Source organism: Pinus tabuliformis, chromosome 1_2, assembly GCF_031772625.1.
Source record: "Pinus tabuliformis cultivar Carrire ecotype Pingquan chromosome 1_2, CPIR1, whole genome shotgun sequence".
Lineage (NCBI taxonomy): Eukaryota > Viridiplantae > Streptophyta > Pinopsida > Pinales > Pinaceae > Pinus > Pinus tabuliformis.
In genome coordinates, this window is record NC_142298.1 from 1,229,885,137 (window position 1) to 1,229,957,225 (window position 72,089).

Below are 72,089 nucleotides of genomic sequence, written 5' to 3' on the forward strand. Positions count from 1 at the left end.
GTTTTTGGTGGAGAACTTCTAGGAGAAGCTATCATTGGTTGACCTTGTTCCTTTAGGGGTAGGAACAACTCATTTAGGGACTTTGGGTCGCTTGGATTATGGACATTTCATGCTCAATGATGTAAGGCACAAAAATGTCTATAACAGAGGTTAACCAATCTCAGGCTTTGATACCACTTCATCTGAAAATGGGGCACTTATGCTCCTTGTCTAACTGACAAGGACCTCTTCCACTTCCAAAGCTTATTTATTCCCAAGTCTTTATGACTAACCAATGCAGAACTAAATATGTTCTTGAAAATAAGGTGTATGCTTATGTCTGGTTTAGAACTGTTTATGTGCTTTTAATATATTGTTGTTATGCTGATACAACATATGTATAATAGTAAACAACATAGCGATAAAACAAACACACATAAGATAGCAATTTAATTATGAGTTCACCCAAAACTCTTGGGCTACGTCTTTGTGAGCTCTAGTCAACTCAACTAAGCTCTATGGGATTATGGTCTAAGTTATTTTTACAAACTCTTGGCTCAAATCCATTGTTTTACATAGAAACAATGGGTTTAGACATTGTTTAATCCCTGGCTCTGAAGCTCTCGGCTTTCTGGCTCTAGCTTTCGCACTGGCTCTCACTCTAGATCTCGGCTCTAGCTCTGGCTTTGACTCTGGCTTTAGCTGTTTGATTTGGCTCATGGCTCTGGCTCTTGGCTTTGGCTCTGGCTCTGGCTCTAGCTCTAGCTCTTTAGCTCTGGCTTCTTTGGCTCTGGCTTTGGCTTTCTGCAACCTTCAGTTCTATGGCTTTTCACTTGATCTCCAACTGACCCCAAAGGCTCCCTCAGCTGCTTTGTGCAGTAGCTTTTTGCTCTCTCTACTCTCTCAACTCTGCAACTACTTTCAGCATTCAACTTTTCCTCAATTGAGCTCTCTGGGCTCCTTTGAGGGATTTTCCTGGCTTTTCAGCTTCCCCATTCATTTCCCTATGTTCAATCATTCCCCTGCCACTCTGTGGCTTCTCTTTCAGACGTGAAATTCCATTCAATTGCCCCTAAATCCCTATCGGGTCCGCCATTAGGTGTTATATCACATCGCATTAGTTTATTGGGCAAAATCCCAAAAACACGGGAAAACCTTCAAAAATCGGACAAAATCCTTTTTATCGGATTTGAAAACTTATCACATCCACCCTATAATCATTTTAGGTCCGCCTTTGGCCACAGTCACAATCTCCACCATTGATTAGCGGGATCTCTGACCCAACAGTCTATATACGATCTTGGGCGACTTAGGTATACGGAGGTTACCCACCCGAAAAGGTAGTTTTCCTCTCTCCTCCACCAGCCACGCATCATTCACTGTATGGGATTGGGCATAGCCAGCCTAAAACTGCTTTTCGCCTAAGGCCCACCCGAAATTCCACCTAAGGAACTCAAATTTCATTAATCGTGCCTTTATTCCCTCTTTGGGTCTGGTTTTATCGCTTTCGGGCATTTTCCATTGTATTTTGGTTATATGTCAGAAATGTGTAAATACACAAAAAAATCCCTTTTTCCAGATTTCAAATTTTATAAACTATGCTTGTAAAATTCGTCGGGTCTAGCCTTTTTATCAGCATCAGGGGTCACCGATCATCGATCGCCAATATCAGCAATCGCAATGTCACTCAACCTAGGGTTTTGTGCATCGCTGATGCCGATTCACCGATCCGATCATCGGTGATCGGTGAATCACATGATCACAATCGCCAGATCTAGCGTCACGATATCGCAATCGGGCCTATCTTCGACCTAATTGATCGGATCGGCGGATCGAAGTTTCCTCCACCTCCGCTTAACTCCGTCTCTTTGACTCTTCTCCTGCGATTTCGCTTTATAAGGGTTTTTTTCCATTTTTAGGAGATTTTGCCTCTTTTTCTAAGGAAGAGAGGGCATCTTCTTTCTGCGATAACTTCTGCACCCTAAGTCCATTTAATCCCATTCAACTTGCACTAGATTCATAGTGAAAAGATCTCTTCCATGGGGCTATTTCTAGGAAATTCTTTGGAATTTCATTTTTCCTGTATGAGGAACACTTAGACTTAGGAGTCTATCCAAAATCCATCTTGGATCACACCTTCCCACTAAAAGAAGTTTTGGTCTACAAAATACTGATATACAGATTTGAGTAGTACCTAAGAGTAACAACACCCTATTCTTTCAGCCTCCACACACTTGCCTTGCATAGTGCCCCTGAACCAAGGTCTCTTACCAATTCCCTTCGTGGATGGGCTGGTCTTCCTAGGAAGAATTGTCTTCCTCCTTGCCTTCCTGCAGAACCTCTGCTGAGATGGTCATAGAAGGTAATTTGAACTCTTCTACCTTAATCATTGATCCAAGGTGGCTCAAACAAATGTGAAGTACATCTACTCCACAAAACTTTCATTTGTACCTGTTTGAAAAGCTATTAACAACAATTGTAAACAACAATAAAAATACAAACAACAACTGGATGGCCTAAACTCCTGCTTCCAAAAAAGAAATAGATTTCACCTCTGGTGAACACCTCCATGTCTTACATCTATATACAAATCATGGACTAGATAACAAGCCCACAAAACATCCCTTTAAACAAATGACCCTTCAAGTCAAGCACGCAAAAAAGACCATTAGGACTCTTTTACAAAAGATGAAACACTTCATCATTATCTCCATTTGGAGACCAAGTTAAGTTCTCCCAAGTAAATATCGCATCACATGCATGTCAAAGCAATAAACCCTGCAAGTTAATTACACATACATGTTCAAAAACAATGAAATTGTCAGCAACCCTATGTTCATGCATCTCCTGCTCATGCATGCATTTCATACTTCAACTTTCACTTAAGAACACTGTACTTTCAAAGCTGAAATGAAATATAATGTAGATGCATCAATATACATGCAATCTTATTCGGATAAGAACTATAACCGTTCTTTACCAATCCTTTTCAAAGGTACTACCTTTGTCTGCATATCAGAATCATCATGTGAATCATCCTGAGACACATCATTCATGGAATCTTCCTTTCCATTTTTGCCATCTTCTATTTCCAGTTTCTTCAACTTTGGTGGAAGCATTGTTAGATTCAGTGTCCAACATTTTGCAGCAAGATGTCCTTGCTTATGGCAGTAAGTGCACGACATGTGTATCCTCTTGACAGCATGATTTTCCTTGTCCAATGGACCTTTGTCTTCTTGCTTCTTTTCCTTCAAAAGTTTCCTTTATGTGGCCATTCTCTTCCAACACCTAGAAACATTATGGTTATCCAACCCAAAAAAGGAACATGCAATTCTTTTCCCATACATATGTGGAAATTTATCATGCTTTGCACAATCAAAAGGAAAATGTTTAGAACCAGATTTATACCTTTCTCTTTCACCTTTATTGCCTTCATGAGGAGGTGAAGCAAATGAAGAAGTGGCTCCCTTTGGAACACCATCAATCTCTTCAAGGCTGTTGAAGTCTCCCCAACTACCAGGTTCAAGTGTGTGTTTCTGAACACCTGCATCCTGCAAATGATGTTTCAAGCTATTGCATTCCTCCTTAATACAATCTCACACTCTGTAATGCAACTCCTTCTTGGAGATGTTTTAATGGTCTTCATGGTAGCTTTGGAACTCTCTCCATAAGCTTGTCCATAGCCAAGACCCAAATACTTAGGCCTTTCCTCAATTATTATTGGCTCAACAATACCTTCTGCGTGTCTACCCAATCCTTTTCCTTCATAGCCAATCTTGGACATTAGCCTGGAAGCTATGCCTTTGGTATTTTTTTAAAAAGAACCAATATAAGCATTCTTAGAGGAATTTGAAGACAAAATGGAATGGTTTACCTCTTCTTCAAGCTGATACTTGTCCAAGGCTTATTTGGCAACAAGGAGCCATGACTCGAACTCATGCATCCTCTTTAGGTTCATATTTGCAATATGAAGTTGCCTCTCCATTTCCTGCAGTCTGTCAGAAAGAAATTTCTTCTCTTCCTTCATGGAATTCAACTGTTCTCTAAGTATGCTACTCTTCCTTCCATCCTCATCCATTTCTCTCACCATATCCATCATGGTGGACAAGTCTTGCTTCATGTCTTCATCAAAGAGTCTTGTGATGAAGAAATAAGAATTTTAGGACTCAATTGTAGAAGTTGTCATTATGCCAATGAACAAAAGAAGTTCAAACAAGATTAATAAAGAGCTTATTCAGCAACCTTCTGCAACAAACCTCTTATGCTCCAAGGATTGCTTTGAGGTCCTTTGGGATAGAAGAATGCCTTCAGCCCTTCTTCCTTCTTGGCCTTCCTGGACTGAGCTATCAATAGATTTCCCTTCACCTCTACAAACTCAAACAATAGTCAGTTTGCAAACAAGCATACAATCAACCTCAGACTGTTTAAACAGCTTTTAGATAAGAAATCTTTGCTTTTTCAATAAAGAATTCTTATATAACCTTGTTTGAAGGTGAGGTTAACCAATCTCAGGCTCTGATACCACCTGATCTAAGAATGGGGCACTTAAGCTCCTTGTCTCACTTACAAGGACCTCTCCCACTTCCAAAGCTTATTTATTCCCAAGTCTTTATGATTAACCAATGTAGAATTAAATATTTTCTTGAAAATAAGGTGTATGCTTATGTCTATTTTAGAATTGTTTATGTGCTTTTAATATCCTATTGTGATGCTGATTCAACATATGTATAATAGTAAACAATAGAACAATAAAAAAAACACACATAAGATAGCAATTTAATTAGGAGTTCACCCAAGACTCTTGGGCTATGTCTCTGTGAGCTCTAGTCAACTCAACTAAGCTCTTTGGAATTATGGTCTAAGTTCTTTTTACAAACTCTTGGCTCAACTCCACTGTTTTACATAGAAATAATAGGTTTAGACATTATTTTATCCCTGGCTCTGAAGCTCTCGGCTTTCTGGCTCTAGCTTTCACACTGGATCTCACTCTAGCTCTCAGCTCTAGCTCTGGCTCTGACCCTAGCTCTAGCTCTGACTCTAGCTCTAGCTCTTGGCTCTGGCTCATGGCTCTGGCTCTTGGATCTGGCTCTGGCTCTTACTCTAACTCTAGCTCTTCAGCTCTGGCTCTTCAGCTTTGGCTTCTTTGGCTCTGGCTTTGGCTTTCTGCAACCTTCATCTCTCTAGCTTTTCACTTGATCTCCAACTGACCCCAAAGGCTCCGTCAGCTGCTTTTTGTAGTAGCTTTTTACTCTCTCTACTATTTCAGTTCTCAAACTTCTTTCAGCATTCAACTTTTCCTTAATTGAGCTCTCTGGGGTCCTTTGAGGGATTTTCCCTGCCTTTCGGCTTCCCCATTCATTTCCCTGCGTTCAATCATTCCCCTGCGGCTTTGTGGCTTCTCTGTGTTGTCTGTTCGACTAGCCATATGGCTTTATGGCTTTCAAATGCTTCATCATCAGCAAAAAATTCTTGCTTGTAGCATGGAATGATGATTAGGAGCTATTACAAGGGTTTCAGGCCATTTTCCATGGAATAAGCTGAAAATAGAGAAAATTCCCTTACATAGAGATTTCTGGCAAAATACACTATCAGGCGTGATTTTCGGACATGAAATTCCATTCAATCGCCCCTAAATCCCTATCGGGTCCAGGATTAGGCGTAATATCACATCGCATTAGTGTATTGGGAAAAGTCCGAAATACACGGAAAACCTTCAAAAATCCGACAAAATCCTTTTTATCGGAATTGAAAACTTATCGCATCCACCCTATAATCATTTCAAGGTTGTATTTTGCTATAGTCGCAATCTCCATCGTTGATTTGTGGGATCTCTGATCCAACGGTCCATATACGATCTTCGGTGGCTTAGGTATATGAAGGTTACATGCCCGAAAAGGCAGTTTTTCTCTCTCCTCCAACAACCACGCGTCGTTCATTTTATGGGATTGGGCAGAGCCAGCCTAAAACTGCTTTCCACCTAAGTCCTGCCCGAAATTCCACCTACGGAACTCAAATTTCATTAATTGCACCCTTATTTCCCCTTCGGGTCTGGTTTTATCGCTTTTGGGCATTTTCCTTTGTATTCTGGTTATATAGCGGAAATGTGTAAATACACAGGAAAATCCCTTTTTCCGGATTTCAAATTTTATAAACTGCGCTTATGAAATCCATCGAGTCCAGCCTTTTTATCAGCATCGGGGGTCATCGATCGTCAATCGCCAATATCAACGATCGCAATGTTGCTCAGCTCGGGGTTCTGTGCATCGTCGATGCTGATTCTCTAATTTGATCATCAGTAATTGGCAAATCACATGATCGCAATCACCAGATCTAGGCTCCCGATATCGCAATCGGGCCTATCTCTGACCTGATTTATCAGATCGGCGGATTGAAGTTTCCTCTGCCTCCACTTAACTCTGCCTCCTTGACTCTTCTCCTGCGATTTCGCTTTATAAGGGTTTTTTGCCATTTTTAGCAGATTTTGCCTCTTTTTCTAAGGAAGAAAGGGCATCTTCTTTCTACGATAACTTCTACACCCTAAGTCCATTTTATCCCATTCAACTTGCAATAGATTCATAATGAAAATATCTCTTCCATCGGGCTATTTCCAGGAAATTCCTTGGACTTTCGTTTTTCCTATATAAGGACCACATAGACTTAGGAGTCTATCCAAAATCCATCTTGGATCACGCCTTCCCACTGAAAGAACTTTTGGTCTCCAAAAGACTGATATACTGATTTGAGTAGTACCTGAGAGTAACAACACCCTATTCTTTCAGCATCCACACACTTGCCTTGCATAGTGCCCCTAAACCAAAGTCTCTTACCACTTCCCTTCCTGGATGGGTTGGTCTTCCTGGGAAGAACTGTCTTCCCCTTGCCTTCCTACAGAACCTCTCCTGAGATGGTCATAGAAGGTAATTTGAACTCTTTTTCCTTAATCATTGATCTAAGGTCGCTCAAACAAATTTGAAGTACATCTGCTCAAAACTTTCATTTCTATCGGTTTGAAAAGTTGTCAACAACAATTGTTAACAACAACAAAAATGTAGACAACAACTAGATGGCCTAAACTCCTTCTTCCACAAAAGAAACACATTTCACCTCTGGTGAACACCTCCATGTGTTACATCTATATACAAATCATGGACTAGATAACAAGCCCACAAAACATGCCTTTAAACAAATGACCCTTCAATTCAAGTTCGTAGAAAAAGACCATTAGGACTCTTTTACCAAATATGAAACACTTCATCATTATCTCCATTTGGAGACCAATTTAAGTTCTCCCAAGTCAATATCACATCACATGCATGTCAAAGCAATCAACCCTGCAACTTAATTACACATACATGTTCAAAAACAAGGAAATTGTCAGCATCCCTATTTTCATGCATCTTCTGCTCATGCATGCATTTCATACTTCAACTTTCACTTAAGCACATTGTACTTTAGAAGCTGAAATGAAATATAATGTAGATGCATCAATATACATGCAATCTTAATCGGATAAGAACTCTAACCATTCCTTACCAATCCTTTTCAAAGGTACTACCTTTGTCTGCACATCAACATCATCATGTGAATCATCCCGAGACACATCGTTCATGGAATCTTCCTTTCCATTTCTACCATATTCTCTTTCCATTTTCTTCAACTTTGGTAGAAGCATTGTTGGATTCAGTGTCCAAAATTTTGCAGCAAGATGTCCTCGCTTATGGTAGTAAGTGCACTGCATGTGTATCGTCTTGACAGCATGATTTTCCTTGTCCAATGGACCTTTGTCTTCTTGCTTCTTTTCCTTCAAAAGTTTCCTATATGTGGCCATTCTCTTCCAACACCTAGTAACATTATGGTTATCCAACCCACAAAAGGAACATGCAATTATTTTCCCATACATGTGTGGAAATTTATCATGCTTTGCACAATCAAAAGGAAAATGTTTAGAACCAGATTTATACCTTTCTCTTTCACCTTTATTGCCTTCATGAGGAGGTGAAGCAAATGAAGAAGTGGCTCCCTTTGGAACACCATCAATCTCTTCAAGGCTGTTGAAATATCCCTAACTCTTTGGTTCAAGTGTGTGCTTCTAAACACCTGCATCCTGCAAATGATGTTTCAAGCTATTGCATTCCTCCTAAATACAATCTTCACTCTGTAATGCAACTCCTTCTTGGAGATGTTTTAATGGTCTTCATGGCAGCTTTGGAACTCTCTCCATAAGTTTGTCCATAGCCAAGACCCAAATACTTAGGCCTTTCCTCAAATATTATTGGCTCAACAATACCTTATGTGTTGGGTCCCTATAATACTAGTGATTACCCCATTACTATTGTAGTTATACCCCTTATTTATATTGTTGTGCCCCTATTACCCACATATTGTTATTTCTGTGCCCCATAGAATCCCTCTATTATTATTTTTGTGCTTTTAATTATTATTGTTAGGTCGGCTGGATTATATTGTGACTCCTTAAACTCCTATATATAGAAAGGAGGTTTTTTCATTTGTATCATCCAAGAATGGTTCATTTATGTAATTTAAAGGAGGTTGCCCCCTCGAAGAGGTTGAATTCTAAGGCGTTGATCTTTCTTTTCTATCTTTTCTTGAGCTGGTTCCATAACATTTGGTATCAGAGATTTGGATTCTAGGGTTTCGCTGCTCCAAACAGGTCATAGTGGCATTTTCGCTATAACCTTTTTTCTGTGACGTTTCAGAAGTCTAAAAAACAACCCATTTGAGAAGAAATCGCGTTGAACCTTGGGTCCGAATTTCAGAGTTTTTTGCGTGATATTTTCGGAGATATGATCTGAGGAAGTTGGTCTTTTTGCAGACTCCTAAATTACACTCAAAACAGGTGACCTGGGGAAAATCGTGATAACTTTGTTTCTGAGCATCAGATTGAAATTTCATAAGAAGTTACAGAAAGAGGACGGGCTGTAGTTTTCTTTTATATATTTTTCAGAGTCAAAGTTCTTTCTCAGCTCTAGTAGTATTGGTGCACAAGAAGGATGGATCATGGCGCATGTGTCCAGATTATAGGGAACTCAACAAGCTCACTCTTAAAGATAAGTTCCCCATTCCTGTCATTGATGAATTACTGGATGAATTGCATGGATCAATTTACTTCACCAAGTTGGATCTTCGTTCGGGATATCATCAAATCAGAATGAAGATTGAAGACATTCCGAAAACGGCATTTAGAACTCATGAGGGTCATTATGAATTTTTGGTCATGCCTTTTGGCCTTACCAATGCACCTTCAACATTTCAAGGTTTGATGAATTCAATTTTCAAACCATTCCTTAGAAAATTCGTGTTAGTATTTTTTGATGATATACTAATCCACAGCAAGTCTTGGAAGGATCATGTTGAACATGTTGACAAGGTGCTACAACTATTGGAGGAGAAACAATTATATGCAAAAAGATCCAAATGTTTCTTTGGAGTCCAGGAGGTGGAATATTTGGGTCATATTTTATCTCATGAAGGAGTTAAGGTAGACCCTAGCAAAATTAAAGCCATTAAGGAATGGAAAATCCCCACATCCATAAAGCATCTGCGAGGACTTCTTGGGTTGACAGGGTATTATCGCAAGTTTGTTAAGAATTATGGGAGAATAGCAGGACCTCTAACAACATTATTGAAGAAAGATTCATTTTCATGGACTCCGGAAGCAACAAAGGCCTTTAAACATCTTAAGGAGGAAATGTGCCAAGCACCAGTCTTAGCTACGCCGGACTTCACAAAAACCTTTATTGTGGAATGTGATGCTTCAGGAAATGGAATTGGTGTTGTTCTAATGCAAGATGAAAGACCCATTGCTTTTGAAAGTCATCCAATCAAGGGAAAGTTTTTAAGCAAAGCTATTTATGAGAAGGAAATGTTGGCAATACTCCATGCACTTAAGAAATGGCGACCCTACCTAATGGGAAGACACTTCAAGGTAAAAATGGATCATGATAGCCTTAAATACTTTTTAGAACAAAGATTATCCTCTGAAGAGCAACAAAAGTGGGTCACAAAGATGTTGGGTTATGACTTTGAAATCATCTACAGAAAAGGGAAGCAAAATGTGGTGGCAGATGCACTCTCAAGAAAGGATGAGGATATGGAAGCATCGTTGTGTGCCATTTCTATTATCCAACCAGATTGGATAAATGAAGCAAAGGAGGAATGGAAGAATAACGAAGAAGTGTGGGCACTTATTCGAAAGCTACAACAAGATTCAAGTACTTCTGATACATTTATCTGGAAAAATGATTCGTTATGGTACAAAGATCGCTTATACCTCTGTAAGAATTCCCAGCTAAAACAAAAGATTCTTATGGAATTGCACACTTCTCCCTTAGGAGGGCACTCAGGATTTTTAAAAACTTACCACAGGGTTAAGAAGGAATTTTTTTGGGATGGCCTTAAATCAGATATTCAAAAGTTTGTAGCGGAATGTTTGGTTTGCCAACAAAATAAAGTTGAAACAATTAAGACACCGGGTCTATTACAACCTTTATCCATTCCAAGCCAACGTTGGGAGGAGGTTTCAATGGATTTTATCACAGGTTTACCCAAGTCTGAGGGAAAGAGTGTCATCATGGTGGTAGTTGACAGACTTACCAAGTATGCACACTTTTGTGCATTATCACATCCATGTAAAGCCAGTACAGTTTCTACTGCATTTATGGAAACAGTTCAAAAGCTACATGGAAACCCAAAGATTATTGTAAGTGACAGAGATCCCATTTTCACTGGAAATTTTTGGACAGAATTATTTTCTTGTCTTGGTACTCAGTTAGCTCATAGCTCATCTTATCATCCTCAATCTGATGGGCAAACTGAGATAGTAAACAAATGTTTGGAAGGATATCTTCGTTGCTTTGTATCTGATAAACAGACACAATGGGTCAAATGGTTGCCTCTGACTAAATGGTGGTATAACACTTCCTTCCATACAACAACAAAAATGACCCCATTTATGGCACTTTATGGGTACCAACCACCATCAATCACATCATTTTTAAGAGAAAATTCTAAGGTTCAAGCAGTGGAACATCACATCGAACATCAACAACAAGTCCTCCAACTCTTAAAGGATAACCTTGTGTTGGCACAAAATAGAATGAAACAACAGGCAGATCAACATCGCAGTGAAAGAAGTTTTGATGTAGGCGATTGGGTATTCCTACGGCTACAACCATATAAGCAAATGTCCCTAAAGCAAGCTAAGAAGGATAATAAATTATCAGCAAAGTATTATGGTCCGTACAAGGTGTTGGAAAAAATTGGTACTATGGCATAGAAATTGGAGCATCCTGCAGCTTCTCGATTGCACCCAGTTTTCCATGTTTCATGTTTAAAGAAGGTTATAGGCGACAATCTCCCAGTTCAAACAATATTGCCAGAACTTGACGAGGAAGGAAAAATTATATTGGAACCGGAAGCAGTCACAGAAACAAGAACTCGACAGCTACGAAATCGATAAATTTCAGAGTATCTTATCAAGTGGAAGAACTTATCCGCTGAAGATTCCACATGGGAGGATGAGAATTTTATGCAGAAGTATCCAGAACTACTCAAGCGTTGAGGACAACACTTTTTTTGAAGGAGAGGGGCATGTTGGGTCCCTATAATACTAGTGATTACCCCATTACTATTGTAGTTATACCCCTTATTTATATTGTTGTGCCCCTATTACCCACATATTGTTATTTCTGTGCCCCATTGAATCCCTCTATTATTATTTTTGTGGCTTTATATTATTATTGTTAGGTCGGCTGGATTATATTGTGACTCCTTAGACTCCTATATATAGAAAGGAGGTTTTTTCATTTGTATCATCCAAGAATGGTTCATTTATGTAATGTAAAGGAGGTTGCCCCCTCAAAGAGGTTGAATTCTAAGGCATTGATCTTTCTTTTCTATCTTTTCTTGAGCTAGTTTCATAACATTATGCATGTCTACCCAAGCCTTTTCCTTCATAGCCCGTCTTGGACATTAGCTTGGAAGCTATGCCTTTGGTATGTTTTTCAAAAGAACCAATATAAGCATTCTTAGAGGAATTTGAAGACAAACTGGAATGGTTTACCTCTTCTTCAAGCTAATGCTTGTCCAAGGCTTCTTTGGCAACAAAGAGCCATGACTCCATCTCATGCATCCTCTTTAGTTTCATATTTTCAATCTGAAGTTGCCTCTCCATTTCCTGCAGTCTGTCAGAAAGCAACTGCTTCTCTTCCTTCATGGAATTCAACTGCTCTCTAAGTATGTTTCTCTTCATTCCATCCTCGTACATTTCTCTCACCATATACATCATTGTGGACAAGTCTTGCTTCATGTCTTCATCAAAGAGTCTTGTGATGAAGAAATAAGAATTTGAGGACTCACTTGTAGAAGTTGTCATTATGCCAATGAACAAAAGAACTTCAAACAAGATTAATAAAGAGCTTATTCAGCAACCTCCTGCAACAAACCTCATGTGCTCCAAGGATTGCTTTGAGGTCCTTTGGGATAGAAGAATGCCTTCAGCCCTTCTTCCTTCTTTCCCTTCCTGGACTGAGCTATCAATACCTTTCCCTTCACCTCTGCAAACTCAAACAATAGTCAGTTTGCAAATGAGCATACAATCAACCTCTAACTGTTTAAACACCTTTTAGACAAGCAATCTTTGCTATGTCAATCAAGAATTCTGATATAAACTTCTTTGAAGGTGAGGTTAACCAATCTCAGGCTCTCATACTACCTGATCTGAAAATGGGGCACTTAGGCTCCTTGTCTAACTTACAAGGACCTCTCCCACTTCCAAAGCTTATTTATTCCCAAGTCTTTATGATTAACCAATGCGGAATTAAATATGTTCTTGAAAATAAGGTGCATGCTTATGTCTGTTTTAGAACTATTTATGTGCTTTTAATATTCTATTGTTATGTTAATACAACATATGTATATTAGTAAACAACATAACAATAAAACAAGCACACATAAGATAGAAATTTAATTAGGAGTTCACCCAAAACTCTTGGGCTACGTCTCTGTGAGCTCTAGTCAACTCAACTAAGCTCTCTGGGATTATGGTCTAAGTTCTTTTTACAAACTCTTTGCTCAAATCCACTGTTTTACATAGAAACAATGGGTTTAGACATCATTTTATCCTTGGCTCTGAAGCTCTCAGCTTTCTGGCTCTAGCTTTCGCACTGGCTCTCACTCTAGCTCTTGGCTCTAGCTCTGGCTCTGACTCTGGCTCTAGCTCTTGGCTCTAGCTCATGGCTCTAGCTCTTGGCTCTGGCTCTGGCTCTGGCTCTAGCTCTGTCTCTTTAGCTCTGGCTTTGGCTTTCTACAACCTTCAGCTCTCTGGCTTTTCACTTGATCTCTAAGTGACCCCAAAGGCAACCTCAGCTGCTCTGTGCAATAGCTTTTCGCTCTCTCTGCTCTCTCCGCACTGTAACTGCTTTCAGCATTCAGATTTTCCTCAATTGAGCTCTTTGGTCTCCTTTGGGGCATTTTCCCGTCTTTCCAGCTTCCCCAGTCATTTCCCTACATTCAATCATTCCCCTATGTCTCTATGGCTTCTCTGCATTGTCTGTTCTACTAGCCATCTAGCTATGCGGCTCTGTGGCTTTCAAATGCCTCATCATCAACCAAAAATGCCCGCTTGTAGCATGGAATGATGATTAGGAGCTGTTACGAGGGTTTGGGGCCATTTTCTAGGGAATAAGCCAAAAATAGATAAAATTCCCTTACACCGAGATTTCTGGCAAAATACACTATCGGGTGTGATTTTCAGACGTGAAATTCCATTCAATCTCCCCTAAATCCCTATCAGGTCCACCATTAGGCGTCATATCACATTGCATTAGTGTATTGGGAAAAATCCCAAATACACAGGAAAACCTTCAAAAACCCAACAAAATCCTTTTTATTGGATTTGAAAACTTATCGCATCCACCCTATAATCATTTCAGGTCCGCCTTTGGCTACAGTCGCAATCTCCACCATTGATCTGTGGGATCTTTGATCCAACGGTCCATATATGATCTCGGGCATCTTAGGTATATGAAGGTTACCTGCCCAAAAAGTCGTTTTTCCTCTCTCCTCCACCAGCCACGTGTCGTTCACTGTATGGGATTGGGTGGAGCCAGTCTAAAACCGCTTTCCGCCTAAGGCTCGCTCGAAATTCCACCTACGGAACTCAAATTTCATTAATCGTGCCTTTATTTCCCCTTCGGGTCTAGTTTTATCGTGTTTGGGAATTTTCCTTTTGTATTCTGGTTATATAGCGGAAATGCGTAAATACACAGGAAAATCCCTTTCTTCGGATTTCAAATTTTATAAACTGCGCTTCTGAAATCCGTCAGGTCCGGCTTTTTTTATCAGAATCGGGGGACGCCGATCGCCGATTATTGATATCAGTGATCACAATTTTGCTCAGCTTAGTGTTTTGTGCATCGCTGATGCCGATTCGCCGATCCGATCATCAACGATTGGCGAATTGCATGATCGCAATCACCAGATCCAAGGTCCTGATATCGCAATTGGGCCTGTCTTCGATCCAATTGATCGAATTGGCAGATCGAAGTTTCTTCCACCTCTACTTCAGTCTGCCTCGTTGACTCTTCTCTGATGCGATTTCCCTTTATAAGGGTTTTTTTCCATTTTTAGGGTGTTTTGCCTCTTTTTCTAAGGAACAAAGGGAATCTTCTTTCTGCGATAACTTCTGCACCCTAAATCCATTTTAGCCCATTCAACTTGCAGTAGATTCATAATGAAAAGATCTTTGCCATGGGGCTATTTCCAAGAACTTCCTTGGACTTTCATTTTTCCTCTGTGAGGAACACTTAGACTTAGGAGTCTATCTAAAATCCATTTTGGATCATTTTCTCCATAAGCCTACATCCATTTGGCCAGATGCATGTGCGGATCATTTTTCCCATCATACTTAATTGTCAGTCACATCTTAGGCTTCACAAATCATGTTCTCATCATCTTCCTACATTCACGCCAATCATCAAAGCTTCCCTTGTGCATACCCCACCATCTTGCGAGAGTAGCACACATTGCCTAGTCCAAGGCCTGGAAGCATTTCTTTTCTGGTACCTCCCTTTCAAATGCATCTAAAAAGATATATATTTAATTTAGACCATCATAAGTAGGCAATTTTCTTACCTCTTATGATACACATCGCAGCAACCGGGTCATCATGTTGCAATTCAACGTAGTTACTTCATGTAACCAATTCTGCTAGTGTTCTATTTCTTCATCAGAGTTCCAAGTGCAGGAACTCTCGCGATCCCACGTGATTCATCCATCTGTGGTGGGATTCAGCCAATCTTGGTCTCCTGCTATTATCTTACAGATACAAGTGGGTTTGAAACTAGTGAAATGAATCACACAGCGTCAATCATCACTTCATGAGGCACAATACTTGCTAAGGTTTTGCAAATGGGGTAACAAGCTAAGTGGGCTTGATTGTGGGGAAAACTCCACAGTTAAGCGCACTTGAGCTAGAGGCGATCTGGGATGGGTGACCTCCCAGGAAGTCCTGGTTACCGGGTGCAAGCCCCAAAAGTGATGATTGACGCTATGTGATTCATTTCACTAGTTTCAATCCCACTTCTTCACCCCTGTGAGCATCGCCCAGTGCAATGAGTGCTAAGTGAACTATTCAAAAATCATGAGAAATTAGTCAGTTACGACTACCTCTCATGGAAATGGTCATACGCGAATGACTTACTTAACACAGTTGAATCCCAAAAATGATATCTAATATAATGCACTGCGTAAATCCCCCATACTTAAATTCAAAAAGAGTCAAGGGATCTCTACTTGAATGGTTCATGAGGCACAATACTTGCTAAGGTTTTGCAAATGGGGTAGCAAGCTAAGTGGGCTTGATTGTGGGGAAAAACTCCACAGTTAAGCGCGCTTGAGCCAGAGGAGTTCTGGGATGGGTGACCTCCTGGGAAGTCCTGGTTACCGGGTGCAAGCCCCGGAAGTGATGATTGATGCCATGTGATTCGTTCTCCACATTTCACTAGTTTCAATCCCACTTCTTCACCCCTGTGAGCATCACCCGATGCAATGAGTGCTAAGTGAACTATTCAAAAATCATGAGAAATTAGTCAGTTACGACTACCTCTCATGGAAATGGTCATACGTTTGAATGACTTACTTAACGCAGTTGAATCCCAAAAATGATATCTAATATAATGCACTGCGTAAATCCCCCATACTTAAATTCAAAAAGAGTCAAGGGATCTCTACTTGAATGGTTCATGAGGCACAATACTTGCTAAGGTTTTGCAAATGGGGTAGCAAGCTAAGTGGGCTTGATTGTGGGGAAAAACTCCACAGTTAAGCGCGCTTGAGCCAGAGGAGTTCTGGGATGGGTGACCTCCTGGGAAGTCCTGGTTACCGGGTGCAAGCCCCGGAAGTGATGATTGATGCCATGTGATTCGTTCTCCACATTTCACTAGTTTCAATCCCACTTCTTCACCCCTGTGAGCATCACCCGATGCAATGAGTGCTAAGTGAACTATTCAAAAATCATGAGAAATTAGTCAGTTACGACTACCTCTCATGGAAATGGTCATATGTTTGAATGACTTACTTAACGCAGTTGAATCCCAAAAATGATATCTAATATAATGCACTGCGTAAATCCCCCATACTTAAATTCAAAAAGAGTCAAGGGATCTCTACTTGAATGGTTCATGAGGCACAATACTTGCTAAGGTTTTGCAAATGGGGTAGCAAGCTAAGTGGGCTTGATTGTGGGGAAAAACTCCACAGTTAAGCGCGCTTGAGCCAGAGGAGTTCTAGGATGGGTGACCTCCTGGGAAGTCCTGGTTACCGGGTGCAAGCCCCGGAAGTGATGATTGATGCCATGTGATTCGTTCTCCACATTTCACTAGTTTCAATCCCACTTCTTCACCCCTGTGAGCATCACCCGATGCAATGAGTGCTAAGTGAACTATTCAAAAATCATGAGAAATTAGTCAGTTACGACTACCTCTCATGGAAATGGTCATACGTTTGAATGACTTACTTAACGCAGTTGAATCCCAAAAATGATATCTAATATAATGCACTGCGTAAATCCGCCATACTTAAATTCAAAAAGAGTCAAGGGATCTCTACTTGAATGGTTCATGAGGCACAATACTTGCTAAGGTTTTGCAAATGGGGTAGCAAGCTAAGTGGGCTTGATTGTGGGGAAAAACTCCACAGTTAAGCGCGCTTGAGCCAGAGGAGTTCTGGGATGGGTGACCTCCTGGGAAGTCCTGGTTACCGGGTGCAAGCCCCGGAAGTGATGATTGATGCCATGTGATTCGTTCTCCACATTTCACTAGTTTCAATCCCACTTCTTCACCCCTGTGAGCATCACCCGATGCAATGAGTGCTAAGTGAACTATTCAAAAATCATGAGAAATTAGTCAGTTACGACTACCTCTCATGGAAATGGTCATACGTTTGAATGACTTACTTAACGCAGTTGAATCCCAAAAATGATATCTAATATAATGCACTGCGTAAATCCCCCATACTTAAATTCAAAAAGAGTCAAGGGATCTCTACTTGAATGGTTCATGAGGCACAATACTTGCTAAGGTTTTGCAAATGGGGTAGCAAGCTAAGTGGGCTTGATTGTGGGGAAAAACTCCACAGTTAAGCGCGCTTGAGCCATAGGAGTTCTGGGATGGGTGACCTCCTGGGAAGTCCTGGTTACCGGGTGCAAGCCCCGGAAGTGATGATTGATGCCATGTGATTCGTTCTCCACATTTCACTAGTTTCAATCCCACTTCTTCACCCCTGTGAGCATCACCCGATGCAATGAGTGCTAAGTGAACTATTCAAAAATCATGAGAAATTAGTCAGTTACGACTACCTCTCATGGAAATGGTCATACGTTTGAATGACTTACTTAACGCAGTTGAATCCCAAAAATGATATCTAATATAATGCACTGCGTAAATCCCCCATACTTAAATTCAAAAAGAGTCAAGGGATCTCTACTTGAATGGTTCATGAGGCACAATACTTGCTAAGGTTTTGCAAATGGGGTAGCAAGCTAAGTGGGCTTGATTGTGGGGAAAAACTCCACAGTTAAGCGCGCTTGAGCCAGAGGAGTTCTGGGATGGGTGACCTCCTGGGAAGTCCTGGTTACCGGGTGCAAGCCCCGGAAGTGATGATTGATGCCATGTGATTCGTTCTCCACATTTCACTAGTTTCAATCCCACTTCTTCACCCCTGTGAGCATCACCCGATGCAATGAGTGCTAAGTGAAGTATTCAAAAATCATGAGAAATTAGTCAGTTACGACTACCTCTCATGGAAATGGTCATACGTTTGAATGACTTACTTAACGCAGTTGAATCCCAAAAATGATATCTAATCACTCTAATAATCATGGATAGGTTTAGTATAGTGCGATCCTTCAGTAGGATCGAGGGGTATTATTACACACAACGATTTCTTCTCAAAGATCATCTTTCAATTCTTCATATTGATTACCCTGTTCATATTAGTAGCCCAGCTAATTCCCAGGAGCACAGGGTAGGGATTGTTCTCATCCACTATCTCTATTACTTCAAAATCATCCAGTGCGCTCGCTCCCTCAATATCCACAGTCACCACCTATAGCTGCCCCATGGGGATGATTTTCTCTTGATTTTCTATCCTTAGCTGAATCAGAGACCATTGCAACGTAGGTCTCCCCATTCGCTCCCAAGTATTTCTTGGTAGGACACTCACATCTGACCCTAGGTCCAAAATGACCTTATCCATTTCATACTCTCCTATTTGTGCAGTCAGTCTCATCTCCCGTCCCGTCCTTGTTTTATGCTTGTTGATCTTTCTTACTACACATGACTCACTTGGCACACTTCTAGCGCATCTATTGATGAGTTCTTGTAGCCCTTTCACAGCCTTACTGTCGTGCAATAATTTCATATAGGTTTCCAAGAAAGTTGTGAGCATAGAGGGGTCCATCTCGGGCTTAGGCTTATACTTGCTTCCTGAGGTGGAGCCTCAGTGAAGCTCTTTTTAGCTTCCATGAAGGTTTCAAAAGTGTGCTCCAAATTGAACTCAGCCTCTTTCACCAAAGCTTTGCAAACCCACGTACTGTCTTTTGGCTGTTTCCCTTTGTCATCTCCTGTCGTGATTCCACTTCTGAGCACTATATTTACATTTGGATCTTCCTCACATGACTCAAACCTCATCATTTGTAAGTTCTGAGTCGGTGGAGGTGGTAGCGCCCCTTTGTCACATATCCTAGCTATCAGCATAGGACAGTCTTTTGTTTCATGATCAAACAATGTGCAATACTTGCACAACGGATGCATTGGATTAGTGCAAACACGGGCATAGTGTCTTGGTACTCCACAATTGTAGAAAATTAATTGTCCTCGACCTTTACCAGGTCCTCCTCCACCTCGGCCTCGTCCACACCCCTGAAATCTTGTCCACACCATCCCTTCATTCTGGTCAAGGGGCCACGTTTCAGCCTGAACCCTGTAGGTGGGAGTTCTATCCATCCTCAATTCATAGCTACTGCAAGTATGCTCATCATGTCCTACTGAGCTACAAAAGTTGTAGAACAACTGTTGCGGTGCTTGTACATAATTATGTAGTAAGTGATAGTTATCCATGGCATGTTTTACGGCTACCTAACTAATAATGCACCATAATGCAGACCCCGTACTAGGTCCTGCTTGAGCTTCTGGCCTTAAAGGCATCATTCCTCATCCTGCAAGGTAATTTTCAAAGACTGGGCAATGGTAGTTGTCATGACCCTGACTCTTGCATTTCAAGCACCACACCTCCTCGCATACCTCTGGTCGAACCGTCCTGTCCTGCTTCAGACTTTGCATCTCAAGGCACAAATTATTTATTTGTGCATGGATCTGCTGAACTCCTAGATTAGGATCTTGCTTAGGAGTCTCATGCAGTCTCATGGAAATCTCCAAGGCCTCTTCCTGAGTTGTTATCTTCTGCTACGAAAACGCACTCCTTAAGTGTGGTAGTAGCGAAGCCACAAACCATTCATGATGTTGTCCATCTGTCAAATTCATGTTGGCTTCATGGATTGTACACTTCAGCCTCTGATCTCGCTCCCAAGGTGTCTCACCTAGTTGCATCGCGATATCTTTGAATCCCACAATTGACTGTGCCTTAGATTTAGGCCTACTAGATTCCCTATTTAGTGTTGCCTGGATGTCTGCTACTCTAGCATTCGGGTTATTGTTAGAGTACTTAATATACTAGGTTAGCGCACGATCTTGCAGAGTACTAACCAGTGTCGCCTTATTTATATGATCATTTGTAACACCTTGAGCTTCCCATACACCCCTAACAACGAACTAGAATTGGTCTGTGTCCTCATTTCCCAAGACTTTGAACAAAGGAAACTTCACTGTGTTTGCCATAATAAAACATGGTGGAGGTGGAGGTGGTACGGGTGAAGTCGGAGGCAATGGTGGTGAAGTCAGAGGTGGTGTCGGTGGAGGTGGTATTCGCGGGAATCCTTGTGTTATTAACTAGATATCACTTCGCGGAGAAACTGTCACTGTCCCTTATTCATCTCTTCGCGGAGGTGAAATCAAGGTGCTATACTCCGAACCCTTATTTCCTTGCTTCCTGTAAGTTTTTCTGCTTCGCGTAGTCCCGAATATCAAGGTAGTTTCGTAACCTGTTTTTCGCACAACATCATTTTAATCCAAGTATTCAAAGATTTTAAGTACTTACCACGCGGTCCTCTAAAAAAACATCGTTATCCTCGCTATAGCTGAATGAGGTGTCGATCGCGAATTTAGTCACAAATCCTCCTATGATGCGATTGAGCTAATGATCAACAGTGCGAGCGATCTTATCATCTAATGCTTCCAACCTTCACACTAGCTCTGGGGTTCACACAATAGGACCGTCAAGTTTCCACCTTCCTTGGCTATCTGCTAACTTCGCAATCCACTCATATAGCTCAATAGGGAAAGATCAGAAAAACATTTCATGGATCGCTGTATACAAGTATTGGTCCAACCACTGTTCTTTTGATAGACGCGGGTTTTTGTTCTCCTGTGTCGCGAATTTGTGGATATTTCTATCCAACTTGTCTCCAATCTCCTTCTTAGTTGGATTCCAATGATATGACATCACACATTTCTTATGTAGATTCTAGTCTTGGCAACAGAACCATTTGTTGGCTTGAGGTGGCCTCACCCACGTTAATCGTTATTTAGCCAAACAAATCCCTACACTACTGGCCCTTTCAGCATCAACTCACGGAGTGCGGACCAAAGCCTCACCCGAAGAGATATGGGGGGGTGCTGGAACCAAGTTTCCACACCCTTGAGATGGTTGTGATGTCGTTTGATCTCTTTTATCCCTGCCTTCGCGCAGATGATCTGTTTGTACGGATTGTTAGACAAACCCTCTGTTCCAGCTTTCAGTAACTTTGCGAAAGTATACGATCGCCCTTTACGTAGCTCTAACCTGTAGCTTAGGTACTTTCGCGCTGCTATAGCAGTGTTCCGTGAAAATTCCCCAATTATCCTAAGTGATTTTCTTATCTTGTCAAATACTTAAAGTTATCACCGCATAAGCAGATATTTGTGATTATGTTCAATTATTCATTGTAATTGCATTCATTTGCGCATCATATAAGCATAATAAAGGAAATTCATACACATAAGATTCAAACCCGTCAACAGAACAAATACACAAAAATTGCATAATAACTCCTTTTATTAATATCTTCCAAGTATTACAGACTTTGTTCACCCTGCGCACACAGATGCAGGGGTCCGTGCACTCAGATGCGGACTTCTACCCTAGGCCTCTGCGCACTCAGCTGGAGAGCCTCTACCTATGCTACAACCCAAGACTTTGGACTTTTTGCTCTAATGCTATAACTCTCTTCCTTATGTTATCCTATTAGCTACTTAGAGCTTAGATTACCCTTTGTGACACATAATACCTTCGCGCTCCGTGACCACAAATTGTGGAGACTTTACAATAATATTTTAAAAACTTGATTAAAACATGGGCTTTTAGCCCCAAAACTGCCCTTGGGGGATCCCGCTCCCAACACTTGTTTGAACAACTAAGTGAAGCCTTTGACTGTAGCTTCTAAGGTATCCATCTCTCCCTTAATAGTAGCCTAGCACTGCTCTCTTACTTTTGGAGGAGTGGTTGGCTGCATATTGAGTTGGAGCTCAGAGATCTACAGATGGAACTCAAATCTAACTTTGCTAATTTCCTTTTTTGACTCCTTGACTACGACAGCTAGCTTCTGGATCTTCTCCATAGGGGTCCTTCTGCTGGAATCCGGCTCTCGTGAAGCTTACTATAGGCCTGTGCTATTATTACTTCTAGCTGCTAACTGCACGCCATCAATTCCTCCCTTTCCTTGAGGGCATGTGCCTTTGCTTCGAGCATCTGTTGATTATTGGTTTTGACCTCGTTGATGATTAATAGTATGCGTTGTTCCCCAACTCTAAGCTCATCTGACACCCCTTGATGTAGCTCTTGTAGTGTTTGAATAGGAAGCACCACCAGATTCACACTCAAATCCTTCATATGCAAGAGGTGCACCCAGACTTCTACTGCATCGACCTACACAGACCCCTCTGGAAGCTGCACTGTGCGGAGGTTTGCAGTGAGTTCTACTGGTAAGTCCAACCCACTCGCTTGTTTCAGGCTCACTTGCTTTAGGCTTGCCTTTCCCATGCTTGCTTGAATAATACATGTTTGGACCTGCAATTCCCACAGGCCCTGCTACACCTTACCCAGTGTTTGTTGGTACTATTCTTCAATGTGTCCCCAAAGATTCTTTGTTGCATCACGGACCACATCGCCAATCTAATCTAGGTCCCCCTCTGTGAGGACAAAAGGCGTTGTGCTTGCCGATTTGTCTGACTTCTGCTTCTTGCACGACCCTGTAGAACTCCTATTTTGCCTCTTCTTAACGATGAAGGGGGACTCCAAGCCTGCACCCCCTTTCTCTTCTCCTATTGTCTCTTCCTCCACATTTGTGCGCTCTGTGTCTCACTCACCGAGGTCAATGGTGACCTGCGACATAGTGGGAGTCTTCTCCTTGGTCGCATCGGTCTCTTTGGTAGAGACATGTTCTTTGGTTTCTTCTTGCTCCCTTGCAACAAATTCATTTTTCTACGCAACCTTTTCTTTTGCTACGGCATTCTCTTTTGTGAAAGACTTCTTTTCTTCCTTCTTATTTTATGATATTGTCGTTGTTGTGGTCTGCATTGCTTCACCTTCAACAACCTCACTATTTCCCGTGCCGACATCAGAAGGGGTCATCCAGTCACTCGGCCATTTGCTGACTACTCCCAAAATATCATCCTCGGTGACTATGTATGGTAGCTTGTGCCATGTGTGTGTGGTGTCTTTCTTCATGCAGATGTGCAAATTATGGAAATCTTCCTTGAAATCGGCGCCATTGAGGTACTGTACATGCAAAGATAGCGATAACCTTGGCTAGTGGTTAATAACCATCCTCAGCTCTGAATAAAATAAGACCCAAAAGATATTTGTCTCCATAATGTGCTTAGGGTCTTTTGTGGCCCACAATGAAGAGAACTTCGCGACCTCAGGTAGACCTGAGTCTTGCTGAGGGAACTGACTTTCTTCGAGCGTCCTCCAAGCCACCAATGTGATCAACAAATATAACTACATGTAATGGAATGCCTTGCCCTCATCCTGGGCCTCTCTATAGTCCTCCAAGAATTTATGACTTAGGTATTGAGCCCAATTGTATTGGACTCCTTTGGCACACTGTGCAGTTAAAGAGACTACTTGCATCGACATTTCATCGGCATGACACTTCCTCATGATATTTCTAGCCAAGGTTTGTGAAACGAAGTGCACCGCGCCATCTGATTTTGAATTTATTGCATAGTCGCGTGACATCTTGGTCAGCTTGAAGTGGCTCTTCATTTGATCTGCCAATTTCTTCTCCTGCGACTTTCCTACAAACACCACCGTAGGGTCCACTCCTTGATATCACAAAAAGGTTATTTTGTGGATTAGCATATCAGTGATCGAGGTGGGCCCTCCCAACCAGAGGCACCCGTCATGCACCATCGTCAAAATTTGATGCACACATACTGTGTTTATAATGTTGCGGCTAAAATGCAACACCCATAACATGTTCAGTAGCCCCGCGCACCCAACTCCAGCTACCCATTTCATCGGCTCAAGCCATGTGACGTCCGACTCTTCATAGTATACCTTCTTCAAGTACTTTCTCAGCTCCAACTACGGGAAATTAGTGTGGTCCCCAAGGTCCCAATCCTCCTTTTTTAAGTATGGTACCCACGCAAACAAATTTCCATCAAACGACACATTCTGCAGAAGAAAAGGTGTGGAAACCATGAACTTTGTTGGATTTGGGTCTTTGGGTACTTTAGCCGTGGATTTTCTTAGTGGTATATACGGTGGTAGCCTAGTTATCAATTCAACCTCCTCTCCATCGATCTCCTCAACACCCTCGGCTAGTTCTTCCTCATCTAAGACTACGGGCTCCATCGGTTGTTTGGATTGGTCCATTTTTCCCTTATGTCGAATCTCTGTCAGGTTTTTGTGTGGCGATTTCTGCATCGGTGCTTGCAAAGGCTGCTTCTTCTTCTTATCTCTCATCGTGGAAGAAGATGGCTTAGGCCTTCGCAACCTAGGCATTGTAGTAAGAAACCCTGTAAGGACAGGTTGAGCCAGCTTTGTCTCAAATCGAGTTGCAGTTATTTTCTCAATGAATATCTTGTGCTGCTAGTGAGTTAAATTTGTGAATCCCGACTATGAAATATGCACCTTAATTCTTTCCCACTCCTTGTCAGACATACATCATTGATTTTTACATAAACAAAAGTGCAACAACTTAAGGAAAATTCTCTGGAAGAAAAGTGTTTGAATGTGGAGCGGCATGCCGTATGTATAGCTCAATTTGAATTCAAATCCATTTGTTCCCTCCAAATTCATTTCATTAATGCATCTTTGGCAGAAAAATTCCAAATATATGCTCCATAAATGCTTCACTCCTGCTCCCTTTCACAGAAAAATAGCCATCCAATCAGCTACAGTGCTTCCAACAGTCACTTTTTGGCCTTGTTGCGTGGGACCCACCATCCTCACGCAGATCCTTCATTGTAGCTCTCGTCTGTGCCTTCCCTTGATTCGTCGTGCAACCCCATCACTTCACGCAACCATCCTTCTTGAAGTTTATTTTATATTCGTGCATCGCCTTGCAACTGCCTAGAGTACTAAGACTATTTTGCATCCATATAGTCATTGCATAGGGGTAGGATCACCTCTGTACAACTTTAACCGACTCCCATTGACTTTTTATGTGTTCCTTTTCCATCTTGGTAACCCAAGCTTGGTCAATGGTCCTCTTTGATGTTTTTCCTGTCATTACTCGGGATTCAGTGTCCATTTTTGTATTAAGAGGATATGAATAAAAATTAGCTTTCAATTAAATTTCGGGTGTGTGATCATGTACGTAAGTTGATGCTTTTATATTTTCTCTCCTTTTGGAAATGATATCTTGGAGATCATAGTGCCAAGTGTCTACCTTTTCAAAAGCCATGGTTTCAAGAAGAGCCTCAACTAGTTTAAAATCTTGTCTTGTGTTCACCACAAAAGGACCCACAGGTTGTCCCGTTTTAAATATATAACCATTCTTTGCAGAAACAAAGTGAAGTAGATCTACACTCAGGAGCTTTCAGATAAATTCAAGGGAAAATATTCTCATAGTCATGAACACTGGTAAGCGATAGGGATGAAGCTTGCACCCTAAGCTCCGTGTAATCCTCATAGAGGTTCTAGTCTCCTACCATAGCATCTTTTCTAAGTTGGAGGAGCTCTTTTTGGTGAGGGACAATTCTAGGGAACGAGTCACCATGGATAATCCTATACGTAATGGCCATGAAGGTTGAGATGAATTAAGAGTACCTGCCAATGTTGGATCTTCTTCTTACAGATATATTCCAGTCAAAGACAGAATTCCATTGCTTATTGGGAGAACGCACGTTAAGACCCAAACATTCAAACTCTTCGACGTGGGTATACATAAACAGGCAGAAGAGAAGGGAATAATAGTGGAAGTAAGTAGTGACAGGGAAGTAACAAAGTTGGAAGCATATGGTTGTAGATAGATCGAGTAGAATTTTGAACAGAAAAGTAGGTTGCTTCATTTTATGTAGATATCCCAGGGTGGCCTTATTAGTCATGTGGGAGCTATCTTCCCCCATTAAACATGCAATTGTGGACAGAATTGGTCGAAGAGGCTCTCTGAAGAGGGTAATTGGTAAGGACAGTTTCAATGGGTAGTGACTGCTACAGGATGAGGCCTTGGGAGGACACATTTATGCATTCTCAAGATGCAAGGTAGATAGGGTAGCTGAGGGAAGAAACTACACATTTTTAGGTTGCAAGGCACTATTGTGGGATGATGCCCTGGGAGGACACATCTGCATAGTTTCAGGATGCAAGGCGAACTGGGTAGCTGAGATGCCTGAGGGACAAAACTCTGCAATTTTTGGAGACAGTGGGTTGTGACTAAGGGGAGGACACTGGAGGAAACCACTGCACAGTTTTGAATGAAAAGGGATGTTGGCCTTTCTGCGCATTGTGCAGTTCTAGCAAGCAAGGGAAAAGCTTGAGGGTTACAGAAGAGAAGTGCGCAGTTCTAGAAAGTTGGATGAGGCTAGGTTACTAGGGAAACTCCATAATTTGGTGAAGTGTGGGATCAGTGGAACTGATGTGAAATATGATAGAAAATTACTACGATCACACACTTGAACAATTAGTGATACAACATAGACCATCCAGAACATATAAAAACATACTTCGCTTAATGCAACAACCTTTATGGTAGCTTACGACGAGTGTGACTCTGACAATAGAATTTAGGAGGATAAAGGCGACAGTTGTGTAAGAGTGCATGGAATGGGTGTGAAACATGTCTATGTGGTGTGCACAACCCATTCTCATAAATATTTCCCGTTGAAGAAAAACAAAGCTCCCTATGCATGACAAGCGATAATTCCCATGCCCAAAGATGACACATACTATATAAAGATAAAAGTGTGAATGACTCTTAAGATTGAAGAAGGAAGCTTGAGATCACCAGCTTACCAAATAAGTGACTAAGGAACGATCGATCACAGGATTCAGAGTAGGCTCCAAAATTTTGGAGGGTATTACAGCCACTACAACACAAACTTAACCACTAGTAGGCTATAGAGTTGTGTTATAACGAGGCCACTAGGAGGAAGAGGCATTCCATTTTTTTGAGAGATTTTTTTTCCATATCTTAGCAAAAGAGATAAGAGGTAGAGCACACAGAGAGAATTTGTGCATTGTAGTAGCCACGGGCCACATGCATTACTTCTTTGTACCTATAGTCATATTTCCAAACATAGAAAGAGAGTGAAGCGATCTCACCTTCCAGTTGGCTTTTCTCCAGAAAGGGTTTCCCATAGAGAATATCTTGTGTCTTATGTGTGAGAGCTTATTTTGTGGTTCTCTACTTTTCTACATAATTTCCATTCGCATGCATGCACTAATTACAATAAAATATGCTGATATAGAATTTTAATAAAACTATAATAGTGTTAAAATACAATATTTTAATATATTATTATCAGATGTGACGAAATGTCCAGTGTAATATCCACAATAGTTTATGGATCAATTACTGATAAAACACCTAGCTAGAGAATTATGGGTTCCTGTGGTGCTTTTTAAGTAGCTGATAAACCACTTAGGCAATGGACCTTAGAATCTGACGGTACTTGATAAGAAAAGATGCTTGATAAACTAGCTAGACAATGGATTTCAACTCGTAAGACTTAGAAATAACCCATATAAACCTTGGGTAAATCTTTGTGAGTGAACTCATAGGAAAGAGTGGGTTACTTTGGTGCTTACTACTAGGAATAAGAAATAAACCACACTGGTGCTTGTTGTATGTATAGTTGATAAACCACCTTGGTATTTTCCATTAAAAGGTGTTTGATATCCCACTTGGACAATGGGCTCCATACTTTGAGTGTTAAACCAAGACTTTGGTATGGATTTCCTAAGAAAGAGTTCTCGAGACATTGGATCTAGCTCATGGGTAGCCCCCCACAAAAAAATTGGTGTAGCTAGCCTATGGTTGGGTATAGAGTGGAAGTTCCTCCTCCAGTTGTTATCTAATTTAAGACACACATATAAATATATTACATATACATATTTGAATTAGCAACCATTATGTTCAATGTTATGCTAATGATCAGTATGAGAACTTGTGTGTGTATGCTTTTTAATGAATTTCTTGACTATGCTAGTCAATACTTAGTTCTTGATTGAGATGACAAATTATGTGTTTATGTTCTCCTATTTGAAAGCAACAACTTAGCAATGTTTGATAGATGAACTATATCTCCTCTTATATATTTATGATAAACTATTTGTTCATATTTAGTGACTTGATATTCATATCCCTCTAGAAAAATTGAACCAAATTGCAAGTTATGCATGAAGTGAAGGTCGTTTAATAGATATTTCATTGAATTCAGGAGATGCTTAGTGACTTTGAAATAATTTGTTTTCTAGGTAGTCTATAGTGAATGACATGCATACCATTAATTCCTAATCCTTTTAATTAATACATTTAATCAATGCTTAACCAATGTTTCATTAAAGTTTAAAACTTACCAGCCCAAGGAATTGAATATCATAGGAAACATAATACAAAGGAGATGTTCCTCGGGGAAGCAATCCCAAGGAAATTCATACGTGGGGAAAGAAAATGATACCACTCTAGGGACATGGTATTCGAGGGAGTATGGTACCAAAGAAAGAAATTCTATGGGTATGGTATCGAGGAAGCAATCCACAAGAAAGATGGTACCAAGGGAAGTGATCTCTAGGAACACGTTGCTCATGAAAGAGATCCCAGGGAAACATAGTATGAGGAACCATGATACAAGGGAAATAAACTATTAGGAGTATGTGTGAGTACTGATATGGCATCGAATTTGGAAAAAATCTTGAAACTAGAAATAAAGGTTTTTCTCGGAAAAGCACTCTACTAGTCCTGACCACTAATCACAATTAATTAAATTAATAGTTGTGATTAGTATTAATCTCATGCGATTAACATGAAACAAAATACCAAGAGATTCAATAATAGGTCACTTCAAAGAATGACGGGTATTTGAAATGATGTGTGTGCCATGTAGACCCCCATGTGGTTGTGGCATGGCACCTTGTGAGCTAGGCATGGTCATGTGGGTACCACGTAGATTCCTCTTGATGACATGACCTCTTTAATGAACCAAACCACTAAGGGGCATAACTTTCTATCCAAGACTTGGATCGAGGTAAACTTTATATCCGTAAAAAACTCTTAGTGAGTTAAAAAAATATTGGTATTAGTTTTAGGTTTCAAAAGCTTTGAGGAAAAGAGGTTTTTGTAACCCCATATTCATAAAATACCTTAGATATTGTGTCAAATTGAGATAGTTTAAGGGGTTGGAGCTGTTACAAAATGTTTATGTAAACTAGGTTTCAAGTGCACCTAAATGGCTTCTAATATACTTGAGGTTCTGTAGAAGACAATTTTGTATACACCCTCACCCAAACAATATGGGGACCGGGATTGGGATATAGGTAGAAGTGATATTATTCAAAAATCATGTTCACCGATAAAATCGAAGGATATTATTTTGTTTCCAATATTATTTTGCATTTTATCTACCCTATTACCACTATGATGAGATCCTGAGCAAGGTTATGCAAGTTTATATTACAAGAATATTTTTAAATTTTGCATAATATCATCCCAATATAATTTTGCATAATATGTAGTACAACCTCCATACTAAATGAGGTGAAATAAATATTTTGCAAAATCATAGTGTGGAAATTTTATAAAAAATATAATAATATTCATACAAAATAATTCATATTATGATATAATAATTCATATTATACTAAATTATATAAAACAATACTATACAAAAACAAATAATATTCCTTTAATGTAATTTTGCACAATATCTTTAAATGTAATAATAAGTTTGAAAAATAGATATTATGCAAAATCAGATTGATTGATATTATCAATCAATAAGATCTTAAGAAATAATTTTACATAGTATAACTAGCCACACCATCAGCTTCGTAATAAATCAAGTTGGATATAAATTCTTGATCAAGTAAAAAAAGTTCTACCCTAAAATAACCCACCCCAACACTCTCGTATTAAAATTTATTTTTGAGAAAACTATAAACTCACCCTTCAAACTTATAAATATATGCACATTCCCGTCCTTTTGAAAGCTTGATGCTCCTCTATTTTCATTTCATCACATCCCGAAATTCATTCAACAGCAACATGGAAAGCAGTCAATGGAATAAACTACCAGTTGATCTGCTAATTCGAGTCCTAAGCAGGCTTCCCATCTTGGATTTACGTAAGCTATCGCTCACTTGCAGGTATTTCCTTTCCTTAGTCTTAGATCCTTCCTTTGCCCTTCACTACGATAGAAGCTTTGTCGGCCACCCAATGTTCTTTCTTATGTCAGATTTGATTGAGAAACGCACACAGCCGCCGTCTTTAAAGTCCACTATTTGGCAAGCAGGAAGGCAAGCCTTCCTTCACATGGCGAAACCCATTGCTCCATGATTTACCGGAATACCGGTGGAGGATGCCGGTCACATACGGCGATGGGTTCATGTGTTTCGAGGGATTCGTAGGGCCTAATTATCTTCACGATATTAACCATGAGAACACCAGGTTACTGGTGGTAAACCCAATATTTTGTAAGGAGAGCCGAATATTGAGTGTACCCGCCATGGCTAACTCAGTTGGGAGGTTTTACACGGGGATCGCGTTTGACCGCACTAATGGCGTTTGCAAGCTTATATTATGGCACATTTCACAAGCGTCTAATTCTGTGATGACCACTTTCGTCTACAACTTTAAGGAAAGCGTGTGGAAAAAGTTACCAGAGTGGAATGGGATCCCTAATAATGGAGGTTCTTCATTTGTCATGCACCGTGACCGTCCCCAACTTGTGTCTGAGCGTTACTTGTGTTGGCTTCTGCACTCATTTCACACGACTTCCCCTGCAGACAGAGTGTTGGTATTTGATGTGGAAGAAGACAAGTGGATGGACCCAGTTCCATTTCCTCAACTGCCGCGGGGTGAAATGTTGTTTTCTTTTATTTTTGAACATAAAAGGGCACTTTGTATTATAAGCAACGCATATGAGAAGCTTACCAAGATTTTGGCAATCTGGAAATTCCATATGGAGGAAAGAGTCTGGAGACGCGCGGAATCCATTCCGCCGCCCCCTTTTCGTTTTCGGGATGTGTTTCCTCCAGAAATGACAGGCCGGGGATTCTGGGGATTCGAAAGTGGGAATTTTTCTGATAGCCGCGTTTCTATTTTTGACATGTCCAATCACGGTTGGAAATATGTGGGGAAATTCCAATCAGCCATTGTCATGGAGCCCAGCGTCTTTAGATTGGTTTATTAAAGTATCTGTTACTTTTTGCAATTAGTGTTTGGAACAACTATTTTGTAATGTATTGAACATTATTACTTTTTATTATTATTAAGTATTTGAAAGGTTTTTTCAAGAATATTTTCTACTTGATCTATGTTTATAGATAACTCTTGAAAGTGAGCGTTGAGTGTTGGATTAGAGATGTAAAGAGGACCATTACAAAGAGCATATAAGAATAATGGTATATTGGGATATAACAAGTCAATTTATTTTTTATAAAGTAGTTAAAAGATTATTTTTAGTTAATTTTTTCTACTTGATGCATGTTTATAAGTAACATTTTAGCTTTTATATATGGAGATTTATTTAATTTGTCGAAGGTTAGGCATTTGGTTTGTGACTTAGGGTATTTCTTGTATATTCATTTATGTTTTAAAGAGGTTTGTAGGCTAATTAGTCATTCAGATGCCTCATATATATTTGGAAACATGTCATTGTAATCTCACATCATTAAACACTTGGATATTTTATCCTCTTAGATTATTTTTGGCATTTCTTTTTTCGATATTTTTAGATGTATGGATGCACTTTTATATTTGTAGATAAAGAGTCTTTCTTTTGAGCTATTATTCTGAATCAATGATGGAATCTATCTGCATGTTATCTAGTAAGTGCCTTTATTGTTGAAGATTTGTTTTCTATGTCTAATGTATGGAATAATTGATCCGACGTCATGCTAAATTGTGCCCTTATTTGTTTAAAATTAATCGAGTGCTATCTAAATAAAATATTGCATGCACTAATCATATGTAACATGTGAATTGATGGTCTGAGTGGTGATTTTTCATTGTCTCTCCCATGAAAAAATGATTCTCCATTAGATATGTAGTTTTTCAACATTTGATGACAGGGCATCTAGATTTTGACCTCCTTAGTAAACCTTTGACAAATCGAACACATCATAGACTACATTTATCCCATGTTCAAGGGAATGATCCATATAGTTGGTGACCATAACTCTTTATTATCCATATTTTCTCTCTCTTTAACTCAACCCTTTCAAAACGAAGCTAGAAAAGTAGGGTTTCGTGTAAATCCCTAAGCAACGTGGTTTTCGAGGATTAGAGAGCCTAAACATCAAGATGATAGTATTTCCCACAAAATTTATGCTTTTGGTGGCAATCCACTTCAAGTTCATCCACAAACTTTCTTTTCATGGTTATTTTCCTAAGAGGGAAACCCTAGCTTTTCCTTGCTTCAACTTAAAGTTTCGTGTGTTGAAGGAAATGTAACTAGGTTCAGTCTTCATAAATGTAATTTTGATATTTGTATTTATTAAAGAAAAGAGAAATTATTTTTATAGGATTTGTTAATGAGTCTCTTGCGCATTAAGAATAGGTCAAGCACATTTTAAAGTGCTTTTACAAGTCAAAGTCAAAATGTAATTCTGATGAGACCCTTTGAGGGCATGCTACATCATGTACGTCAATGTACAAGGTCATGCAAACACCTCCAAGCAAATTCAAATCCTCTCCTAGCATCAACGAACTCTTCAAGCAACAAAATAATGAAGAAAACATGAATTATAGCGAAACTATCAAGTCGGCCAAATAGACAGTCAAATTGGCTTGAACAGGAGGGACAAACCTCTATTTATAGAGGTTGTCCACTCCTCCAAAGCATGATGAATTCTCTTTGAAATCGGCGAGGGTAGAAGGTAAGAAAAAGAGTACTATGGAGGACGAAGAAAGCCAAGGTAAAGGGTTTACAAGGGCAACAAGCAAGGAGGAAGAACATCAAAGATAAGGAAACATTTTCTAGGGTTTCTGCAACCACATGTGCAAATATAAAGGAGGCTTCCTGCGGTCATTACATCAGTAACAAGTATCTTGGTTTTGGGCTAAGAAACAAGGACCATAAGGCCTCCCCAACCAATGAAGAAGAAGGAAAAGACAACAAGGACAAGGAGACTGTTTTAGGGTTTCTGTCCACACGTGTAGCAAGTAAACCTTTGCATATTTGATAGCAGAAGAAGGCAGCAACATTCGATGTGTATCTAGGTCTACAAGGTATCCAAAGGAAAGTGAAGAAGACTCTCTCTATAACGAAGTAAAGAAGCCCTAATGTTCTAGGGTTTCCTAACTTAGACAAGCAACAGAAGAAGGACGAAGTGCTAAGGAGCAAAGTGCTAGAAGACAGAGGTCCATGTGCCAGAAATTATAGTGTAGAAAGAGGAAGGATTTGACTTGTTCTTGAAGGATATCCGAGTTAAGGGTCTAGGGTTTGGAAGTTGTTTAAATAAGAAGCTTCAATAAGAGAAAACTTACCAAGGGTTTTCCTCTCAAGACTGGAGAGGTTTTGCCCCTAGCAGAGAGCCAAACTTTGCGTTCTTGCTATTTTGTTTTGGTAGCAATTTGATGAAGTGCATACATATGCACTAATAATAAGAAGAAGAAGCATAAGCTAACAAGAAAAGTAAAAAGACTCCACAAATTGCTATCAAGTAACGAAGAATCACACTACAATACTTTTCCCTAGATTCTTCAACATGGTATCAGAGCTAAGGTGACACATCAAGGAAAGGGAAACTCAACAACACTAATCAAGGGGAAGTATCTACAAAGTTGAAGCACCAATACTAGAAGTCTCAATCACTTCAAGGACAAGAAGGGTCTATAATCCATCATTCATCATGGAGGTCTACAAATCTAGAAGAAGAGCCTTATATAAAGGCACCTGCAAAGAAGAGTAGATTAAAACAAGACCTACATCAAGATACATGTATTCAAGCAAGCATCATCACCAGGCAAGTTCACTTGGCGAAGGCAACTTGAAGAACATCAAGAAGCATGGAAGACAAGTGATCAAGCCTTCAAGGAGGAAGCAAATACGTTACATCTAAAAATCTATCAAGTAAGTACATGTCCCCTTCTGAATATACATCAATGCACTTTTGCAAGGAAACCAATAAATTGGTAGGTACCAATAACTTTTTTGCATGGAAGAAGAGGACTTATCTAGTTCTCAAGGAGAATGAACTCCTAGAACATGTAAAAGGGGATATCACTATCCCTTCTAAGGAACAGACTCAAGCCTTAGCCAAGTACGACAAGGATGAGACAAGAGCTCAAAGGATAGAATCAATCAAAGACTCTCTCATTCCATATGTCTCCAAGTTTGAGACATCGAAATAAATTTATGATAAACTAGTAGAGATATTCCTGGTATCCACAACTAGAGAATTAATATCTTTGAAAAGTGAATTGTACAAGATGAAGATAACAAATGAAGGAATATCTCCCTACTTCACTAAAATATTTGAAATAAGATATCAACTTCAAGAGCTTGGGGAAGTCAAGTCTAACAAAGAGATGACAACTGTAGTACTCAATTCTCTACTTGACGAGTAGGGAAACTTCACATCAAGCATATATGCTAAGAAGGAAGCAACCACTCTTAGTGAAATGTGGTCTCTATGGATAACAGAGGAAACCAGACTTAAGGCAAAAGAATATGTGGGATCAAAGGAGAAATCATTTGATACTATGGCCAAAAGAAAGGGTAAATTTGGCAGGTTTGGTCCACGAAGAACAAACAACAAAGACATGTCCAAGATCTAATGTTTTGGATGCCAAGAATATGGACACTACAAAAGTAATTATCCTATGCTTGAAAAGGACAATAACAGAAGGAAGAGGGAAGAAGCTCACATAGCTCAAGAGATTAAAGAAGAAGGAAAGAAAAAAAAGAAGGAAGATCCTCTGGATATCTACTATGACTAGGTCAAACTCTTTACTTCTAGACTTCTTTCAAAAGTTTTGAGTAGAATAGGAGCATGTAGGAATAAATTAAAATTGCATGGCTAGAAACATCCTCTAGAATCTAGCAACATGATGAATAAATTAAAATTGTATGGTTCGCGTTGTTCCTTTAAATTCATCGTAGCGTTGTTGGATTTTGTGTGCAACTATCTCAAGCCTCTAGTTGTTTGGGTCCTCCTGCAAGTTGGTGAGGACCTCAAACCACTGTTCAAACAACTATGTGCAATTTGCTACTGCACTCTCCACTACCGTGATTTCTTTTGTGACAGTAGCCACCCGTTGTTCCTTTACCTCCAGTGGTCTCGAAGGTTGAGCCCTGAAATGGAGCTCTGTAATCTACACGTTTAGCTCCAACTGCACCCGTGCCATCACCGTCCGTGTGTGGCACACCCATGTGGTCAATTTATAGATGCAGACCTTGACTGGCTCCTCCTTCAGAATGGCCTTTCCTTTCTCTTGGGTAGTGGGCTTGGTTGGGTTTTGTCTCGGCGATGTGCGCACCAGGATGGCAGGCGACTTTTCCTTCTTATCTTTCATGGTCTCCTTGGTTGGGGTTTTCTTCGGTCTCAGCATTCTCGAAGATTTAGGGACCTCCACCAATACTTTGGCTACTTCTGGGCCAACTTCTTTGGCCTGTTTCTCCATTTCTTGTGTCGGCTCTTGTACCACTTTTTGCGTATTGATAACTTCTGGGGGTGATGACTTAACACTCTCTATCAGTACTCGCGACGTCTCAAGAAAATTCGCAAATGCAGGGGTCTGTTTGAGAGCTATGAAAAATTATGGGTCCATAGGCATTTGAGAGCTCAAAAACTGAATACAAAAAATTCCAAGTGTTTCTTGTTGGACAACCACTTGTAATTTATAGGGCAATTTGAATTCAAATCCGACTGTTTCCCCCAAAATCGGTTCATTAATGCCGGACTGGAAACAGATTTTCAAGGATCTAAGCCATAAATATCGTCTTAAATGTCGTCTGCCCACTCCATTTGGTCTCACTTCTACCATATTTTCATGAAAAATGACTTTCTCTGTTACTTTCTAGCTGACCTGCGTGATTTATCTCTGGGTAGCGCAACTTCCTTCACGTTGTCGCAGACCCAGTGACACGTCCTTGCTTCACACCATCTTCCAATTGCACAACCCCCCAGCTTGGGCAGTGTAGTTTATAGTCTCGTGCCTCCTTTCAGATGCCTGGAGCACTAAGACTATGGCACTTTCATTTAGTCACCTAGTCGGACCGTCGGTGTATGGCTTCAAACGATTTCCATTCACCTTTCCTAGGAAGCATTCTCCATTTAACTTGACCAGTTGTACCGCTCCTCCATCGGTAATCTCCTTAATAACATAAGGCCCTAACCAGTGCATCCTGAATTTTCTTGGAAATTTATCAAACCCACTATCATACAACAAAACCAGATCATTTACCTTAAATGTGCGCATCTTGATGTGTCGATCATGCCATGCCTTTTCTCATTGTTTTTCGACCTGCTGGTGAAATCTAGCCAAAAATATTTCTTCTTCGAGCTCATCGAGTTGCGCGAGCCTCTCTTTTAGGGCTCCACAATCCATCATACTTGTGAGCGCCGCTATGCGCAGACTAGGCATGATGTATTCCATAGACATTACGCTTCCACACCATAAACAAGCCTAAAAGGGGTTTTTCTTGTTAACTTCTTGCATGTCATTCGATAAGCCCACAATACTATAGGTATATGCAAGTCCCAATCACTTCACTAAGCATTGCAAACCTTCGTTAGCGTGTTTTCAAGCACTTTGTTGAACGCCTACACTATCCCGTTAGCTTGCGGGTGATAAGGTGTGCTCTTCTGGTGATATAACTAAAATTCCCCTGTTAGTGTGTTGATCATCTCATTCAGGAAGTGTGTACCACAATCACTCATCAAGATCCTTGGGCATCCAAATCGCGTTAGTACATTCTCAAATAAGAACTTTGCGGTCATCATGCCCGTGCAATCCTTCACCGGCTACGCTTCTGCCCAATGAGTCAAATACTCCATTGTAGTGATAATGTACCTCACTCATATCTTCCATTGAGGCTGAATGGGTCCTACAAAATCTATTTCCCACTTCTCGAAGGGTTGCAACGTCATTTGTGGATTTAAAGGAATTTCATCCCTCTACGATGGCCTACCTGTTCCTTGACATACATCACACGCCTTACAATATGCTTTTAAATACTGATGAAGTGTTGGCCACAATAACCATGTGAGTAGAATCTTCTGCGTGGTTTCTCTCCCTGCATAGTGTCCTCCCATGGCACCCCCATGTGCGTCTGTGAGGATTTTGCTTCGTTCAAACTCAGGTACATACCGTCACAATATCTCATCAGTCCCCACATCTTGTATAGATGCAAGAAATGACAAAGAAATCTGTCGCGCGCACCACTAATTCCTTCTTTTGCTGGACAGAGTATCCTTCAAGTGCAGTTCTTGTTGTTAGGAAGTGTTGTAGGGAAAAGTATCCGATTCGGATGACCCTATCCCACTCTAAGGGTGATAGTACCTCAGCAACAATTGTAAAGGAAACTACTGAAGGTTTACTTCTTTATGAAAGCAAAAGAGAATGAAAGAATGCACTAACCGTTGCCTTGTGCTTAATGTCGAATCCAAACTCTTCTCTTCGTTGCTTGTTTCCAGCTCCTCGCTCTTTTGTTGGCCCAGCTACAATGAGATCCTACAAAATGACAAAGAAGGAAACTACAAGAAGCATGCAATCATAACTGATTCACGGATTAGCATAAACCAAATATACAATTATCACAATACATTATTGAAACAAGAGCATATAGAAGAACCTCAATAGCTTTTATTAATGAAGAAGTAAAGGTTCTGAGAGTGTTACAACCATTGAAGGTCCTAATCTAGCAACACCTCTCAGCAGAAAGAATTTCTCCTCTTCACGTCCTTCAAACAATCACCCAATAGCTCTATAATGAAACCAACAGCATATAATTACTTTGCACAAAATTCCAGCCTCCTGAGCTCATAGGAGAGAGCTCAATATATAGATGAATTGAGAAAGGATGAGTCAGCTTGCAACTGATGTGTAGCTGCCTTGTGTCCTCTCTCTCTTCAGTTGATCTTTAGTTGATCTTCAGTTCTTGAGTCCACTTGGAGAACCTTGCTTCCACTTGGAGAAACAGAGCCCCTGACTCATCACAAGGCGAAATCCCTGATCCAAGTGTCATTTTTGGAAGATTCCAGAGCAATGACTCAGTGTGCCACTTGTCCCATCTCGCTCAGCGCAGGTGGCCTTTGTTCCACTTGCTTTGCAACGCAGGTACACCATGGAGGAGTTGAGTTTCAGCGCAGAAGCCTAGTGGAGCACCTGCTTTGATTTCAGGATTGCTTGTTTTTGAGTGTTTTCAGGTGGAGAACTGATCTGAGAGCTGTTGGTTTGCTGACCTTGTTCCTCTAGGGGTAGGAACATCATGTTTAGGGACTTTGGATCCCTTGGATTATTGACAATTCATGCATGTTGTTGTAAGGCACAAAATTGTCTATAACAGATGCCCCCTAAAGTATGAGGTCGTTTATCGGGTGAAATGTTTTATTAGGAGGATCCGAAGTTCATTCAATCTGCTGAGAAGTGTCCTGTAATAAGATACAATACAATACATTATTTTTCATACTTTTTCATGATCTAGCTGAGGCGGGCATTCCCATGCTCAGCTTTATAAATACATTTTGGTACATAGAACAGACGATCGTCTGATGATAGACTGATAATTCTCTGCTGAAATTATCATCCTTTGAGAAGGATGATCATCTGCTGCAATGATGTACATATCAAATGTCTTTATATCCTGAATATATATCGCAGCCCGGATGGATGAAACTAGATCCGGGGTCTTCAATCTCTTCCGATCTTCACTCGATGTACAAGTCGATCCATGTGAGAATTTCTTGAAGTCGAACATGGAAAGACATCGCTTGATTACCGGTCAATGATGTAAACCGTTAACAAGCGCGAGAGGAATCACCGATAAGGATGATGACCCTCAAGGTACGGCAGTACAGTTCACATGGTGGGAATAAAGGACTTGGCGTCGACCACCATGCAAAATCTTCTGGTTGAAGGTCATTGATGTATACCTGTCGCCGGAAGTGAGAAACTTGCCATTGAGGCATGCAAGCTTCAAAGTACTGAAGGGGTTGTTCCTAGATCAACTCCTTGGATAATGAGCTGATGTCGACAAGGAGCGATCCGTCAAAGGAGGGCCTTAATGAATCCCACATCAGTGACACGGAACGGAGCTAGTGATTGTGATGAGGTGAAAACAAACTGTGATGTATGATTCAGGGTGGAGGTCATGAAATGGATGAAGGACAATGTATGGCAGTGGATGGGACACGGTTGACTCTCTGCAGAACAACATCTCTTGAACATATAACGACACTGATGTGATGGATCGGTAGCATTACCCCAAATGTGGATGGTGTGGCGAGGACCATGGTGATGAGACCGGTGAATGAAACAACCCAACCCGATGTGATACGGAGGACAAAGTGTCATGTTCAAGAGCGACTTGCTACCATTAAAGCTGTGAGGTTCTCCCAATTTTTCCCCAGTCATTGCTGACCAGTACCTCTTTATTTTTATCAAGCTTGAGGAGGATAACATATGCTTGTTCTATAACCTGCCCTTCGGGCAAGCCCATCGCTATGTTTTAACGAGCCTAGCGATAGGGAAACTCGTTCTCGTCTAAAGACAAGTTTGTCGCTATTTAATGAATTTAACGAGTCTAACGACAAGGATAACTCGGTCCTTTTCATTTTTAGAGAGTCTGAAAAGGTACATAAAGTCAACTCCAGAATTCCTTTTTCGTCATCTAATCCCTTAAGTCCGAAAAAGTATAAAACAATACAGAAGGGATGAATTTTCGATCGCTTTAACGAGCCGAACAAAACAAGCGCTCGATCGTTTTGTGCAATAATCCCTCAGGTCCAAAAAGATTAAAATCTAGAGGAGGGATAGCTCTTCCGGTCGTTTAACGAGCTGGAAGGCCAAAACTCGGCAAACTTTTCATATTTTACGAGTCAGTGAAAAGAGCTCAAAGAAGACTCGTCTTTTGAGGAACGAGTGATGAACAGGGCAGCAGCAGATTCCAGGTACAGGTTGGAATATTCCAATCACGACAGTGTCACAAGGATGGCTTAGTGAAATCACTCTTCGCAGATGTTCCTCAAAATGGGTAAACAAACATATGGAGATGAACGATTGGCCAAATGAACGGATGGAGGTGATGGCATATAAACACGACCAATGGCTTTTAATATGGCAGTCAAAGGTTACATTTCTCAAGGTTATTTACCGGTTCATTTTTTCTGGGTGAGCTTGAACTCTAGGGGAAGATTGCTCACAACTTATGTTTATTTTTTAACGAGCATGAACTATGTGCTAAAACTGCTCGGAGATGGCTTCATTTTTTAACGAGCTTGAAAGCGATCAAACCTTGCTCAAACTTGATGCCCCCAGCATAAAAATGAAGACGAGGCATATGTCCTCTAAACCTTAAGAGGACATTTCATTTTTTAATGAGGTTGACATCGTAAAGAACTATCCTCTTTACTCTTTATTCCATTTTTTAAACGAGGTTGACTTGAGATAGGAACTATCCTCGAAACTTTTAGATCCATTAAAAATAGAAGGCTTCATATTCCGTTGCACCCATCTCCGTAAGATTACTTGGTGGTGGTGGGGCAAAAGTGCCCATTAAAGAAGGGCCTTTTAGGAAAATTACTCCGATATATTGGAGAGGATGATTGCCTCCATGGATCATTGGGATGCTTCTTGTATTGGATGGCGGCACAACTTCCGTCGAAGTTGTTGTCGAACTGCCTGATCGACCTTTTCTCTCGCCATTCAACAACTGTGAATTCCCATGGCTTTTGTTTAATGTTGAAATTAAAGCATCATCTTGGCGCTTAAAACTTGACAACATCATAACTTGTGATGGGGAAGCATTTCCACTATCAACCAGATTTTGACTTGGGTCGGGAAAAGGATCAGTCAACACAGCTGGAGTATGCGGATTCTTTACGAATCTTTCAAACTCAGCTTTGAACGGACAATCTGCCGTCCAATGATCATCGTCACATATGTGACACCTTCTATGAGGAGTTTTTCGAGGAGATGACTTTCTTCGATCTTTCTTCCCTTTGTTTTGATTCTTCCTGCTTACTGGTTGATTGGTTTCTTTGCCCTTATCTGTCGATACGGCATTTATTTCCGAAGCAAGAATTTCTTCATGCGCATTTTGATTCGAATCCTTACGGGCCTTCTTTTGATTGGTCCTTTTCGGATTCGTGTTTGCCGTGCCAATCACACCATCGCCGGCATGAGAGTCACTATTTGATTTAGGAGGAGGAGGGATTGAAAACTCTGGTCTAGGAGCGTCTGGTATTTTGTCATAGAGCGTGCCGGACTGAGTATATACTAAGTCCAAATATTGTGCACGAGCAATAACCTGCTCTTCTGTTACGACACCTCCCTTTGCCACATCTTCCGTTATGGCCGGAAGTAACGACTTTATAAACCACTCAGCTAAAAGCTGATCAGGAACGTATGTTTTAACCATTCTTCGTCGACGTCGCCACTCATGTATATGATCTGATATATGAGTTGCGGTTGTTTGTTTGAAATTGGTCAATATCTCTGTTCCCGTTTCATACCTTATTGGTAATTGAAAGTGGGTTAAGAATGTCGTGGCAAGGGAGCTAAAATTGTCGAACGAAGCTCTTGGCAATTCTATATACCATTTTGCCGCTGGACCTGTCAATGTCCTCTGAAAGAGGCGAAGCCTTATCGAATCATCATTTAAAGTGTTCGAAGAACACCATAGATGAAAGGTCATCACATGATTCGACGGGTCTTCACCTGGATTTCCATTGAATTTAGGAATGTCGGATGGAAGTTTGTGCGGGATCACTGGCCACCATGGGGCGTAAGAAATTGGATCATTGGTTAACTGATGTAAATCAGGCAACTCTAAAGTCGCCACAAATGGTAACTGTTGATTCAAGTTAGGTGAAGCGTAACCAGGGTACGATGGAATCGCCTGAACAGTTGGTCTTTGCATACCAACATAATGGAGTTGATGTTGGTATGACTGATACGGTTGATGGACTTGACCACTATAAAGTGGTTGATTTTGACCATTTTGGATATATGGTTGTCCAGTATTCGCAAATATTTGCTGTTCAGAACCTTGGTACACTTGTTGGAATTGTGGCTGTTGGTATTGCACTATCCACGGTTGCAACACCATGGGTTGTTGCGCTATACTAACCATTGGACCAAGATGTGGGGTAGTTGTACCCGATTGTACTTGTGTTACCCCACCAGTAGGCGATTGTGGTTGGGTCGCAGGTTCAAGGGGCTGTTGCATGAGAACCTGAGAAATCTGAGGTTGACATACAACAGGCATCGTTTGAACTTGCGACACAGTTACAATAACCAGTGTAGTTGGGATGTTTGTCACAGGTACACACTGTTGCATAGAATATACAACTCTTGGTGGCTGGGATAGCATAGGTACCCAACTACTCGTTGCAATCCCACCATAACTTGAACAAGGTTGAGAACTCCCGTATGGGTACCCTCCCGGAGGGGGTAATGAAAGGGCATACTGCCCCCCATACGGTGGTAATCCAGAACTCAAGGCAATTGATTGTCCTGGAGGACTGGATGGCCTAAATTGATTCCCAAAAGGGTCAATTTGATGAGTCTCACCATAAGAGTTACCAGACATTACTCCGGAACAAACAGGAACAGACCATACTGCCGAGATAGTCCCTTGGTGGACTCCTTCTAGCGATTGAGAGCTAGTTGGGACAGATGGCATGCCGGCGAACATTGTTGGATTTGCAGCAGGTAATTCTGCTGTCGCCGTGTCATTTGACACAGTCCTAGATGTCGACGGTTGTTCAGACATTTTGAGTCTATCCAATTGATTGCCTAGTGATTCTACAGGAACTTCCATTGGTGATGGACAAACTTCTGTTGTAGCAGGAAATAGAGTGACCCCTACTCCAAAATGAGTTGGAGTGGATACTTGCGGTTCCTCTATAATTTCCTCTATCGCAATCAGACCAGGTGGAAGAGGAAGACCGTCAGGTCCGTAAAAGATTTCCGGTGCCGAAGAAGGGGTTGTATCGACAACGACAGATGTTTGAGGAACAAAACTCTCTGGACCGGTTACAGATGGAACTGGTTCAGTTATACAAGTATTTGCCCCCAGACTAGGATCAATATTACTGTCCTTCTGCGGCGGTTGAACTTCTTCTATAGAGGCAGGGTTTCCGGAAATGTTTGGAGTAACCAGAATCTCAGATGTTGTTGGAACACTTGTTCTAACTTTTAAAGGAGATTTTGAACTGGTTCGACGAGCTCGCTTTGTCCAGATTGTTTTCGATTCCGGAGACAAAGACGGTTGACTCGCAAGCCTCCGAGAACGACGGATATTCAATTGACTTTCTTCCACGATTGCGGATTACTCGATCAACTAGAATATAAAGGGGAAAATTTGTGTTTCCGATTTGAATGAATTTTATTAGACGCTTTTAAACATAACTTTGCTTTTTCATGTTTTAAGAGTCGAGAAAAAGCTAAAGATGACTCTAGTCTCCTTCGATGTATTAACGAGCCCGAAGTGACAAATGCTCGGTTGGAACTTTTCAGTTATAGAGTTTGAAAAGGGCCAAAAGAAACTGCTCTGGAGATCTAGGCAGAGGGTGTGCCAAACCTTTCGCGAAACCATAGAATACGTTTTACGGTACAGGTGGTCGATCTTCGTGAATGCTGTGTTCACTGCATCGCGATCAGTAGGGCGGCCGACACGGCTTCCTAAGGATAAAGGATAAATGCCTATAGGGGTCTCCCAATATATACGCGACGGTACGTGGGAGCACAAGTTCGTATTAGTGCCACCGACTCTCAGGAGGAATCACCCACCTTCATAGAGATCGACAGTCACTATGTTTAACGACGCCGGAACACGTCTCTACCTAGACCTCTATGTGTTTGCGTTATGTTTCAAATGCGTTGTTAGGTTCATTCAGTATATTTTAAGTTGATCTTTTTAAAGTTTGCCTTTCAAGGTTCACCACGAGATGTATATGAACAATTCCTAAATGCAGCCTAAGATGAGAAGCAAGCTTTTTCAAATCTTTTTGACTAATGAAAATCTTAACTACTGAGGGAGAAGAAAGGCAAATCTTTTCACACAGTTCATACAGCACAAACTAATGCACTTTCTCCTAAATCATCATGCAAACGTTTTTCAAATGCAAAATGCACGATGCATGTATTTTCTTTTCCCTTTCTTAATGTTGATGTATTACAAAAAGAAAGTTGTTATATAACTTTGATTTCGATTTAAAGCGAAAACAAACAAGTTTGTCCAAAATCAAAAGACACCTTAAGATTTACTTGTTTAATCATTGGAAATACATGAAATCAAACCATAATGACGAAAGTAAAAAGACTAATCAGCTATGGACAACAAACAAGCTAACTCTTTAGACCAGCAAAATGCCTAACACAGGTTCAGATCTAAGATGCCAAAGCAAGACTAGTTTACTCTTCGTTATGGGAATTTGTAAATGAAGTAAGAAATACAAAAGAACAAGTACAATTTCGTTATATAACAGAGGCGGAATGATGGCAAGTAAGGTTGGTTTCAGAACTGGTACAAGAAAGACAACTTGCTGCAAAAAACTATACTGAAAACAGGCAAGAAAAAGGGAGGAAACCCCAACTACACTAGGCAAAATTGGGCCAACGCAGGTGCTGCTCAGCCAGACTGGCTCTCAGCGTAGGTAGCCCCTTCGGGACCTGCGTTGCAAAGCAGGTAGCCTGTGTACTACCTGCTTTGGAAAACGAAAGTTGCGTTTTCTCAGTTTCCGGGTCACAATTTTCTAAAAAATGCACAGTTTTTGCTCAAATCAGAAGCAATCAGTCAAGCACAGACAAAGGGATGATTAGGAGGATGAAAAGCTATCACTAAGAGCTTACAAGGATCCTTGTAGATTAGCTCTTCAAATCATGAACATGCTCAAAAATGAGCTAGAGTAGCTGCCCTCTACTTCGCTTTTGATATAGTCAAAAGCTTTTCGATTTGGTACTCTTTTGTTCAGGAAATGAATAGCAAAATACTACAAACACAATCAAACAGATACGATCCCCAGCGGAGTCGCCAGTTTGTTGTAGGGAAAAGTATCCGATTCGGATGACCCTATCCCACTCTAAGGGTGATAGTACCTCAGCAACAACTGTAAAGGAAACTACTGAAGGTTTACTTCTTTATGAAAGCAAAAGAGAATGAAAGAATGCACTAACCATTGCCTTGCGCTTAATGTCGAATCCAAACTCTTCTCTTCGCTGCTTGTTTCCAGCTCCTCGCTCTTTTGCTGGCCCAGCTACAATGAGACCCTGCAAAATGACAAAGAAGGAAACTACAAGAAGCATGCAATCATAACTGATTCACGGATTAGCATAAACCAAATATACAATTATCGCAATACATTATTGAAACAAGAGCATATAGAAGAACCTCAATAGCTTTTATTAATGAAGAAGTAAAGGTTCTGAGAGTGTTACAACCATTGAAGGTCCTAATCCAGCAACACCTCTCAGCAGAAAGAATTTCTCCTCTTCACCTCCTTCAAACAATCACCCAATAGCTCTATAATGAAACCAACAGCATATAATTACTTTGCACAAAATTCCAGCCTCCTGAGCTCATAGGAGAGAGCTCAATATATAGATGAATTGAGAAAGGATGAGTTAGCTTGCAACTGATGTGTAGCTGCCTTGTGTCCTCTCTCTCTTCAGTTGATCTTTAGTTGATCTTCAGTTCTTGAGTCCACTTGGAGAACCTTGCTTCCACTTGGAGAAACAGAGCCCCTGACTCATCACAAGGCGAAATCCCTGATCCAAGTGTCATTTTTGGAAGATTCCAGAGCAATGACTCAGTGTGCCACTTGTCCCATCTCGCTCAGCGCAGGTGGCCTTTGTTCCACTTGCTTTGCAACGCAGGTACACCATGGAGGAGTTGAGTTTTAGCGCAGAAGCCTAGTGGAGCACCTGCTTTGATTTCAGGATTGCTTGTTTTTGAGTGTTTTCAGGTGGAGAACTGATCTGAGAGCTGTTGGTTTGCTGACCTTGTTCATCTAGGGGTAGGAACATCATGTTTAGGGACTTTGGATCCCTTGGATTATTGACAATTCATGCCTGTTGTTGTAAGGCACAAAATTGTCTATAACAGGAAGTGTATTATATCTTCAAAATGACCATCCACAACACGCACTGAAAATAGCTGCGTGGTAGGTAATCCTTTTTCCAAGTTAGTAGGTTCCTCCCCTGTTTCGATGCGCGACAGATGGTCTGGTCCCGCGTTCAATCGTCCAGGCTTTACAACAACTTTAGAATCGTTCTCTTGGAACAATAAGAGCCATCTGCAGATGCGCCCCCCCAACATAGGCTTATTGACTAGGTACTTCTGCACAGAGTGATCCATGTACATCTTAAAATGGCCTCCTACCAAGTAGTGTCGGTACTTCTGGAGTGCATACACCATATCTAGCCCCTCGCGTTCAATGGAAGAATAGTTCTTCTGTTCTTTGGATACTCTACGACTTGTAAACGTGATAGGATGGTCCAAGCCTTCTCCGCCATCCTGTGTTAGTACTGCCCCCAACGTTATACATGATGTGTCGACATGTACATGAAACTCTTTCTTCCAGCCTGGGAAGACTAGAATCGGCTCGGTAACCATATTTTCTTTCAATATATCCAACCTTTTATTACAGTCAATGTTCCAGCAGAACATGGCATCCTTCTTCAACAATTTTTCCATCGGCGCGGTGATCTAGGAATAGCTTTTGATAAACTTTCTGTAATATCCTGGATGTCCTAGAGTAGTGCGTCGTTGTTTCATACTTGGCGCTTCCAAGTTCAGTATCACCACGATCTTCATGGGATCTAGCATCAGCCCTTTTCTTCAAACCACATGCCTCAATAGGTTCCCAAAAGGAACACAAAATAGATACTTCTTGAGATTGAGCACGATTTGGAATCTTCGATAGGTATCCAACATCAAGCGCAAGCTCACTATGTGGTGCTTCACGAGCCCAAATACAATCCAGTCATCAAAATATATCTCCAAGAGCTTAGGAATAAATTCCTTGAATGCTGCAACAACCACGCGCAAAATGATTGTACGTGAATTCTTCAATCCAAACGACATAACAATGTATTGAAAATAACCCCATTCAGTCGCGAAGGTTTTCTTTCTCCTATCCTCCAGTGCGATTTTGATTTGGTGGTACCCAGAGAAGCCATCAGTGAAGGAATATGCTTCATGGCCGCCTACATTGTCCAACACTTTATTCGTGAACGTAGTCGGGAAAGGATCAAGCACACAAGGATCATTAAGTTCTCTGATATCCACACATATCCTTATCTCATCCTTATGCTTCTTCTCTTGCACCACCATTGGGCTTACCCAATCGGACCATAGGTTCGATCATGCCTGCCACTAGCATTTTGTATAGCTCTAAGCATAGCTTCTCCTTGTATTTAGGATTGAGGTGGTAAGGCCTCTACTTAACTAGCTCCATGTTGGGCTTTAACGTGATCTTCATCACTCCTAGGTCTCCAATTATTCCTTTCAGATCCTTAAACTTCATAGGGAATAAGTTCTGGTATTCGTGGAGCAATTTGGTGACCTTATCCACCATAACGTCGTCCCATTAGTCTCCAATATTTGCAAATTTGGGCTTTGCCTCCGTACCATTATTCACTTGTTTCATTTTCACCAGTGTGGTTATATCATGGTTCTCAATCTATGGTCCTTAAACCTCGCGGTGGCCTTTTGTTTCTGGAATGTTAATCTTTCACAGATCCTCATCCTCATCTTCAATAGTTACATTATAACATTCGAGCGCACGAATCATCTGAGTAGCCCATTCAGGTTGAATTAGGCCTAAAGGATCCTGCAGTATCCTCAAGATAGTTGCTTTCACCTCGTGTATCACTCCATCAATACTGCCAAACCCATCTTCAAAACTGAATGTCATCATGAATCCTTCACGCAACATATCCCACTCACATGTCCCATGGCAGAGCTCTGTCTCTATATATCAATTCATTAGGATAACATCCAGGGTATGACAAAACAGGTGCACCCACTCAAGTTGGGCCTTTTCTGATCTAAAAATGGGAAACTTAGGCTCCTTGTATAACCTTGTTAATTTTAGGTATGTTTCATGCTAGAGAAATTTATTTCAATTTTCATAGTTATAAGCTGCAGATAGAACATAAATATAAATCACAGAAGACAAGCCAAGACAAGAGGACACAATATGTGGCGCTAGCCATGGAAAAACCCCACAATGTGGGGAAACCCTTGATCAATTCTTCTTTTATGTTCTTCAAAGTTCAGTAGAGAAAGAGAGAGAGAGAGAGAGAGAGAGAGAGTACATTTACAATAGAAGTCAACACTTTGACTTTAGATATCGGCAGAGATCAGTTGAAGACATATTGCTTCAACTGATTCTCTCAGGTGACTCCTTCATCCATCATAGTGTTGCATCTCATTCATTTGTTGCACCTTACCGTGTAGTACCATCATGCTACATCATGCATCATCATGCTGCTCATGATATCATACATCACTAAGCTGCGCATACATCATGTTGCCCATCATCTCATACATCATGTTGCCCATACATCAGGATCTCATACTACTTTTGATCCTGATTATCTTGATTGCCTTTGATATACTTATTCATCTCAAGAGTACTAGATCTGAATAAGGTGATGACTAATGAGACTGTATGTCTCCTTTCGCAGGTATGTCGAGAATCTCTTGATCAATCCTGAAACCTACTTCATTGAGATGACACCCAACGTAATCCTCATTCCTGTTGTTCATGGTGTCTAGTCTGCCACAGGGATGCCATCGAGATCTATATGCTAGATCTATCACTATTGGGCTGCTACAGGTATTAACACATCATCCTCATCACACCTCCTAGGTTAGGTTATGACGGTATCTCAGAGACATCCGAGATGGTTAACCAACGTGACCTTGTTGCTGCCTTAATTCAAACTTGACTGCGGCCAGATTACTCCTTCTGCCCACGAATATAGTATAGCCATTGCCAGTGTTTGTGTATGGCCTACGTATCATGTATTATGGCCTGCATATATATACATATTGCAATTTCCTGTGTGACTGTATCATGAATGCTATGCGTATATATTTCTATTGACTACGAGCATGTTGCAATTGCCCGCGATATTGTATAAGTGCCTCATGAACAATGTTAAGATATTACCATGATTGCATTGTATTGCATCTTACCTCTTCATCACTGCGGCTTGATGACTATGGCACCCTTGACTGCGTATGAGTCTTCATGACCTGCATATAATCTCCATGTATTAACTGCATAAGGTCTTACCATGTATAGGGTTTTACCATGTAGCAAATTTCCTGAACAGCGTATAGAGATGAACAACGTATCTAATTTCCTTGAACTTCATATAGAGATTCGTCATTTTCCAGTAGATAGATGTCTTCTTGACCTGCATTGGATTAGGGCATCATTTTGCAGCTAGGGCTCTTGCTAGGCCACCGTACTATTTTGTTCTTTCCTTCTCCAAAAACCTAAGACGTGGACAGGAGATCACCTCAAGAATACATGTGTGAAATGACTTCAAGTCCTCATCAATTTATACTAAAACATGGATGATGAATAGACACGTCTATTGGGCATCTGAGCCTACTCAAGTTGCTGGTCAACTTGGTAATAATTCCATAATCAAAATAAATTCATATCTCCATAAATACTTATCAGAATCAGATGATCTTTAGATCAATCCTACACATCTCGATGAGAGGGATCCAATAAAAATATCAGATCCCATAAATAAGATGATTGACAAGGACCTCTCCCGCTTCCAAAGCTTATTTATTCCCAAGTCCTTATGATTAACCAATGCGGAATTAAATATGTGCTTGAAAATAAGGTGTATGCTTATGTCTGTTTTAGAATTGTTTATGTTCTTTTAATATTCTATTGTTATGTTGATACAACATATGTATAATAGTAAACAACACATAAATAAAACAAGCACACATAAGACATTTATTTAATTAGGAGCTCACCTAAAACTCTTGGGCTACATCTCTGTGAGCTCTAGTCAACTCAACTAGGCTCTCTAGGATTATGGTCTAAGTTCTTTTTACAAGCTCTTGGCTCAACTACACTGTTTACATAGAAACAATGGGTTTAGACATCATTTTATCCCTAGCTCTGAATCTTTTGGCTTTCTGGCTCTAACTCTCACTCTGGCTCTCACTCTAGGTCTTGGCTCTGGATCTAGCTCTGACTCTGGCTCTGGCTCGTGCCTCTGGCTCATGGCTCTAGCTCTTGGCTCTGGCTCTGGCTCTAGCTCTGGCTTTGGCTCTTCAGCTCTGGCTTCTATGGCTCTGGCTTTGGCTTTCAGCAACCTTCAGCTCTCTGGATTTTCACTTGATCTCCAACTGACCCCAAAGGCTCCCTCAGCTTCTTTGTGCAGTAGCTTTTCGCTCTCTCTGCTCTCTCAGCTCTGCAACTACTTTCTACATTCAACTTTTCCTCAATTGAGCTCTCTGGGCTCCTTTGAGGGATTTTCCTGGCTTTTCGGCTTCCCCATTCATTTCCCTACATTCAATCATTCCCCTACGACTCTGTGGCTTCTCTGTGTTATCTGTTCGACTGGCCATATGGCTTTGTGGCTTTCAAATGGCTCATCATCAGCCAAAAATTCCTGCTTGTAGCATGGAATGATGATCAGGAGCTGTTACAAGGGTTTGGGGCCATTTTCCAGGGAATAAGCCGAAAATAGAGAAAATTCCCTTACACAGAGATTTATGGCAAAATACACTATCGGGCGCGATTTTCGGACGTGAAATTCCATTCAATCGCCCCTAGATCCCTATCGGGTCTGCCATTAGGCATCATATCGGATCGCATTAATGTATTGGGAAAAATCCCAAATACATGAGAAAACCTTCAAAAGTCCGACAAAATCCTTTTTATCGGATTTGCAAACTTATCGCATCCACCCTATAATCATTTCAGGTCCACCTTTGGCTACAGTTGCAATCTCCAACATTGATATGTGGGATCTCTGATCTAACGGTCCATATACAATCTTGGGCGGCTTAGGTATATGGAGGTTACCCACCCAGAAAGGTAGTTTCCCTCTCTCCTCCACCAACCACGTGTCATTCACTGTATGGGATTGGGCAGAGCCAGCCTAAAACTGCTTTCTGCCTAAGGCCCACCCAAAATTCTGCCTACAGAACTCAAATTTCAATAATCACGCCTTTATTTCCCCTTCGAGTATGGTTTTATCGTTTTCAGGCGTTTTCCTTTGTATTCTGGTTATATAGTGGAAATGCGTAAATACACAAGAAAATCACTTTTCCCGGATTTCAAATTTAATAAACTAAGCTTATGAAATCCGTCAGTTCCAGCCTTTTTATCAGCATCAGCGGTCACTGATCACTGATCGCAAATATCAGTGATCGCAATGTCGCTCAGTTCGAGGTTTTGTGCATCGTCGATGCCGATTCGACGATCCAATCATCGGCGATCGACGAATCGCATCATCACAATCGCCAGATCTAGGGTCTTGATATCGCAATCGGGCCTATCTCCGACCCGATTGATTGGATCAATGGATCGAAGTTTCTTCCACCTCTGATTAACTCTGCTTCTTTGACTCTTCTCTTGCGATTTCGCTTTATAAGGGTTTTTTGCCATTTTTACGGGATTTTACCTCTTTTTCTAAGGAAGAGAGGGCATCTTCTTTCTGCGATAACATCTTAACCCTAAGTCCATTTTATCCCATTAAACTTGCAATAGATTCATAATGAAAAGATCTCTTCCATGGAGCTATTTCCAGGAAATTCTTTGGACTTTCGTTTTTCTTGTATGAGGAACACTTAGACTTAGGAGTCTATCCCAAATCCATATTGGATCACGCCTTCCCACTAAAAGAACTTTTGGTCTCCAAAAGACTGATATACTGATTTGAGTAGTACCTGAGAGTAACAACACCCTATTCGTTTAGCCTCCACACACTTGCCTTGCATAGTGCCCCTGAACCAAAGTCTCTTACCACTTCCCTTCCTGGATAGGCTGGTCTTCCTGGGAACAACTGTCTTCCTCCTTGCCTTGCTGTAGAACCTATGTTGAGATGGTCATAGAAGGTAATTTCAACTCTTCTACCTTTAATCTTTGATCCAAGGTGGCTCAAACAAATGTGAAGTACATCTTCTCCACAAAACTTTCATTTGTACCTGTTTGAAAAGCTGTCAACAACAATTGTTAACAACGACACAAATACGGACAACAACTGGATGGCCTAAACTCCTGCTTCCACAAAACAAACAAATTTCACCTCTGGTGAACACCTCCATGTCTTAAATCTATATACAAATCATGGACTAGATAACAAGCCCACAAAACATGCCTTTAAACAAATGACCCTTAAAGTCAACCACATAGAAAAAGACCATTAGGACTCTTTTACAAAAGATAAAACACTTCATCATTATCTCCATTTGGAGACCAGGTTAACTTCTCCCAAGTCAATATCACATCACATGCATGTCAAAGCAATCAACCCTACAAGTTAATTACACATACATGTTCAAAAACAAGGAAATTGTCAGCATCCCTGTGTTCATGCATCTCCTAGTCATGCATGCATTTCATACTTCAACTTTCACTTAAGCACACTGTACTTTTGAAGCTGAAATGAAATATAATGTAGATGCATCAATATACATGCAATCTTAATCGGATAAGAACTCTAACCGTTCGTTACCAATCCTTTTCAAAGGTACTACCTCTTTCTGCACATCAGCATGATCATGTGAATCATCCTGAGAGACATCGTTCATGGAATCTTCCTTTCCATTTATGCCATCTTCTCTTTCCACTTTCTTCAACTTTGGTGGAAGCATTGTTGGATTCAGTGTCCAACATTTTGTAGCAAGATGTCCTTGCTTATGGAAGTAAGTGCACTGCATGTGTATCCTCGAGATAGCATGATTTGCCTTGTCCAATGGACCTTTGTCTTCTTTCTTCTTTTCCTTCAAAAGTTTCTTGTATGTGGCCATTCTCTTCCAACACCTAGAAACATTATGGTTATCCAACCCACAAAAGGAACATGCAATTCTTTTCCCACACATATGTGGAAATTTACCATGCATTGCACAATCAAAAGGAAAATGTTTAGAACCAAATTTATACCTTTCTCTTTCACCTTTATTTCCTTCATGAGGAGGTGAAGCAAATGAAGAAGTGGCTCCCTTTGGAACACCATCAATCTCTTCAAGGCTGTTGAAGTCTCCCCAACTCTCTAGTTCAAGTGTGTGCTTCTGAACACCTGCATCCTGCAAATGATGTTTCAAGCTATTGCATTCCTCTTGAATACAATCTTCACACTCTGTAATGCAACTCCTTCTTGGAGATGTTTTAATGGTCTTCATGGCAGCTTTGGAACTCTCTCCATAAGCTTGTCCATAGCCAAGACCCAAATACTTAGGTCTTTCCTCAATTATTATTGGCTCAACAATACCTTATGCATGTCTACCCAAGCCTTTTCCTTCATAAACCCATCTTGGACATTAGCTTGGAACCTATGTCTTTGGTATGTTTTTCAAAAGAACCAATATAATCATTCTTATAGGAATTTGAAGACAAACTGGAATGGTTTACCTCTTCTTCAAGCTGATACTTGTCCAAGGCTTCTTTGGCAACAAGGAGACATTACTCCAACTCATGCATCCTCTTTAGGTTCATATTTGGAATATGAAGTTGTCTCTCCATTTCCTGCAGTTTGTCACAAAGGAACTGCTTCTCTTCCTTCATGGAATTCAACTGCTCTCTAAGTATGCTGCTCTTCCTTCCATCTGCATGCATTTCTCTCACCATATCCATCATGGTGGAGAAGTCTTGCTTCATGTCTTCATCAAAGAGTCTTGTGATGAAGAAATAAGAATTTGAGGACTCACTTGTAGAAGTTGTCATTATGCCAATGAACAAAAGAACTTCAAACAAGATTAATAAAGAGCTTATTCAGCAACCTTCTGCAACAAACCTCTTGTGCTCCAAGGATTGCTTTGAGGTCATTTTGGATACAAGAATTCCTTCAGCCCTTCTTCCTTCTTGCCCTTCCTAGACTGAGCTATCAATAGCTTTCCCTTCACCTCTGCAAACTCAAACAATAGTCAGTTTGCAAACAAGCATACAATCAACCTCTGATTGTTTAAACACCTTTTAGACAAGCAATCTTTTCTCTGTCAATCAAGAATTCTGATATAACCTTCTTTGAAGGTGAGGTTAACTAATCTCGGGCTCTAATACCACCTAATATGAAAATGGGGCACTTAGGCTCCTTATGTATGTTTTAGAACTATTTATGTGCTTTTAATATTCTGTTGTTATGCTGATACAACATATGTATAATAGTAAACAATGAAGCAATAAATCAAAAACGCATAAGATAGCAATTTAATTAGGAGTTCACCCAAAACTCTTGGGCTACGTCTCTGTGAGCTCTAGTCAACTCAACTAAGATCTCTGGGATTATGGTCTAAGTTCTTTTTACAAACTCTTAGCTCAACTCCACCATTTTACACAAAAACAATGGTTTTAGACATCATTTTATCCCTAGCTCTAAAGCTCTTGGCTTTCTGGTTCTAGCTTTTGCACTGGCTCTCACTCTAGCTCTCGGCTCTATCTCTGGCTCTGACTTTGGCTCTAGCTCTTGGCTATGGCTCTTGGCTCTAGCTCTAGCTCTGGCTCTTGCTCTGGCTCTTCAGCTCTGGCTTCTTTGGCTCTGGATTTGGCTTTCTGCAACCTTCAGCTCTCTGGCTTTTCACTTGATCTCCAACCCACCCCAAAGGCTCCCTCAGCTGCTTTATGCAGTAGTTTTTCACTCTCTCAGCTCTCTCAGCTCTGCAACTTCTTTCAGCATTCAACTTTTCCTCAATTGAGCTCTCTGGCTCCTTTGAGGGATTTTCTTGGCTTTTCGACATCCCCATTCATTTCCCGACGTTAAATCATTCCCCTACTGCTCTGTGGATTCTCTGTGTTGTCTGTTCAACTGGCCATATGGCTTTGTGGCTTCCAAATGCCTCATCATCAGCCAAAAATGTTCGCTTGTAGCATGGAATGATGATTAGGAGCTGTTAAAAGGGTTTGGGGCCATTTTCCAAGGAATAAGCCGAAAATAGAGAAATTCCCTTACACAGAGATTTCTGGCCAAATACACTATCCGGTGTGATTTTCGGACGTGAAATTCCATTCAATCACCCCTAACTCCCTATCGGGTCCACCATTAGGCATCATATCACATCACATTAGTGTATTGGGAAAAATCCCAAATACACGGGAAAACCTTCAAAAATCTGACAAAATCCCTTTTATCGGATTTGAAAACTTATCGCATCCACCCTATAATCATTTCAAGTTCGCCTTTGGCTATAGTCGCAATCTCCACTGTTGATCTGCAGGATCTCTGATCCATTGGTCCATATACAATATTGGCGGCTTAGGTATATGGAGGTTACCCACCTGAAAAGGCAGTTTTCCTCTCTACTCCACCAGCCACACGTCGTTCATTGTATGGGATTGGGCAGAGCCAACCTAAGACTGCTTTCCGCCTAACGCTTGCTAGAAATTCTGTGTACGGAACTCAAATTTCATTAATCATGCCTCTATTTCCCCTTCGGGTCAAGTTTTATTGGTTTTGGGCATTTTCCTTTGTATTCTGGTTATATAGCATAAATGCGTAAATACACAGGAAAATCCCTTTTTTTAGATTACAAATTTTATAAAATGCGCTTATGAAATCTGTCGGGTCCAGCCTTTTTATTAGCATCGGGTGTCACCAATTTCCAATTGCCAATATCAGCGATCGCAATGTTGCTCAGATCGGCAATCGGCGAATCACATGATCGCAATCGCCAGATCTAGGGTCCCGATATCGCAATCGGGCCTATCTCCGACCTGATTGATCGGATTGGTAGATCGAAGTTTCTTCTGCCTTCGCTTAACTCCGCCTCTTTGACTCTTATCCTACGATATCGCTTTATAAAGGTTTTTTTCCATTTTTAGGGGATTTTGCCTCTTTTTCTAAGGAAGAAAGGGCATCTTCTTTCTGCAATAACTTCTGCACCCTAAGTCCATTTTATCCCATTAAACTTGTAATAGATTCATAATGAAAATATCTCTTCCATGGTGCTATTTCCACGAAATTCTTTGGACTTTTGTATTTCTTGCATGAGGAACACTTAGACTTAGGAGTCTATCCAAAATCCATTTTGGATCACGCCTTCCCACGAAAAGAAATTTTGGTCTCCGAAAGACTGATATACTAATTTGAGTAGTACCTGAGAGTAACAACACTGTATTCTTTCATCCTCCACACACTTTCCTTGCATAGTGCCCCTGAACCAAAGTCTCTTACCACTTCCCTTCCTGGATGGGTTGGTCTTCCTGGGAAGAACTGTCTTCCTCCTTGCCTTCCTACAGAACCTCTACTGAGATGATCATAGCAGGTAATTTGAACTCTTCTACCTTAATCATTGATCCAAGGTGGCTCAAACAAATGTGAAGTACATCTGCTCCACAAAACTTTCATTTGTACCTGTTTGAAAAGCTATCAACAACAATTGTTAACAACAACAAAAATACAGACAACAATTGGATGGCCTAAACTCCTGCTTCCACAAAAGAAACAGATTTCACCTCTGGTGAACACCTCCATGTCTTACATCTATATACAAATCATCGACTAGATAACAAGCCTACAAAACATGCAGATAAAGAAATGGCCCTTCAAGTCAAGCACGTAGAAAAAGACCATTAGGACTCTTTTACAAAAGATGAAACACTTCATCATTATCTCCATTTGGAGACCAAGTTAACTTCTCCCAAGTCAATATCACATCACATGCATGTCAAGCAATCAACCCTGCAAGTTAATTACACATACATGTTAAAAAACAAGGAAATTGTCAGCATCCCTGTGTTCATGCATCTCCTGCTCATACATGCATTTCATACTTCAAGTTTCACTTAAGCACACTGCACTTTTGAAGCTGAAATGAAATATTGTAGATGCATCAATATACATGCAATCTTAATTGGATAAGAACTTTAACAGTTCCTTACCAATCCTTTTCAAAGGTGATACCTTTGTCTGCACATTAGCATCGTCACGTGAATCATCCTAAGACACATTGTTCATGGAATATTCCTTTCCATTTCTGCCATATTCTCTTTCCACTTTCTTCAACTTTGGTGGAATCATTGTTGGATTTAGTGTCCAACATTTTGAAACAAGATGTCCTTGCTTATGGCAGTAAGTGCACTGCATGTGTATCCTCTTGACAGCTTGATTTTCCTTGTCCAATGGACCTTTGTCTTCTTGCTTCTTTTCCTTCAAAAGTTTCCTGTATGTGGCCATTCTCTTCCAACATCTAGAAACATTATGGTTATCCAACCCACAAAAGGAACATGCAATTCTTTTCCCATACATATGTGGAAATTTATCATGCTTTGCACAATCAAAAGGAAAATGTTTAGAACCAGATTTATACCTTTCTCTTTCACCTTTATTGCCTTCATGAGGAGGTGAAACAAATGAAGAAGTGGCTCCGTTTGGAACACCATCAATCTCTTCAAGGCTGTTGAATTCTCCCCAACTAACTGGTTCAAGTGTGTGCTTCTGAACACCTACATCCTGCAAATGATGTTTCAAGCTATTGCATTCCTCCTAACTACAATCTTCACACTCTGTAATGCAACTCCTTTTTGGAGATGTTTTAATGGTCCTCATGGCAGCTTTGTAACTCTCTCCATAAGCTTGTCCATAGCCAAGACCCAAATACTTAGGCCTTTCCTCAATTATTGTTGGCTCAACATTACCTTATGCATGTCTACCCAAGCCTTTTCCTTCATAGCCCATCTTAGACATTAGCTTGGAACCTATGCCTTTGGTATGTTTTTCAAAAGAACCAATATAAGCATTCTTATAGGAATTTGAAGACAAACTGGAATGGTTTACCTCTTCTTCAAGCTAATACTTGTCCAAGGCTTCTTTGGCAACAAATAACCATGACTCCAACTCATGCTACCTCTTTAGGTTCATATTTGCAATATGAAGTTGCCTCTCCATTTCCTGCAGTCTGTCAGAAAGCAACTGCTTCTCTTCCTTCATGGAATTCAATTGCTCTCTAAGTATGTTCCTCTTCCTTCCATCCTCATACATTTCTCTCACCATATCCATCATGGTGGACAAGTCTTGCTTCATGTCTTCATCAAAGAGTCTTGTGATGAAGAAATAAGAATGTGAGGACTCACTTGTAGAAGTTGTCATTATGCCAATGAAGAAAAGAATTTCAAACAAGATTAATAAAGAGCTTATTCAACAACCTTCTGCAACAAAACTCTTATGCTCCAAGGATTGCTTTGAGGTCCTTTGGTATAGAAGAATGCCTTCAGCCCTTCTTCCTTCTTTCCCTTCCCGGACTGAGCTATCAATACCTTCCCATTAACCTCTGCAAACTCAAACAATAGTCGGTTTGCAAACAAGCATACAATCAACCTCTGACTGTTTAAACACCTTTTAGACAAGCAATCTTTTCTCTGTCAATCAAGAATTCTGATATAACCTTCTTTGAAGGTGAGGTTAACCAATCGCAGGCTCTGATACCACCTGATATGAAAATGGGGCACTTAGGCTCCTTGTCTAACTTACAAGGACCTCTCCCACTTCCAAAGCTTATTTATTCCGATGTCTTTATGATTAACCAATGCGGAATTAAATATGTTCTTGAAAATAAGGTGTATGCTTATGTTTGGTTTAGAACTGTATATGTGCTTTTAATATTCTGTTGTTATGTTGATACAACATATGTATAATAGTTAACAACATAGCAATAAAACAAACACACATAAGATAGAAATTTAATTAGGAGTTCACCCAAAACTCTTGGGCTACGTCTCTGTGAGCTCTAGTCAACTCAACTAAGCTCTCTGGGATTATGGTCTAAGTTATTTTTACAAACTCTTGGCTCAACTCCACTGTTTTACATAGAAACAATGGGTTTAGACATCGTTTTATCCCTGGCTCTGAAGCTCTCGGCTTTCTGGCTCTAGCTTTCGCACTAGCTCTCACTCGAGATCTCGGCTCTAGCTCTGGCTCTGACTCTGGATCTAGCTCTTTGATCTGGCTCATGGCTCTGGCTCTTGGCTCTAGCTTTGGCTCTGGCTTTAGCTCTAACTCTTCAGCTCTGGCTTCTTTGGCTCTGGCTTTGGCTTTCTGCAACCTTCAATTCTCTGGCTTTTCACTTGATCTCCAACTGAACCCAAAGACTCCCTTAGGTACTTTGTGCAGAAGCTTTTTGCTGTCTTTTCTCTCTCAGCTCTGCAACTGCTTTCAACATTCAAATTTTCCTCAATTGAGCTCTCTAGGCTCCTTTGAGGGATTTTCCCAGCTTTTCAGCTTCCCCATTCATTTCCCTACGTTCAATCATTCCCCTGCCACTCTGTGTTGTCTATTCGACTGGCCATATGGCTTTGTGGCTTTCAAATGCCTCATCATTAGCCAAAAATGCCCACTTGCAGCGTGGAATGATGATTAGGAGCTGTTACAAGGGTTCGAGGCCATATTCCAGGGAATAAGCCAAAAATAGAGAAAATTCCTTACACATAGATTTATGGAAAAATACACTATCGGACGTGATTTTCGGATGTGCAATTCCATTCAATCACCCCTAAATCCCTATCGGGTCCGCCATTAGGTGTCATATCGCATCGCATTAGTTTATTGGGAAAAATCCCAAATACATGGGAAAACATTCAAAAATCCGACAAAATCCTTTTTATCGGATTTGAAAACTTATCGCATCCACCCTATAATCATTTCAGGTCCACCTTTGGCTACAGTTGCAATCTCCACCATTGATCTGTGGGATCTCTGACCCAACGATCCACATACGATCTTGGGTGGTTTAGGTATATGGAGGTTACCTGCCTGAAAAGGTAGTTTTCCTCTCTCCTCCACCAGCCACGTGTCATTCACTGTATGGGATTGGGTAGAGCAAGCCTAAAATTGCTTTCCGCCTAAGGCCCACCTGAAATTTCGCCTACAGAACTCAAATTTCATTAATCGCGCCTTTATTTCCCCTTCGGGTCTAGTTTTATCGCTTTCAGTCATTTTCCTTTGTATTCTGCTTATATAGCGGAAATGCGTAAATACACAGGAAAATCCATTTTTCTGGATTTCAAATTTTATAAACTGCGCTTATGAAATCCATCGAGTCCAGCCTTTTTATCAGCATCGAGGGTTATTGGTCACCAATCTACACTATCAGCGATCGCAATGTCACTCAGCCCGAGGTTCTGTGCATCGTCGATGCCGATTCACCGATCCGATCATCGGTGATCGGTGAATCTTATGATCGCAATCGCCAGATCTAAGGTCTCGATATCGCAATCGGGCCTATCTCCAACCTGATTGATCGGATCGGTGTATCGAAGTTTCTTTCTCCTCCGCTTAACTCCGCCTCCTTGAATCATCTCCTGCGATTTCGCTTTATAAGGGTTTTTTGCCATTTTTAAGGGATTTTGCCTCTTTTTCTAAGGAAGAGAGGGCATCTTCTTTCTGCAATAACCTTTGCACCCTAAGTCCATTTTATCCCTTTCAAATTCCAATAGATTCGTAATGAAAAGATCTCTTCCATGGGGCTATTTCCACGAAATTCTTTGGACTTTCGTTTTTCCTGTATGAGGAACACTTCGACTTAGGAGTCTATCCAAAATCCATTTTGGATCACACCTTCCCATTAAAATAACTTTTGGTCTACAAAAGACTGATATACTAATTTGAGTAGTACCTAAGAGTAACAACACCCCAATCTTTCAGCCTCCACACACTTGCCTTGCATAGTGCCCCTGAACCAAAGTCTCTTACCACTTCCCTTCCTAGATGGGCTGGTCTTCCTAGGAAGAATTGTCTTACTCCTTGCCTTCCTATAGAAGCTCTACTGAGATGGTCATAGAAGGTAATTTGAACTCTTCTATCTTAATAATTGATCCAAGGTGGCTCAAACAAATGTGAAGTACATCTTCTCCACAAAACTTTCATTTGTACCTGTTTGAAAAGCTGTCAACAACAATTGTTAACAACAACAAAAATACAGACAACAACTGGATGGCCTAAACTCCTGATTCCACAAAAGAAACAGATTTCACCTCTAGTGAACACCTCCATGTCTTACATCTATATACAAATCATGGACTAGATAACAAGCCCACAAAACATGCCTTTAAAAAAATGACCCTTCAAGTCAAGCACGTAGAAAAAGACCATTAGGACTCTTTTACAAAAGATGAAACACTTCATCATTATCTCCATTTGGAGACCAAGTTAACTTCTCCCAAGTCAATATCGCATCACATGCATGTCAAAACAATCAACCCTGCAAGTTAATTACACATACATGTTCAAAAACAAGGAAATTGTCCGCATCCCTGTGTTCATGCATCTCCTGCGCATGCATGCATTTCATACTTCAACTTTCACTTAAGCACACTATACTTTCGAAGCTAAAATGAAATATAGTGTAGATGATTCAATATACTTTCAATCTTAATCGGATAAGAACTATAATTGTTCTCTACCAATCCTTTTTAAAGGTACTACCTTTGTCTGCACAACAGCATCATCATGTGAATCATCCTGAGACACATTGTTCATGGAATCTTCCTTTCCATTTCTGCCATCTTCTCTTTCCATTTTCTTGAACTTTGGTGGAAGCATTGTTGGATTCAGTGTCCAACATTTTGCAGCAAGATGTCCTTGCTTATGGCAATAAGCGCACTGCATGTGTATCCTTTTGAAAACATGATTTGCCTTGTCCGATGGACCTTTATCTTCTTGCTTCTTTTCCTTCAAAAGTTTCCTATATGTGGCGATTCTCTTCCAACACCTAGAAAGATTATGGTTATCCAACCCACAAAAGGAACATGCAATTCTTTTCCCATATGTGGAAATTTATCATGCTTTGCACAATCAAAAGGAAAATGTTTAGAACCAGATTTATACCTTTCTCTTTCACCTTTATTGCCTTCATGAGGAGGTGAATCAAATGAAGAAGTGGCTCCCTTTGGAACACCATCAATCTCTTCAAGGCTGTTGAAGTCTCCCCAACTCTTTGGTTCAAGTGTGTGCTTCTGAACACCTGCATCCTGCAAATGATGTTTCAAGATATTGCATTCCTCCTGAATACAATCTTCACACTCTGCAATGCAACTCCTTCTTGGAGATGTTTTAATGGTATTCATGGCAGCTTTGGAACTCTCTCCATAAGCTTGTCCATAGCCAATACCCAAATACTTAGGAATGTCCTCAATTATTATTGGCTCAACAATACCTTATGCATGTCTACCGAAGCCTTTTCCTTCATAGCCCATCTTGGACATTAGCTTGGAACCTATGCCTTTGGTATGTTTTTCCAAAGAACCAATATAAGAATTCTTAGAGGAATTTGAAGACAAACTGGAATGGTTTACCTCTTCTTCAAGCTGATACTTGTCCAAGGCTTCTTTGGCAACAAAGAGCCATGACTCCAACTCATGCATCCTCTTTAGGTTCATATTTGCAATATGAAGTTGCCTCTCCATTTCCTTCATGGAATTCAACTACTCTCTAAGTATGTTGCTCTTCGTTCCATCCTCATACATTTCTCTCACCATATCCATCATGGTGGACAAGTCTTGCTTCATGGCTTCATCAGAGAGTCTTGTGATGAAGAAATAATAATTTGAGGACTCACTTGTAGAAGTTGTCATTATGCCAATGAACAAAATAATTTCAAACAAGATTAATCAAGAGCTTATTCATCAACCTTCTGCAACAAACCTCTTGCGCTCCAAGGATTGCTTTGAGGTCCTTTGGGATAGAAGAATGCCTTCAGCCCTTCTTTATTCTTGCCCTTCCTGGACTGAGCTATCAATACCTTTCCCTTAACCTTTGAAAACTCAAACAATAGTCAGTTTGCAAACAAGCATACAATCAACCTCTGACTGTTTAAACACCTTTTAGACAAGCAGTCTTCGCTCTGTCAATTAGGAATTCTGATATAACCTTCTTTGAAGGTGAGGTTAACCAATCTCAGGCTCTGATACTACCTGATCTGAAAATGGGGCACTTAGGCTCCTTGTCTAACTTACAAGGACCTCTCCCACTTCCAAAGCTTATTTATTCCCAAGTCTTTATGATTAAGCAATGCGGAATTAAATATGTTCTTGAAAATACGGTGTATGCTTCTGTTTGTTTTAGAACTATTTATGTTCTTTTAATATTTTGTTGTTATGTTGATATAGCATATGTATAATAGTAAACAACACAACAATAAAACAAACACACATAAGATAGCAATTTAATTAGGAGTTCACCCAAAACTCTTGGGCTACGTCTCTTTGAGCTCTAGTGAACTCAAGTAAGCTCTCTGGGATTATGGTCTAAGTTATTTTTACAAAATCTTGTCTCAACTCCATTATTTTACACAGAAACAATGGGTTTAGACATCATTTTATCCTTGGCTCCGAAGCTCTCAGCTTTCTGGCTCTATCATTTGCACTGTCTCTCACTCTAGCTCTCGGCTCTAGCTCTGGCTCTTGCTCTTGGCTCTGGCTCGTGGCTCTGGATCTTGGCTCTAGCTCTGGCTCTTCAACTCTGGCTTCTTTGGCTCTGGCTTTGGCTTTTTGCAACCTTCAGCTCTCTGGATTTTCACTTGATCTCCAACTGACCCCAAAGGCTCTCTCAGCTGCTTTGTGCAGTAGGTTTTCACTCTCTCTGCTCTCTCAGCTCTGTAGCTTCTTTTAGCATTCAATTTTTCCTCAATTGAGCTCTCTGGGCTCCTTCGAGGGATTTTCCTGGCTTTTCGACTTCCCCATTCATTTCCCTACGTTCAATCATTCCCCTGCAGCTCTGTGGATTTTCTGCGTTGTCTGTTCGACTGGCCATATGGCTTTGTGGCTTTCAAATTCCTCATCATCAGCCAAAAGTGCTCGCCTGTAGCATTGAATGATGATTAGGAGCTGTTACAAGGGTTCAGGGCCATTTTCCAGGGAATAAGCTGAAAATAGAGAAAATTCCCTTACAGAGAGATTTCTGGCAAAATACCCTATTGGGCATGATTTTCGAACATGAAATTCCATTCAATCACCCATAAATACCTATTGGGTTCGCCATTAGGCATCATATCGCATCGCACTAGTGTATTGGGAAACATCCCAAATACACGGGAAAACCTTCAAAAATCCGACAAAATCCTTTTTATCAAATTTGAAAACTTATTGCATCCACCCTATAATCATTTCAGGTCTGCCTTTGGCTACAATCACAATCTCCACCATTGATCTGCAAGATCTCTGATCCAATGGTCCATATACAATCTTGGGCGGCTTAGGTATACGCAGGTTACCCACCCTAAAAGGTATTTTTCCTCTCTCCTCCAACAACCACGCGTCGTTCACTGTATGGGACTGGGCAGAGCCAGGCTAAAACTGGTTTCCGCCTAAGGCCCACCCGTAATTCCACCTACGGAACTCAAATTTCATTAATCATGCCTTTATTTCCCCTTGGGTCTAGTTTTATCGCTTTCGAGTGTTTTCCTTTGTATTCTCATTATATAGCGTAAATGCGTAAATACACAGGAAAATCCCTTTTTCCGGATTTCAAATTTTATAAACTCCGCTTATGAAATCCATCGGGTCCAGCCTTTTTATCAGCATCGGGCATCACCAATCGCCGATTGCCAATATCACCGATTGCAATGTTGCTCAGCCCGGTGTTCTGTGCATCGCCAATGCCGATTCGCTGATCTGATCATCAGCGATTGGCGAATCGCATGATCGCAATTGCCAGAACTAGGGTCCCGATATTGCAATCAGGCCTATCTCGAATCTGATTGATCGGATCGGTGGATTGAAGTTTCTTTCGGCTCTGCTTAACTCTGCCTCTTTGACTCTTCTCCTGTGATTTCTCTTTATAACAGTTTTTTGCCATTTTTAGGGGATTTTGCCTCTTTTTCTAAGGAAGAAAGGGCATCTTCTTTCTGCGATAACTTCTACACCCTAAGTCCATTTTATCCCATTCAACTTGCAATAGATTCATAATGAAATGATCTCTTCCATGGGGCTATTTCCAGGAAATTCTTTGGACTTTCATTTTTCCTGTATGAGGGACACTTAGACTTAGGAGTCTATCGAAAATCCATCTTGAATCACGCCTTCCCACTAAAAGATCTTTTGGTCTCCAAAAGACTAATATACTGATTTGAGTAGTACCTGAGAGCAACAACACCCTTTTATTTCAACCTCCACACACTTTCCTTGCATAGTGCCCCTGAACCAAAGTCTCTTACCACTTCCCTTCCTGGATGGGCTAGTTTTCCTTCGAATAACTGTCTTCCTCCTTGCCTTCCTGCAGAACCTCTACTGAGTACAGACAACAACTGGATGGCCTAAACTCCTGCTTCCACAAAAGAAACAGACTTCACCTCTGGTGAACACCTCCATGTCTCACATCTATATACAAATCATGGACTAGATAACAAGCCCACAAAACATGCCTTTAAACAAATGACCCTTCAAGTCAAGCATGTAGAAAAAGACCATTAGGACTCTTTTACAAAAGATGAAACACTATCATCATTATCTTCATCATTAACTTCTCCCAAGTCAATATCACATCACATGCATGTCAAAGCAATCAACCCTACAAGTTAATTACACATACATGTTCAAAAACAAGGAAATTATCAGCATTCGTGTGTTCATGCATTTCCTACTCATGCATGCATTTCATACTTCAACTTTCACTTAAGCGCATTGTACTTTCGAAGCTGAAATGAAATATAATGTAGATGCATCAATATACATGCAATCTTAATCGGATAAGAACTCTAACCGTTCCTTACCAATCCTTTTCAAAGGTACTACCTTTGTCTTCACATCAACATCATCATGTGAATCATCCTGAGACACATCATTCATGGAATCTTCCTTTCCATTTCTACCATCTTATCTTTCCACTTTCTTCAACTTTGGTGGAAGCATTGTTAGATTCAGTGTCCAATATTTTGCAACAAGATGTCCTTGGTTATTGCAGTAAGTGCACTCCATGCATATCCTCTTGATATCATGATTTTCCTTGTCCAATGGACCTTTGTCTTCATGCTTATTTTCCTTCAAAAGTTTCTTGTATGTGGCCATTCTCTTCCAACACCTAGAAACATTATGGTTATCCAACCCACAAAAGGAACATGCAATTTTTTCCCATACATATGTGGAAATTTATCATGCTTTGCACAATCAAAAGGAAAAGTTTTAGAACCAGATTTATACCTTTCTCTTTTACCTTTATTTCCTTCATGAGGAGGTGAAGCAAATGAAGAAGTGGCTCCCTTTGGAACACCATCAATCTCTTCAAGGTTGTTGAAGTCTCCCCACCTCTCTGGTTCAAGTGTGTTCTTCTGAACACCTACATCCTGCAAATGATGTTTCAAGCTATTGCATTCCTCATGAATACAATCTTCACACTCTGTAATGCAACTCCTTCTTGGAGATGTTTTAATGGTCTTCATGGCAGCTTTGGAACTCTCTCCATAAGCTTGTCCATAGCCAAGACCCAAATACTTAGGCCTTTCCTCAATTATTATTTGCTGAACAATACCTTATGCATGTCTACCCAAGCCTTTTCCTTCATAGCCCATCTTGGACATTAGCTTGGAACCTATGCCTTTGGTATGTTTTTCAAAAGAACCAATATAATCATTCTTAGAGGAATTTGAAGACAAACTGGAATGTTTTACCTCTTCTTCAAGCTGATACTTGTCCAAGGCTTCTTTCGCAACAAGGAGCCATGAATCCAACTCATGCATCCTCTTCAGGTTCATATTTGTAATATGAAGTTGCCTCTCCATTTCCTATAGTCCGTGAGAAAGCAATTGCTTCTCTTCCTTCATGGAATTCAACTACTCTCTAAGTATGTTGCTCTTCCTTCCATCTGCATGCATTTCTCTAACCATATCCATCATGGTGGACAAGTCTTGATTCATGTATTCATCAAAGAGTCTTGTCATGAAGAAATAAGAATTTGAGGACTCACTTGTAGAAGTTGTCATTATGCCAATGAACAAAAGAACTTCAAACAATATTAATAAAGAGCTTATTCAACAACCTTCTACAACAAGCCTCTTGTGCTCCAAGGATTGCTTTGAGATCCTTTGGGATACAAGAATGCCTTCATCCCTTCTTCATTCTTGCCCTTCCTGGACTGAGCTATCAATAGCTTTCCCTTCACCTCTGCAAACTCAAACAATAGTCAGTTTGCAAACAAGCATACAATCAACCTCTGACTGTTTAAACACCTTTTAGACAAGTAATCTTTGCTCTGTCAATCAAGAATTCTGATATAACATTCTTTGAAGGCGAGGTTAACCAATCTCAAGCTCTGATACCACCGACTGAAAATGGGGCACTTAGGCTCGTTATGTCTGTTTTAGAACTATTTATGTGCTTTTAATATTCTGTTGTTATGCTGATACAACATATGTATAATTGTAAACAACACAACAATAAAACACACACACATAAGATATCAATTTAATTAGCAGTTCACCCAAAACTCTTGGGCTACGTCTCTATGAGCTCTAGTAAACTCAAATAAGATCTCTGGGATTATGGTCTAAGTTCTTTTTACAAACTCTTGGCTCAACTCCACTGTTTTACATAGAAACAATGGGTTTAGACATCATTTTATCCCTACCTCTAAAGCTCTCTGCTTTCTGGCTCTAGCTTTCAAACTGGCTCTCACTCTAGCTCTCGGCTTTAGCTCTTGCTCTGACTCTGGCTCTAGCTCTTGGCTCTAGCTCTTGGCTCTGGCTCTTGGCTCTGGCTCTAGCTTTGGCTCTTGCTTTGGCTTCTTTGGCTCTGGCTTTGGCTTTCTGCAACCTTCAGCTCTCTTGCTTTTCACTTGATCTCCAACTGACCCCAAAGGCTCCCTCAGCTGCTTTGTGTCGTAGGTTTTCACTCTCTCTGCTCTGCAGCTTCTTTCAAGATTCAACTTTTCCTCAATTGAGTTCTCTGGGCTCCTTTGAGGGAATTTCCCGGATTTTCGGCTTCCCCATTCATTTCCCTATGTTCAATCATTCCCCTGCGTGTCTGTGGCTTCTCTGTGTTGTCTGTTCAACTGGCCATATGGCTTTGTGGCTTTAGAATGCCTCATCATTAGCCAAAAATGACCGCTTGTAGCGTGGAATGAGGATTAGGAGCTGTTACAGGGGTTTGGGGGCATTTTCTGGGGAATAAGCCGAAAATAGAGAAATTTCAATTACACAAATATTTTTTGCAAGATACACTATCGGGCGTGATTTTCGAACGTGGAATTCCACTCAATCACCCCTAAATCCCTATCGGATTTGAAAACTTATCATATCCACCCTATAATCATTTCAGGTCCACCTTTGGCTATAGTTGCAATCTCCACCATTGATCTGCAAGATCTATGATCCAACGGTCCTTATAAAATGTTGGGCGGCTTAGGTATACAGAGGTTACCCGCCTGAAAAGGTAGTTTTCCTCTCTCCTCCACCAACCACGCGTCATTCACTGTATGGTATTGGGCAAAACCAGCCTAAAACTGCTTTCCACCTAAGGCCCACCCGAAATTCCGCCTACGGAATTCAAATTTCATTAATAACACCTTTATTTCCCCTTCGGGTCTGGTTTTATCGCTTTCAGGTGTTTTCCTTTGTATTCTGGTTATATAGCGTAAATGCGTAAATACACAGGAAAATCCCTTTTTCCGGATTACAAATTTTATAAACTGCGCTTATGAAATCCATCGGGTCCAGCCTTTTTATCAGCATCGGGCATCACCAATCACTGATCGCCAATATCAGCAATCGTAATGTTGCTCAGCCCGAGGTTCTATGCATCGTCGATGCCAATTCGCCGATCTGATCATCAACGATCGACAAATCACATGATCGCAATCGCTAGATCTAGGGTCCCGATATTGCAATAGGGCCGATCCGGCGGATCGAAGTTTCTTTCGCTTCCGCTTAACTCTGCCTCTTTGACTCTTCTCCTGTGATTTTGCTTTATAAGGGTTTTTTGCCATTTTTAGGGATTTTCCCTCTTTTTCTAAGGAAGAAATGACATCTTCTTTCTGCGATAACTTCTGCACGCTAAGTCCATTTTATCCCATTCAACTTGTAATAGATTCATAATGAAAAGATCTCTTCCATGGAGCTATTTCCAGGAAATTCTTTGGACTTTTGTATTTCTTGCATGAGGAACACTTAGACTTAGGAGTCTATCCAAAATCCACTTGGATCACGCCTTCCCACTAAAAGAACTTTTGGTCTCCAAAAGGCTGATATACTGATTTGAGTAGTACCTGAGAGTAACAACACCCTATTCTTTCAGCCTCCACACACTTGCCTTGCATAGTGCCCCTGAACCAAAGTCTCTTACAACTTCCCTTCCTGGATGGGCTGGTCTTCCTTGGAAGAACTGTCTTCCTCCTTGCCTTCCTACAGAACCTCTGCTGAGATGGTCATAGAAGGTAATTTGAAATCTTCTGCCTTAATCACTGAGCCAAGGTGGCTCAGACAAATGTGTAGTACATCTGCTCCACAAAACTTTCATTTGTACCTTTTTGAAAAGCTGTCAACAACAATTGTTAACAACAACAGAAATACAGACAACAATTGGATGGCCTAAACTCTTGCTTCCACAAAAGAAACAGATTTCAACTCTGGTGAACACCTCCATGTCTTACATCTATATACAAATCATGGACTAGATAACAAGCCCACAAAACATGCCTTTAAGCAAATGACCTTCAAGTCAAGCATGTAAAGAAAGACCATTAGGACTCTTTTACAAAAGATGAAACACTTCATCATTATCTCCATTTGGAGACCGAGTTAATTTCTCCCAAGTCAATATCACATCACATGCATGTCAAAGCAGTCAACCCTGCAAGTTAATTACACATACATGTTCAAAAACAAGGAAATTGTCAGCATCCCTGTGTTCATGCATCTCCTGCTCATGCATGCATTTCATACTTAAACTTTCACTTAAGCACACTGTACTTTCGAAGCTGAAATGAAATATAATGTATATGCATCAATATACATGCAATCTTTATTGGATAAGAACTCTAATCGTTCCTTACGAATCCTTTTCAAAGGTACTACCTTTGTCTGCACATCAGCATCATCGTGTGAATCACCCTAAGACACATTGTTCATGCAATCTTCCTTTCCATTTCTGCCATATTCTCTTTCTACTTTCTTTAACTTTGGTGGAATCATTGTTGGATTCAGTGTCCAATATTTTGCAGCAAGATGTCCTTGCTTATGGAAGTAAGTGCACTGCATGTGTATCCTCTAGAAAGCATGATTTTCCTTGTCCAATGGACCTTTTTCTTCTTGCTTCTTTTCCTTCAAAAGTTTCCTGTATGTGGCCATTCTCTTCCAACACCTAGAAACATTATGGTTATCCAACCCACAAAAGGAACATGCAATTATTTTCCCATACATATGTGGAAATTTATCATGCTTTGCACAATCAAAAGGAAAATGTTTAGAACCAGATTTATACCTTTATCTTTCACCTTTATTGCCTTCATGAGGAGGTGAAGCAAATGAAGAAGTGGATCCCTTTGGAACACCATCAATCTCTTCAATGTTGTTGAAGTCTCCCCAACTACCTGGTTCAAGTGTGTGCTTCTGAACACCTGCATCCTGCAAATGATGTTTCAAGCTATTGCATTCCTCCTGAATACAATCTTCACACTCTGTAATGCAACTCCTTCTTGGAGATGTTTTAATGGTCTTCATGGCAGCTTTGGAACTCTCTCCATAAGCTTGTCCATAGCCAAGACCCAAATACTTACGCCTTTCCTCAATTATTATTGGCTCAACAATACCTTATGCATGTCTACCCAAGCCTTTTCCTTCATAAGCCATCTTGGACATTAGCTTGGAACCTATGTCTTTGGTATGTTTTTCAAAAGAACCAATATAATCATTCTTAGAGGAATTTGAAGAAAAACTCGAATGGTTTACCTCTTCTTCAAGCTGATACTTGTCCAAGGCTTCTTTGGCAACAAGGAGCCATGACTCCAACTCGTGCATCCTCTTTAGGTTCATATTTGGAATATGAAGTTGTCTCTCCATTTCCTGCAGTTTGTCAGAAAGCAACTGCTTCTCTTCCTTCATGGAATTCAACTGCTCTCTAAGTATGCTACTCTTCCTTCCATGCGCATGCATTTCTCTCATCATATCCATCATGGTGGACAAGTCTTGCTTCATGTCTTCATCAAAGAGTCTTGCAATGAAGAAATAAGAATTTGAGGACTCACTTGTAGAAGTTGTCATTATGCCAATGAACAAAAGAACATCAAACAATATTAATAAAGAGCTTATTCAACAACCTTTTGCAAAAAAGCTCTTGTGCTCCAAGGATTGCTTTGAGGTCCTTTGGGATAAAAGAATGCCTTCAGCCCTTCTTCCTTCTTGCCCTTCTTGGACTGAGCTATCAATAGCTTTACCTTCACCTCTGCAAACTCAAACAATAGTTCATTTGCAAACAAG